Source organism: Trachemys scripta, chromosome 3 (assembly GCF_013100865.1).
Source record: "Trachemys scripta elegans isolate TJP31775 chromosome 3, CAS_Tse_1.0, whole genome shotgun sequence".
In the NCBI taxonomy this organism is placed as follows: domain Eukaryota; kingdom Metazoa; phylum Chordata; order Testudines; family Emydidae; genus Trachemys; species Trachemys scripta.
Genome location: NC_048300.1, coordinates 159792436 through 159864524, shown reverse-complemented (window position 1 = coordinate 159864524; position 72089 = coordinate 159792436). Strand labels below are relative to the sequence as shown.

The 72089-nt window shown below is 40.2% G+C and overlaps 2 protein-coding genes across 9 annotated transcripts in view; one reads left to right on the top strand and one right to left on the bottom strand.

The window, feature by feature from the left end:
• CILK1 (ciliogenesis associated kinase 1) overlaps window positions 1–17620 on the bottom strand; it is a 41008-nt gene extending 23388 nt beyond the window's left edge. Inside the window, exons 1-6 of one of the 6 annotated variants that reach the window (XR_004645232.1) lie at window positions 17418–17620; window positions 16612–16661; window positions 10855–11127; window positions 5108–5162; window positions 3914–4035; window positions 765–844 (exon numbers count right to left, since the gene is read on the bottom strand). Coding sequence is in view for 5 of the 6 variants with exons in the window: in XM_034766338.1 (XP_034622229.1) it covers window positions 765–844; window positions 3914–4035; window positions 5108–5162; window positions 10855–10955 (358 nt within the window). In the remaining variant the exon portion in view is untranslated. The remainder of the gene's footprint in view (window positions 1–764; window positions 845–3913; window positions 4036–5107; window positions 5163–10854; window positions 11128–16611; window positions 16662–17417) is intronic. The other 5 variants (XM_034766338.1, XM_034766341.1, XM_034766339.1 and 2 more) reach the window with 5 other exon arrangements.
• Window positions 17621–20657: 3037 nt separating this feature from the next.
• Window positions 20658–64382, top strand: FBXO9 (F-box protein 9). Of its 3 annotated transcripts, none has more exons than XM_034766336.1 (13): window positions 20659–20849; window positions 28536–28609; window positions 31122–31271; window positions 33926–33983; window positions 49078–49177; window positions 51834–51964; window positions 55968–56082; window positions 57246–57364; window positions 57658–57748; window positions 58778–58873; window positions 59948–60041; window positions 61191–61345; window positions 62440–64382. In XM_034766336.1, exons 3-13 carry the CDS (start codon window positions 31134–31136, stop codon window positions 62546–62548), a joined length of 1206 nt encoding a protein of 401 aa, XP_034622227.1. In that variant the 5' UTR covers window positions 20659–20849; window positions 28536–28609; window positions 31122–31133; the 3' UTR covers window positions 62549–64382. The 3 variants fall into 3 exon arrangements, with proteins under 3 accessions (XP_034622228.1, XP_034622227.1, XP_034622226.1); XM_034766335.1 differs by having other exon boundaries at window positions 28532–28609; XM_034766337.1 differs by lacking the exon at window positions 31122–31271 and having other exon boundaries at window positions 20658–20849; window positions 28532–28609.
• Window positions 64383–72089: the final 7707 nt, after the last annotated feature.

Below are 72089 nucleotides of genomic sequence, written 5' to 3'. Positions count from 1 at the left end.
TGGAACCCACTGTTGTAATTTTAATATACTTACAAGACAGTATTGCAGTGCATGGGGAACATTAAGAGCAAACTCTAAATTTAAAAGAAATAATTGCTTGATTCAAACATTGGTCTTGTTTTTGTTGGCTGGCCAACAAAGTCAGTTCTTATTGTTATTGTAAGACTATCAAAGCTATTTATCACAGGGATATTTTACCATAAGTGTAATAATGTATTAATACATCTCACACATATATACATACACCCTCTCTCCCCCCATAATTTAAGTCATGAGAAGTGTCAAGTTATAAACTCTGGAGGTAGAAACCCTCATTTGTCCAGAGAACAGGTACAGCACAGCTAGCACCAGTGCAAATCTTATCACACTGTCCCACCAAGATGCTGTAGCCCTCACCTGAAATGACTGCCTGGAGAGGCTTTAGTCTCCATGCCCAATCTTTGGGGTCTTTTCTCGGATAGTCAACAAGGATGCCCATTAGTGCCAGTTGTGCTGATAGTTTTGTGATGTAGAATCTTATTCATTAGGAACTGGACAAGCTGCCAGATTAGTTGAACATCACAGGCTACCAAGCAGATAATTATTTGTGGTCACTGGCAACCTTGCCCAACTTGGAATCAGTGACCTGAAAATGAACAGCCCATCTCCTATGAATAGCCCCCATCACTCCGTTTAACAGAGGAATTTTATTATTTAGTTTAAAACTAACACACAGACACTATCTTGCTTCAGTTAAAAATATTTAGAGCCAAAATACAGCCTACCATGTTTATGGATAAATGCAAGCCCTTGCAGGATCTGATACATAATATTCCTAACTGTAGATTCAGGAAACAGTTTGTTTCTGTAGGGTAAAAAATAAAGAAAAAAAAGTTACTGATGCAGTGAGACAGGGAGTTTCTTATCATTTCTTAGGCACCTACAGGAAAAGGAACAGTTAGAACAGCTAGAAAAGCAGTTGTAAGCAGTGTACTTTGCTTTTCAACAAGAGCTGTGCAGTCTTTATGCTCACTGCCATATCCTGTGGTATTTAAGCTACCTTTGATACCAAATGCTGCAAGTAAAAAAGCTAGTCAATAAATTGAACAACATGATGTAAGACTTAAAACAAAAGAGAATGCCTCAGGCACATCCCACAACACTGCAGGGATTCAGAGAGAGCCCATCTCAGTAGAATGCTTTTCACTGTTCTTTTCCCAATGATCTCACTTCTGCCATATGCGATATTAGACATTTTACTTGGTATGGGGCTTCTCTTTACGGTCTTTTCTGGCTTCATGAAGGTAACCCTCCCCACTGCTATTAATATCAGAGCAGGGGCAGTTCCCCTTGCAATGGCCTCCAAGAGGATTTGCCAGGGCAGCAGGTTTACGATAGCCCTTGCTATTGAGGAAAGGAAGATCAAGACCCATGGGTAGGGTTACCATATCTCATAAATAAAAAAAAGAGGACCCTCCACGGGCCCTGGCCCCGCCCATTTCCCCACCCCTAGCCCCGCCCCAACTCCGCCCCCTCCTCACCCTAACTCCGCCCCCTCCTCCCTCCCACTCCCAGCCAGGGGGAAAGGGCTGCCCGAGCGCTACCGGCTTCAGAGTTTGCCGGGCAGCCCCCAGACCCTGCGCCCCCAGCCGGTGCTTCCCCAGCGCAGCTGGAGCCCGGGAGGGGAAGCGCCCAGCCGGGGGCGCAGGGTCTGGAGGCTGCCTGGCAAACCGTGAAGCCGGTAGCGCTCGCGCTTTGGGCAGCCCCTATGCCTCCGGACCCTGGGCCCCCAGCCGGGCACTTCCCCTCCGGGCTCCGGCGGCGCAGGGTCCGGAGGCACGGGGGCTGCCCGAAGCCAGTAGCGCTTGAGCAGCCCGGCTCTTAAACAGAGCCGAAGAGTCGGGGAGGAGCAGAGCCGCCATTTTCCCGGACATGTTCGGCTTTTTGGCAATTCCCCCGGGACGGGGGTTTGACTGCTGAAAAGCCGGACATGTCCGGGAAAAAGAGGACGTATGGTAACCCTACCCGTGGGCTAAGTGATAAGCACCTGCAGCCCCAAGGCATCTCAGTAGGCAGGGCAGTAGCCTTGAAAAGATCAGCGACAGAATTCCCTGAAAAGAGCCTACCAGTAGTGAAACGAGAGGCCTGTACATTCTTTAAGGGAGGGATCAAGTACAGGAAGTTAAACTCATTCAGCCCATCACATATTTTAAAAGTGAGGTCAGCAACTAGTCAGACTTCCATTTTAAACTGTAGAGGAATCGAGTTGAGTCTCTTTTCTCACCCCTCCAATGTGTAAAAATTGACAGTTTAGGTCTAAAGAAATGATCAGAGTTTAACAGGTTTATGTTTAAAAATTCTTAATCATTTTGCAGGATTTCTACCATGCAATATTTTCTTCACTATAACATTCCCGAATGCACATGTGCAACTCAGTATCATGCCCTTTTGTTTCCATTAGTATGTAGAATCCATAGATCCTTTCTAAAAAGCATTCTGAGATACATAAGAACATAAAGGCCATACCAGGTCAGACCAAAGGTCCATCTAGCCCAGTATCCTATCTACCGACAGTGGCCAGTGCCAGGTACCCCAGAGGGAGTGAACCTAACAGGCAATGATCAAGTGATCTCTCTCCTGCCATCCATCTCCACCCTCTGACAGACAGAGGCTAGGGACACCATTCCTTACCCGTCCTGGCTAATAGCCATATAAGAATAATTTGTATTCGTGGTGGGGCAGGTCCCCATCCCAGTCAGGAAGAGGATAAGGAGCTCTCGGGGGCACAATCAGCCACAACCCAGCACATCTGTAAGGCTTGCCAACCTTTGAGAGGGGCAGGTCCCTAAAAAGGAGGATCCAAGCGCAGTGCAGGGTGGCAATTTGATGTAAGCTGAGCTAGACCACAGAGCACAGGCTGGTTATTAGCAAAGCTACTGAAAAGCCTCTGAAGAAGTAGAGGGGTCATCTTTGCTTTGCCGTATTCTTTAGAGCCTGGGGTGGTTGAGCTGGCCTATAGACACTCTGTGAAGGGGATCTGGGTTCCCAGCCCCTGAGACTACTCCCCTCATGGAGAACAGCAGTGGACCATTTTGAGGGCAGGAGGATTATTTTGTTTGCCTGTTTCATTTGGATTGCTTTATGCCCACAGAAGAAGGTGCAGTCTCTAAAATATACAGCTGGAGGACCACCCCCAAACCAATTCTAGAGATATGTCAGCATTCAGGAAAGGACATCAGAGAAAGGGGCCCAAGGGGGTAGCCTATGACAGTATTGTAAAATAAGTATTCATTTTCTTGAGGTACAGAACTTCATACAACAAAGGCCTGAGGTCTAAAACACATTTGTCCACCTGACCATACCTGTGCATGCATAGGGGCCACATGTGCAACCAAAATGTCATTTTAGTTTCTAAATATCCATTTGCGTATGCTCAAATGCCTAGTTTGTGTATGCAATTGCAGTACCTGTACATTCAAAGCGACAAATATGTTCTAGACCTTGGTCTTCAATTTATGAAAGCCTGGCCTATCAGTTGACCTCTACTAAGGACTTGTCCACATTAGGGAGTTTTACACTGGTTTTGCTATACCAATGAAAATTCCTAGTACATCCCTGAGCTGCATCCATATGAAGAGGGGCTTGTACCAATGTAACTTGCTTTGCTTTACACTGGTGCAATGTGAGCACATTGGGGGGTTGCATCAGATATAGTTACACTGGTGCAAAAATCCTTGATGTAGCTGGGCCCTTAAATAGAGCAAGAGCCACATTTTCTACTGTAATATACAACTTTAAACTAAGATTGTGTTTAGAGGCTAAATATAACTGCAACCTTTAAAAGACATGGATGTCAAAGACAGCTAAGAAATGAACTCATTACTGTTATAGTTAAGTTTGTATCAGGAATGTGTTTATGATGTAATTTACATACCTTTCTTTCATCAATTGGTAAAGATTTTCCTTCATGTATTCAAACACAAAATAAAGATGATCATTTTCCCTGATAACTTCTTTCAGTTTTACTATATTGGCATGGTTTAATTTCTTCAAAGACTAGAAGCACAAAATACAAAAGAATGTAACACACTGTTATAAGGAAGGATTCCATGTCACTTACCTTGAAGCCCTTGTTGCACAAGCTAAACTGAAATGCTGTTTAATTGTTTAAGTAGCAGGTCGCTACGAATTTAAAGACCAGATTTCCTAAGAAAGCAATTGACATATACATTTGCAAGTGCTCTGAGTTGTGTGCAGGCTGATTTGTGCCAACATATTGGCTTTGAATTGTGCTAAGCTTGCCAGTTAGACACACCCAACTGACTCACTGTTACACATCGGATTGGCTGCGTCTTCTCCCAACACAACTTCTCACTGGAGGATCTTCCACTCTACTTGTGCACCTATGCTGCCAGAAGCCAGATCAGATTTTGGAGTGAGCTAAGTCCTTAATGCACCTGTAGGTCTTTTCCCTCTAAAATTTACCACCTTTTTGATAACCAGTGGTAGAAACAGCATAGACAAATCCTGCTTTAAGCGGGGCTAGAAGAGATGTGATTAAAGTTTTCTACACTTGTGCTCCCACTGACACTACTGCTGTTGGAGCTGCATTATTTGTGTCTCTGGTCTAATTATCCAGGAACAGGACTACCTTGCGTGGAAAGGAGGAGTGTATGCACAGATGCTGTTGGTAATGAAGGGCGTATAACCTTCAAATCCATACTGCAATGCTACTCCCAGTTCCCGTTAGAATTCTTGCAGTGCAGCCCTGCCATAGGAACAGCCAGAATTCAGATGGCTATCTTCTCCCTTGGGCAGCTGCTGCTGACTGCAGATTTGCTGGCAGGAGCCTGCTCCCCACCAGCTACAATCTGGCACCAGTTGTCTACAATCAATAGTTTTTAGCATTACTACAAAACAGCATGTGATAGTTTTAAGGAAGAATGAGGAAACGGCAAAGCTATCACAAACATACTCCACAGCTCTTACTGCAGGGACTGCTAAGGAGGCTCTTCTCAGAGCTAGAATGGGTCTATGTTACCTAGAAACACCAGGGAGAACTGTTCTAATGTAAAAGGCCTTATAAATGCTGGGGTGAAAAATAACCATCCTTGGAATTAACAAGTACCTTAACCTCTCGAAGATTCATGCATTCCTCCCAAGAGTAGAACTTTCTCTTCATCCTGTGGAAGCAGAGGGAAAAAAGAGAAATAACACAGTCAGTGCCATTACAGTCTGAACTCCATAAGTCTCTGCACCTCAGTTTCCCCTTCTGTCAAAGCACTTTACATCTCTAGATGAAAGGTGCTATATGGGAGTTAGTATACAAAATACAATGCTGTACAAGAATACCTTTTTTTTTTAAATAGTATTAAGAAAACACCCTACAATTCAAGGTAAGTGACTTTGGGCCCCACATGAAGCCAAAGGAAGTAAGCGGTTTACAAAACAACCAAGCTCTAACAGTTAACTAAGTTTCAAAATGTTGAACAAAACAAGTATATTTAAAATAAATAAATAAATAAAAAACGCTCCACGCTTTTATAACAAGGTCTATTTTTGTTCCTCCTTTCCCTCGCTATTTCCTCCTTTTCTGCACCTTGATTTCTTCTTGTGCCCTCTATGCCTTCCCCCCCCTCTTCTATTCCTCAATGTCTTCACTTTTCAGTGTCTAGGTTTCCCCACGCTTTTTAATTGCCCCCTCCCCAAAAAGATTCTCTCCCCCACTAACTTCACCGAGACCTGTTTTCTTGTCCACTTTGGCCTCTCTCCCCAACCTATTAAACAATATTGCTTTAAACACAGCCAGTTTCATAGAGATTGTTCACTCTTTACTTCCAACCTGTAATAGTATTTACCATGTTACAACTGTGTAAACACAGTGTGTTATGTACCACCTAAGTAAAGCATGCTCATTTCTTTAATTTCCATAGTAGACAGTGTGTGTGTGCACACAAGAGCTTTGTCACCTCATTACAGAATCACTAACTGTTACTGCAGGCATTTTTCAACTTGGGGAAAGCAACTTGGCATTTTGATTTAAAATATGTATCATTCCAATTGGCTTGGTTTGTTTTGCAGTGACTGCCTTGTGCCTGAAGATGCCATGCTTTTGGCTATCACTTCTTCCACTGTGCTGGTTTGTTCCACAGGTTTTGTTTGGCATTATGATGAAGCCTCAAAGGGAAGTAGTTGCTATCAAGGCTTTGGATAGCAAAAAGCACACTACACAAGTTGGACGTGGAAACCATGCTACAGCTGTGGTGGCTACATCAATGGTGGACAACAGCTGTCCAACATTACTTTATATGGGTTAGAAGCAATCTATGTTACACTTTAGTGAAGACAAGACCGTTGTAGTTTTAACCTATATTAGCTGGTTGAGGTAAACCCCTAAGTAGAGCTACCATGTGTCTTCACTAGAATGTAAAATGGGTTAGTTTAACACAAAAATACACCTTCTTCCCCTAGTGAAAACACAGCTTCAGCAGCCTTTAACATGGCTAGACAAGCACTGTGAAAGCCTCAGGCTGTCTCTATGCTACAACACTTTTTTTTTTTAAATTTATTAAAGTAAAGTAGAGGATTAGTCTTCTACAACTGGAGTTCTCAACCTTTTTCTTTCTGAGCCCCCCGCCCCACATGCTATAAAAACTGCAGGGCCCAGCAGGGGCCAGGGGGCCTCAGGGGCAGGGACTTTGGGCATAAGGTGTAGTTTGACTTCTATTTCGGGGCAGGGGGAGGGCAGAGGCCAGCGCAGCCTGAGCCAGCTATGCATGGTGGGGTCCACAGAGGGATTGCGGCCTCCACCTCCCGATTCACCTCAGGAAGCCACCTAGCCCGTCTTTTTTTTTTTTTCCTTCAGGGGGCGGAGGGGGAGGGAAATGCAACCAAAATAAATCATAACTCAAAAAGGTGGGGGGCTCAGCACTAAAGTTTGAAAACAACTTAGGATGCAGGGATGGGGTAGCTAGGGGTTGTGTGCTGACAGGGAGGGGTGCACTAAGGGCTGTGTGCCAGCCAGGGTGGATTAACAACAAAAACAAACAAAAAACCCCCACAATGATTTAATAAATAAATAAATGCATAAAATCAGATTTTTTTTTTAATAAAATGCTTTTTGAGGGAAAAAACCTATCTAAAGATAGTTTTAATTAAGATATTTTTGAGCTATAATGTATCATCATGGAATAGGGATTACTAATTCTATACTATGAGACAATGTTTAATAAAGTTTTGTAAATGAGTTCCAATAGTTCATGGATTAGGGACACAATCTTATTGGGGTTCCAGGGGCTTCTGTATAGATTAACCTAAATAATCTTTCTATCTACCCAGTGGGACTCAGTGCTCAATCTAGAAGATACCATCAGAGATACTTAGTTTTGAGGTTCTCAAACTGTGGATTTGGTGTCTCCAGAGATGACATGCTTGTTAACAGCAAAAATGTTTTTAAATATTTATTTATTTATTTAGAGGTGAGAAATAACAGACCTCAACCCTATTATCCCTCTGCAAATTTGTGTACACAGAGTCAATCCCTTACCTCTCTCTAAAAGTGCAAAGTTTCAAAAAGTTCAATGAATAAAAGATTTTTGGGAGCGGAATAGATCTGGACAAGGAGAAGTCTGGAGATAAATGCGAGAAGGGAGGGACAGGCAGTAGAAACAAAAGTGAAACTGTTTGAGCAGCATGTTCCAGAAGTCTTGAGGTCTTTCTGATTTGAGATCTACCATGCCATTCTCTCACTAGAAGGAAAAAACAATAATGGCAGCAGGCTGTAAAAGAGACCCAGTTTGGGAATAAGAACCATTCAAGAAATATGTTTGCTGATGATGTTTTAAAGAAAGTCACACCAGTGAACTGGTGGAAGTCACTTAAGCACTTGGATTCAGAGACTGTTGACATGATAATCTACTTTTAATAGCAGTAGCTTCTTCTGCCAGTGCAGAAAGAATATTTTCTTCCTTTGGACTAATTCACTCCAAATTTGAGAAATTGTTTGGGACCTGAAAAAGCAGGAAAGCTTTTTTCTTTTCCAGATTATGAACAAACAGGAAAATGAAGGTGAAGACGACTGAGTTAGCTGCAGAAGCCAATATTTTAAGTTTCTCATGTTGACCTGGCTGGCATAGTCTATTTAATTTTTTTTAAATATTTCATTTAACTATTAGTCAAAAACAATATTAACAAAAACAAACCTGGTTTTAAAAAACTTGAATGTTTAAATTAAAAAATTCATATGCTTGTTTTGTTAAAATATTATATGTTTGCTGTTGAAGAAAAAAAATCCAGAATACATAACATTGTTTTTTAGTTAAAACAAAAAATTTAAATGTCTGTTTAGTGATGTTCTCCTCCTAATACAGCATGGCAAGAAAATCCTACAAATATTTATGATTAACCTGTTGGAAGCAGATATATATATGAAGTCACTGGGAGGTGAACTATCCAATTCAATTGCCTTTGGTAAATGAAATAACCAATCATTTATTTTCTGATATAGCTGTAAAACTAATCTGAAAAGTTTTCAAAATAAATCACTTAAAAAAAAAAATGTATAGTGTGTACCTTCTAAAAATGAAACCTACATCTATCTCGGAGTTGTGAAGAATGTGGGTGTTAAGGTTATAACAACCAACAAGAATGAACTTTTATGTAGAAATCCATGATTTAATCGAGTCTTCCTGAGTAGTGATTTAAATCATGATTTAAATCCATTTGATTTAAATCAAATCCACCCTGGTGCCAGGAGGGCTCCCCTGCGGTCCTGGTTCCCGGCGAGCTCTGACAGCCACAGACCCAGGTCCCCCCACCCAGGCGGCTCTTACCGGTTGCCTCTGCATGAGCAAAGGGGGCTGGGAGCTGAAGGAGCAGCTTCAACCTCAGGCACCAGGAGACAAAAGGACTCTGTGACTACCTACTCCATGGGACCAGCCAGAGCAGCAGCCGTCCCGCACTCCCTGGCTCCAGCTTCCCTCCTCTGACCTGGTCAGGGGATGGGAAGAGAAAGAGGAGATGAGAGGTGGGGTGCAGTTCAGGGGGCAACACCCTCCATGCCTCCCAACTCTGCCCAGGGACTCGGCTTCTGCCCCATGGGGAGCACCAGGGCTCCAGTATTCAGAACCGCTGTTCCCAGCTTCAGCCCTACGGGGGGCCCCAGGGATCAGGGCTTCAGCCCCACAGGGGTGCTGGGGCTCAAGCCGCAGGGCCCCACAGCCCTCTTGAAAGGGCTCTCAGACCCCCAGTTGAGAATTGCTGTTCTACAAGCAACAAAACATCTGACCCAGAACCAGAAACCTGCTCCGCACAAACTCTCAGTCAATAGGAGCTTTGTGAACATAGGGCCAATTTCTGCCCTCAGTTACCAGACTTACACCAGTGTCAATATAGAATAACTCCATTGTCAAAAAACAGTTACTTCACGGTTATACCAAGAATTTGGTGCAGTGAGTGTATATGATTTGGATCATTCTGCTATGGAAACGGTAAGAAATGCTTTCCAGATGAATAGTCTTGACACCCAAGGAGCAACAATAAGGGCTAAATGTTCAGGACAGAATGTTTCCATCTGTTACAGAGAGAACACATTTAACTCTTGAAACAGGAAACAAAGCATTTATGGTATTGGGAGGTGGGGGGGGGGTAAATTCATTTGAGTCTTTATCCTTTCAAGGGTTTGTGTACACCTGACTTTGCTAATTCACCTGAGGAAATGAAGGCTTGATTTGCACTTAAAAGTTAGGTTGACTTAGCTACTTTGGTTGGGTGTATGAAAAATATACACCTGACTGACATAGCTATGCCAACCTAACCCCCTAGTGTAGGCACAGCAATGTTGTGGGGAGAATACATCCACTGGCATAGCTACCATTGTTCATGGAGGTGGTATTCCTACACTGAGGGCATAAACCCTACCATCAGTATAGGCGGGGTCAACATTAAGGAATTATACTGGATAGTTACGCCAACATAGTTATAACACTACGGAGACTACAGTGGCATATGTCTACACATTAGTAAAGACTAGTTTTGACTGGCAGAAACATTTGGGGAGTGTCCACAAGTGCCATTTCACTCCACATAGAAAATGTAATCTATTAGAAAACCGTGCATAGACATCCCTTCAAATACCTGATTTAAAAATCACAAGATAATCTTTTTGCCTGTATCTATTCCCATGACCGATTTGCAGTAGTAACTCTGCGTTTCGCTAGCATGAATCTTTGCTCACAATCCCTGCAATGGCCATGAGAATACACAGCTGACCTGCTATGCTACTGTAGTGCCGTAGCGTAGACATTTCCTATGGCAACGGAAGGGAGTTTTCCCATTATTCTAGGTAATCCACCTCGCTAAGCAGTGGTAGCTAGACTGGTGGAAGCATTCTTTCGTCATCCTAGCTGCATCTACACCAAGGGTTAGGTTGGCATACCTCTGGCACTCAGGGGTGTGGATTTTACACACTTAGAAGCAACGCAGCTATGTCAATTTCCATTTTAAGTGTAGATCAGGCCTTAGACAGGTGGGCCATTTAAAAACTCACTAAAAGTGATCTCTGAAGCCGTTAAGTGAGACGCTGGAAATTAAATAGACCTCAAACAATTTGGGTGAAATGTGAGGGCTATGTATTACAATGGGACATAAGTAACAGACAAAGGTGACGTAATCAGTTCACTCCTCAAGACAACTGTCACTGGGTGATTAGACCATTCATTTTATGTTCCATAGTTAGTGGCTGAGAATTAAGATGCAGAGTTGTATATTCTCAGACCTTGTTGCAAAACCAATTGTATATACTGAACACATGATGTATATTAGTTGGCTATGTACCAGTGTAATACTATTACATCAAGGAATAATAAAGTGACTCACTTTTTAATGGCAATTAGCTCCCCAGAGTCAATGCTTCTCCCTAGGAGGACGGAGCCATACGTCCCATCGCCAAGCTGTTTGATAGTAGTGTATCTATTCATGATGTGGATCCTTTGGCTGCAAATTCATTTCAGTCCTTAGTAAATGCTTCCCTGCAGCTGACGTGTTTCTCCTCTGAGTGTAACCAGTTCTTTCTGTGGCAGCATAAATACAGAGTACTCAGGACTGCATGAATAGCCACAAGAGTCATGTTTTCAAGGCTCAGCCTCTGGTCTGAAATACAGAACACAATCCAGTGGATTTGGATTATTTGCATTTTTCAGAGTTGTCTTGTTTGCAGCCTCCTTTCTTCCCAAAGACATCCAGGAGCACAAACAGGTTTTTTTCCTGGTTGTCCAAAACTAAAGAGTCAGATTAGGTCTGGCCTTAAATAGGCATGTGCACAAGGAGACCTCCCACTCCTTTACACCCTCCCATCCCAGAAGCCAGCCGCAATTGCAGAGCCTGTAATTAGCATCAGACGTGATGGCAACCCCAATGGGTAGCAATAAGCAACACTACAGTTACCAAAAGCACAGAATGAGTTCTCATGGCCTGGAAATAGCAGCCCCAGCAAAGGAACTGAGCATCTCTAATTATGTGGCAGGGTATCTGTTTTAGCAAAATTATCTAGCAAATGGATCGGTAACACAGGTCATATTGCAGTCGGTGCAGAGCTCTTACAAACCACCTTTCCTAACTTTCCAAGATGTCCCTCTGCATGAGGGGTAGAGTCATACGTATCCTTTAAAGGGAAAAGATACTCAAGACAGACAAGACCACATTTATCTCAGGGTTGTTACCCCAGGAATAAGTTTGGCTCTAGGAATACTTTATATACCCAAATTACCTACCAAACCCATCACCCTGACACAGTGCAAATAAAAGAATAATAGAAAATAAAGACAAATAGTGTTTATTAGCTTCTCTAGTCCAACCCCTGCCAATGATTCCTATGCTGAAATCAACTTACCTACAAAGAGGAAGAAAATGTGACCTATACTATGTAAATTCGTCATACCCTTGGAATTAAGCTAAATAGTGGGAACAAGAATCACATCTGCAAGCTTGTCTGTGTTATGGTCAGTTCCACACCTTCTTACTCCTCTTATTAAGAACTTAATATCATCTGAGCAGAAGAGCAGTGGCTTTTGCCTTCGTAAGCCGTGTGTGTAGTCTGAATTACATGTCAACAGATTTGCTGTTGTACCCTTATGTCCATACATGCTCCCTGTGCTGCCTTAACTGGAAAAACAGATGATGTTTTAGTGATGGAGAGAGCTGCAAATAAATCTCCTGCATCCTCTTTTCCCAACAACAGGACAGGTTGCCCAACCGCTGTCAATGTCACCAGTACATAAAGATATACTCTTGCAATGATGCTGGCATCAACAGCAGTGTGTTACAATAAATTGGGATGGTCCAACTGAATTAAGATGTTAGCAATTTTTTCCTTAGCATTTAAGCACTGCCTGAAATAAGCTTCTTCTCTATCCCACTGGGATCTGTAAACCTAATGCACTGATGCCACAGAAAGAACTGGTCAAAACAGCTTTTGTCAGTTTATGTATCATGTACAGAGGAGACAATCACTCTCCCTACCTAGAAGGCACTTATACTCCACGATTCATCAGAATTTGTCTCAAAATCCACACTTTGCTGAACAATTGTGCTGCATCAAAGCTTCCCTTAAACTTTTTTTAAACCTTGAAATGGAAACTAAATACAAACAACGCAGACGGGCTGCACAGCCAGAACCAATGTTTCTGAGAGGTGTGAATTGCCCATTCATCCCAATAGACTACTAACTAAAACCTGAAGATAAGCAATTTAAATGTCAGCAGAGTATTTCACTCTATAATTTTAGAAGAAATATCCAGTAAATATGTATAGCTCACAATCCCAGCCTCCCTCAAAGTTGGAAGTGTAAGATAGATTTAAAACAAAATAAAAAGAGGGGCTACTGTACAGATTGTATTATTCATTTTTAGGTTTACATTAAATACTATAGGTTTGTCAGTAATTTAAATGAAGGTGCCATAGAATTCCCAGCCTGGCATACCAGAATACTGCAGAATCAAGGGACATTGTCACAGAATGTAGGTCTGTTATGCTTGACAACTTGCCATGGAACATGCAAGATCTGGTCCATAGCAGCAACAGTTTGGGGAGCTTTGGAGTACCACTTGCTTGTTGGCCACTTTATTGGGTAATTGGGTATTCAAGTGTGAAAGTTTTGCGGTAAGTGATTTAAGCCAAGTCTGAGGAGTCAGTGGCAGACCCAGTATTTTAACTCTAACTCCTTGTTCCCAGACCTGTGATCAGACCAGTAGATCAGGTCTCTCAATATCAAATTTAGACAACAAAGCAAGACTCCTTGTGTTTTTCCATCAATGAAAAAGGTAATAAATAATAATGGCACAAGAAATGACTTTGTACAATTTTGAACTGAACACGGAAAAAATGGCAAATCTGGCAGACCTGTAGAAGTCTCAGCAAATACTTTCCTCATGAAAGGGGCACAATGCATTAGTCAGGATCATAATGCATTAGTCTACATAACGGAACAAATATTTAACAACAGACTTTAATCTAGCAGACAAACGTATAACAGGAAATGGTGGTTGGAAGCCAAAGCTAGACAAATGCAGACTGGAAATAAGACATACATTTTTAACAGTGAGGGTAATTAACCACTGGAACAATTCTCCACCTCAGGAAAAAAAATTAAATCAAGGTTGGATGTTTTTCTAAAGGATGTGCTCTAGGAATTATTTTGGGGACCTTCTATGGCCTGTGTTATACAGGAGGTCAGACAGATGATCGCAATGATCCCTTCTGGCCTTGGAATCTATGAATCTAAGGCTAGGTCTATGTTACTGGTTCTATAGCAGCACAGCAGCCTGTGCCATTGCAGTGCTGTACCACAGATGCTTTCTACAGTAACAGAAGGGTTTTTTCCACCTCTCGGAGCAGCAGTAGCTAGGTTGACAGAATAATCTACTCTGGGGGTTAGGTCAGCTTAACTATGGAGCTCAGGAGTGTTATTTCTTCATACTCTGAGGGTTTGTCTCCACTTGCCGGTGGATTGACTCTGCAGCGATCAATCCACTGGGGGCCGATTTAGCGGGTCTAGTGAAGACCTGCTAAATTGACGGCCAATCACTCTCCCGTTGACTCCCGTACTCCGCTGGAACGAGAAGCGGAAGGTAAGTTGACAGGAGAGTTTCTCCCGTCGACCCAGCGTGGTGTAGACACTGCAATAAGTTGACCTAAAGTAGGTTGACTTCGGCTACCTTATTCACATAGCTGGAGTTGTGTAACTTAGGCTGACTTAACCCCATAGTGTAGACCTGTCCTGAGTGACGTAGCTAGGTCAACCTAAATTTTAATTGTAGACCAGGCCTAAGAGCCTTGACACAGTGGAAGTGAATACTCCCAGAGAGGGAGGATCATTCAGCAGAACTGATGCTTCCTCTCCTTTGTGCTCCTGCCCCATCTCTTCCTGCAGAGAAGGAAAAGGTTTTTGGGGCCTAAATCACTATCTGCCTGCCTTTGCTTTTATTAGGGCTATGGTGTGGTTGACAGCATCCCCATACACCTCTTGCAATAACTTTCAGTTACATGCCTAATGAGCAAGATTAGTTACAAATTTCAAACTATTTGTCTAGAAAATTAAGTGAAAAATACATGTTAAAAATCACACCGCTGTGCAAGGAAGTTAATGAGGCTCCACATGACCACAGACGTCCACCCACAGGTTGCTCAATGCGGGATCAGAGCCTAGTTTTGGATGCCAGTTGGAGAGGTTTGGAATCTGAAGTTAACTGGAGTCCTAGGTTCTCTGAACCTTGGAAAAATCTGGCCGTAGGTGTTTCAAGTTCGCTAAACAGGAATTTAAGTATCAAAATTAATGGATGCTTTTGGTCTAACTATTTGGACAGAGAGACACCCACACAGAGGCAATGGTCAAGTTGAAAAAAAGATGCTGGTTTTGAGTTTTTAAATGACCATACCTACATTACTAATACCAGGTAGGCCTTGTGAACATGAAAATATTGAACCCCATTTAATGAAGTCAATTTCTAAGCTGATTTATCTCAACCAGTACAGTTTTCTTGTTGAAGAGACCTTAGGTTTTTAATCTTGTTCCAGTAATCCTATTTCCTATTCACCATTTATGCTCCGTTTTCACTTTATGGTTCTCTCGGTTTTGATCATGGAGACAACTTAGCCCCAAATCCTACAGGATGCTCCATGCAGATGAAGTCCTACTGACCTCAATGTGACTTGGCAGTAGTAGCACAAGCATCTGCCTGTGCAGAGCCGCCCTAGTCAGTTTCACTTTTGCTTATAATCTGATTTACTTTCTGGCTGCCATGCAGCAGGTAAAAACTACAGGAAGTTTTTTTGATGTTGAGAGCGGGGGTTTGGGGTTGGCTTGAAATTTAGCAAAATAGTGGTTTTGTTGTAATAATAATAATAAATAAAATAAGAGAGACCAGAGATTCAGTTTTGTAGATTTTTTTTTTTAAGTCAAAATCTGTAAATTTTGGGCCTAAATTAACAGGCCAGAGTCCCTTAAAACAAAAACAAAAAAGTTATTATTGCACATCACCCTGAAAACAAAGCGTTAATTATTACTTACAGGGCACTGTGAACTGAAATTCAGCCCAACATCTTTTTGTAAACTCAATAAAAAAGATTCATTTTTGAGATTTTATTTGCTTAAATACTTATTCCCCTCTAGTGTTTGAAAGACAAACATTACAGCACTGAGAATCTGAAAGTGAAACTGACTATAAAACAAATTGAAACTGACTTTATTAATTTTCATTGTCAAAAGTTAAGAGAAATGCAAAAAAAACCCCTCCCCCCCAACGTAAACAGTGACAAGTCAATTTTAAAAATTCTTTCAATTGTGATCATCTAATTTGTTGTTAAGTAATCCCTGCAAAGAAATCTGTTGATTTAGAATATATTGTTTTAAGTTAACACTGTTTAGCTCTGTATCCGTAAAGCATTTTGAAATATATGAAGAACATTATACAAACTAGCTTGAAAGTATCTTTTAAGAATGAAAAGCTCCCATTGACAGTTTCGTAAGTGTTTAAGTATGAGTCACATCCTCTAAACTCATCTATATGCCTTTTGGCTACCAACAGTAGATAAGCCACAATGCCAAAAACATCCAGCAACTGGTAGGCTCCTCACCCTTACCATCACCCCCACAAGAGGGACAAGGACTGATTCAGAGTGCCATCCTACAAACATGTATGCAGGTGAGTAATCCCACTGAAATCACTGATTTCAATGGCACTACTCGTTTAAATTTACCCACATGCACAAGTGTTTGGAAGGTCAGGCTGTTAGAAAGAGTAGGGAAATTTTACAAACATGTATGATATTGAGCTAGATTCATGTGATGATGGTATGGATGGATGGATGGATTTCTCTTTTCTGTTTAACAGAAATTACTTCTAAAAAAAAAAACACCAACACTAAAGCAAACGAGACAGTGCTAATGCCTATGACTGAGTTTCAATGTTGTTATTATTTGTTTTTAAACCCTGCAAGGATGAAGGCAATAGCACAGTTTTTATGAAATTCTGGCTCTCTGTAAAGAAGTTTATCTGAAATCTGATAACTAGCAATAGAGCTAGCAGTATCCTAACTAACACGCATGCCATTTATTAGTAAAAATAAAAACTAGTTTACCTTTGATGAATCCAGCCCATTGTATGGTAATCACTCGGTATTACGCAACTCTAGCAAAAGAATAATTAAACTCCATTATAAGAGTTTTCTGTACTGTTGTCTATACAGAGAACAAATTTAACGTTTGCCTTATGATTTGTGTACGAACAATCTTAAAACTATCATTTTCAAAGCAAAAACAAAAGACAATTTGTATTAATTTAACAGATCATATTTGTAGGCCACACGGTATGTTCCCCATAGAATAATTTTCATTTACACTTACATAAATGAAGTCATACTAAATCAAAACACCATCTGAAAAGTCACATGAAAAATGATTGCTACTAAACAAGAATTCAGTATCTTGAAGTCCCTCCCATGTAGGCCTAGTCAGAAAACTTCTATGTACAGCTCTATTTTAAATGTCACAAGAAAAGGCCTAAAATTATTGTGTGGGGAGTGGGCGGTAGACAAATGATGTTAAATAAACACAATGTAAACACCAATCCAAAGCAGCTGATATTCTCCTTTTAAACCCAGCTATTAGAATCAGGGCAAGATCCACACGACTGTGGTCAGAAAAACAGAGGATTAACCTGATTCTCGGGCGCCTCCAAATCTGTCATCATGTCTAGGGACATTTATGTTACAACCTACTAATAATACTACTCTAAAAGACAATTTGCAAATGCTCGTAGAGCCCTTAAAAGGGATTTCCAGCAATTTGAAAGTAACAGAACAGCTGTTAAGAGGAGCAGTCAGACAGTTTGTACAACATACTGTCTACATCTAGGAGAAAACTGCACTAGTAAATCACAACATACACCGTACAAACCCAGCTACAAGAAACCATGCGGCAAGTCCATCTGAGGGAAGCCAAGACTGATCTAGCTGCCAGAGGATCATTGCACTGAGGCCGAGAAGAAAAGAAAAGGAGTTTTCCGCTCACCAACCAGGAGAAAAACAAACAAAAGACAATGTGGCTACTAATCAGGGACAACCAGGAGCTTTCCCTGGTGAAAGCTACGCAGCAGCTCCCCTCTCCGGCCTTTCCTTTGCACAGTGCTCTCTCTCCACAGCCAAACAGCATGGGATTCATTTACTATATGGACACGGTTTGTTTTTAATGGAAAAAAAAAAAAAAAAACCTATCTCCACGTGAGAGAATCTAATAACTTTTTAAGACAAATGTAAGTATAAAAAACCACAACAAGCTAATGCAAAAAATAAACTTTTTTTTTTTTTTGCGGATACAGACTAACACAGCTGCTACTCTGAAACCTGTCATTAATAAATTGTTACTGAGCTCATATTGAGCCAGTAAGTGTAAATATCTTATAAATGACCAGCTAGGCCCTGATCCTACAGTGAGCTGCCCAGAGATTCATCAACACAGAGCAGCTGAGATCAAGGCCTACAAACCGGAAGGGCCTGATCCTTCATTCCTTGTGCACCCAAAGCTCCCACTGACTTTAATATAGGGCTGAATTAAGAACTGGAAAGTGGAGGAGAATAATCAATTGGGCACCGAGTACTTAAGCACCAACACCTTTGCCAGGAGAGGATGTCTTCTCTCTCCCTCTTCCCCCCACCCTGATTTATACTTTTTTTTAAAAATGGGGAAACAGGCACATGTTTATTCCCCTCCCCGCAACCATACAGGGCAGTATCTGAGTGGGGCTTAAAATTCAGGGATGCTACCTGCTAGCCTTTCAATGTTACCTAACAATATATTCTGCAGTGGAATACATACATGTTAAAAGCCTGACTTTATACAACTCAGTGACATGGAGCAATAGTTAGTTTGAGAAAGCCACTGTGAAATATCTTAATTTGAAAGTGTGATAGAACTTCCAGAAATGTGGTTTAAAGATTTGAGAAGTTAGATTTTATCCCAGATACAGATTTCAATAGATCTTGACCTTTGGAGCATTTAACTTTATTTTTTTATTTAAAACAAAAAATGAAGGGTCAAATTCTGCCCGTACATAAGCATACATAATTCTTAGTGAAACCAATAGGAGTAGTGTATGTTTATTGAAGGGAAGAATCTGGCATTAAATCATTATTGTAATGTCTCACATCTACGTATATAAGTGTATGCCCCAGTTTTACAAAATTCTACTAGCCCATTCACACAAGTATATTTTGTGTGGGGGGATGATATATGTTCATGACAGTTCTGAAAAGCTGTCATCTGCTCCTCAGTTATCCAAAACTCTCAGCTGTCTAAAACAGGGTCATATCCCCTGAGGTCTATTTATACTTACTCTGAAAATTTCCACAGCTATTAGAAACCTCTGTTATCCAAATTTACTCATTTTGACATTTGGCTAATTGAGGCACCACTACATTTATTATTTTTTAAATAACAACAGGTGACCTGAAGAGTTTTGCTGAAATTTTTTTAAAGTTCTCAAGAGAGAAAATCCATATAAAGCTTGGCTATTACTAAACATACTTAGCACTAAAAAAAAATTAGGCCCGGATTCTGCAATTTGTTCCACGTGGATACATCCTGGTGCCCATATGGAGCCTGAGAGAAGTCAGTGGGGCTGTGTGCGGGTATAGGGGTCATCCTGCATGAAAAATGTTACACGATCAGAGCCTTAGAAATAATCTTTAGGCTCTCAGTCATATTCCTACTGAGGACTTTGGAGTTTTGCTGTTGACTTAGAGGGAAGCAGGATAGGATTCTGAGTCAGAGCTAAAGACAAGACTTCCTGTTTTGCCAGCCCTAGTAATGATATAATTAGGTCATTTGGGTTTCAAAGAATTTCCATTTGTAAGAAGCAAACTTTGCCCTAAGATGCATTGGTGCAACAAAGGGCAAAATTTAGTCCTAGAACCCTGGATCCTGTTTAAGTCAATGGGAGTTTTGCAATCAATTGCAATTGAAGGATGATCAGGTTCTAAATTCATATTTTCACTTGCTCATAACTTTTTATAACATTTTCCTTTCAAGTGGAAACTTCTCATTCTTATTCTCAGACCACAAATGAAATGGGTTTGGGAGATGTGTGTGTGTGTGTACTGTTTATGCTTGTGTGGTGAACGGATAGTCAATTCTACGTCCCTAAGATTCCCTATGCTACTTAAAGTGGAAGTCCACAAGTCTGCTTGGCCACGATCCTGCATCAGACTCTATTAGAAAACACAGACTCCTGCTCCTGTGCACAATTCAAGAGGAGTTCACATGATCCAGATGTCTGGGCTGTCTTATACCAATTTAGGAGTGGGATCCTACACTGTTGAGTAGCATTGTCAGACAGGTGCCTATTTCATCCCAGAGATGGCTGCATGTCGGTGGTGGGTGACGCGATTCATATACAATTATAAAGTTTGTTATATCCGTTGGATTCGACTGGTTGAAAATGGTGCTGTATTACTAGGCTATTATACATTATTCTTTGGTCCACACTGAGTAATTCTACGTATGGTCTTCAACAATGCCTGGGCCTGATCTTTGGGCAGGCAGATAATGCACCAGGCTAGCCCCAGCAGAAACACACTGTCATTACAACGTGGATCAGCTAACAGCAGCCCCCGTCCTTAGCGCCCTACCTGCAGGGGTACGTACAACCCGCAGGAACTACAGGTCCCAGCAGCCACTGCTCCCATCTCTAGTTGAATAGCCCATGGGAGACTAAAAGAAAAGGAGTGTGGCACCTTATGCTCTAATAAATTTGTTAGTCTCTAAGGTGCCACAAGTACTCCTGTTCTTCTTTTTGCGGATACAGACTAACACGGCTGCTACTCTGAAACATGGGAAACTACACTTCCTAGCAGTCTGTGCTTCCTTTCCCTTTGATTGGCCTGTTAAAAACAATTTAATTCCCAGCATGCAATGCTTCTCCTCGAGCGGAGTAGCCCACGGAGACTACATTGCCCAGGAGGCAACGCTCCACCTTGAGCCAAGCGGGGAACCAGGCAGAATGGTGTATTGCATGCTGGGACTTGCAGTCCTCACGGCCGACGCTCCGTAGTTAAACGGCCCGTGCGTCGGGAGGGCGACGCTCTGTCCTTTCTCTCAGTGCTCGTGGGGGTCTGTCTGGGCCAGGGTCTCGGCTGCTCCCGGTCCTCCTGCCCCTCACTCTCCGGGAAGATGGCTGCCGTACGCAGGGCTCGCAGTTACTCCCGCTGCGTGGTGCGCTTCTCCGACCGAGAACTCTGCTAAGTCACCCTGTGGGGACGAGACACGGACCGAGCACGGGGCAAGGACCCCCGGACAGCGCCGCCTGACCGACCGCAGCATGGTGAGCAGCGCCCGGCCCGGCCGTGCCTGCTCCCTGCGGCTGCTGCAGTGCGGGCCCTGGGGCGGGAGGGGGCTGGGGGCAGGGCGCGGGCCCGAGGCGGCGGCTGTCATTGGCTGCCGGAGGGGAGGGGGCGTCCCTGGCAACCGTCAACGGTGGGTGTGCGGGTGTTTACCGCTGGAAGCCCGGCCCTGCTCTCCGCTCCGCTGGGGACCTTCCCAGCGCCGGTGTGGGCCGGGCCCCTCCTTCTCCTGGGGCCGGAACCCCGTGCGTGTCTCGGGGGCTAGCGCTGCACTGACCTCGCCCCTCAGCTCCTGGCCCTTGTGGGGTGTGTCCTGGCGGACGAGCTGCCTGGGACCAGACGCACTTGGAGTGGGGAGATCCCAGTGCGAGGTACTGGAGGATGGTGGCGTCGTGGCACCACGTTGTGCCCCAGGACAGCAGTGTGGCGTCTGGCTGTTGTGCCTGCCACAAGGCAGCAGAGGAGGGGCCCTGCAAGCCCCGTTTGAAGCAGACTAGCCCCTGTCCCCCCCACTCATTAGAATTATACGTGGATGTGTACATGACCATATCAATAAAACATTACAGAGATTTTGAAGGCTCAGGGCTGTTTTGAAGAGCCTAGTAGGCCAGGCTTCTCTGCTTGGTGGAGCATTTGCTGCAGAGGTCAAGCCTGCTGGTGGCTTTGTGCAAAGCAGTAGATAAAGGGACTGTTGTCCTGAGGGCTGCACCTCCCTGTGAATTTTTAAAACATCAATCAATCATCAGATTATCTAGACACACCTCTACTTTGTACTGATGGTAGCAGTCAAAAGATCTCAAAACACTTTACCCCAGCAACTAAGCTTTTATATTTCTGCAGAACAAAGAAGATTATTTCCCTTTAAGTGGAAACAGATGGATAAGGTTTTATTGTCTTACACTGCTAAAAAGAACCCAAGCACCTGGCTTTTAGTTCTGTGCTTTAACCTCATCTTTGGGTGACTACAGTCTACATGAACTTGTGCACATTTCCCCATGTGCTTTTTAGCTGGGCATAGTATAGATGCCCTTTGGCTGGATCCGATCTGAGGTCTAGGTGTTTTTGACTGATATCCAAGGAGAGAAAAATATTTGTGCATAACAGATCTTATCTGTAAGGAAATATCCTGTGAAAAGTCCTTAATTTTCCCAGAGCTCTTTTGAAGCAGACCTGAATTATAATGCTCATTAGATACATGGAGAAAGGTAAAAATATTAACCAGAGAAAATAATAGGGCAAGGTCAAAGTCTGTAACATTATAGGTGGAGAAAAAACTTTCTGCCTGTTCTGGTTTGAAGATTAATGATGTCATTTTTGCCTAAAGTCTGTGTAAACCCAAATATGGTATGTTAGCTATGGAAAGATGTGAAGAGTGATTTGTTTTAGATCAGTTGAGCACATTAACACTTACTCAGGAAGGGAGGCTTACTTTGCACTGTTAATACTGGTTCTGTGAAGGTCTTTGTTCATACCTTGGCTACAATAAAACTTCAATGGCGTTTCCTCAGTAATTGATAGGCTGCTATATTGTCTCAGAAATGCACTGTATAGTGCTGGTTTGCAGGACAGTGATAACCGAGCTCTGCAAACAACAAGTTTTTGAAACATGGCAACTTCTTTGTAAACAAATGTGAATTAAACTGACCCAGCTGTTTTTAGATTGACCTGTACAGCCAGTAACAAATTGACTATGTTTCCCTTTGTGGCTGTTTATTTCAGTGTTAAGGGAAATGGAAGATTAATGTAAACTCTGTATGGCTTAGTTATTAGTGCATGTTAAAGTGATTAAAGGTAAAAATACCTTTAAAGCAGCAGGGTGAAGTCTTTCAATGGCTTTACTTTCTTGTTCGAGTGGTGATGTAGTATAACTAAATAATATGTGATGATGTGAAGTTAGTAGGGGAAAGGTTGCTTCTGTAGAGAAGCAGAGTAACTTCTCTTATTGGGTCAGTGTAAGTGTTAAGTGGCCTTTAAAAAACAGTATTTGAGTGAACTTCAGAAAAATACAGATCTTTACTCATTACACAAGTAATTGAACTTTCAAATCAGGAGGAGAAACTTAAATTTACGAATTAGAAGTGAGTTGTGTTTGAGCTTTGTACTGAGTACAGACAAAAAGGAGACCAATGGAATTCAGAACTCACAGTTTATAACGGCAGCTTGAAGGCTCAGCAGTTCTGACAGTTGGTTTTGGGCAGGACCTTGAAGTTCAGAGTGGCAGTCTTGCTTGCTTGGATTGAAGAGGAGCAATTAGTTATAGGACTCTCCTGTAAGGACTTCCTTAACAGAATTGAATTTCACTCTGGAAGGCTACTGGCCAGAGAAGGGATCGGCAACCTTTCAGAAGTGGTGTGCCGAGTCTTCATTTATTCACTCTAATTTAAGGTTTTGCGTGCCAGTAATACATTTTAATGTTTTTAGAAGGTCTCTTTCTATGTCTATAATATATAACTAAACTATTGTTGAATGTAAAGTAGATAAGGTTTTTAAAATGTTTAAGAATCTTCATTTAAAATTAAATTAAAATGCAGAGTCCCCCAGACCGGTGGACAGGACCCGGCCAGTGAGAGTGCCACTGAAAATCAGCTCGCGTGCTGCCTTTGGCATGCGTGCCATAGGTTGCCTACCTCTGAGCCAGAGTAAAGCGAGGCAAAGCGAGGAGTTGTGTTCTTGGCACAAAGGAGCGTGAAAGTACAGTTGGCTCAGACACAAGCTTGGAGAAAAAATCATGATTCCACCAAAGACATCTTGTAGTAGGTTACTTAAAACAGATTGGATCTAAAGTTGGGTATTTTGTTCCAGACAATTGTCAATTAAGATTTAAAAGTTCACCACTTTGTCTAGTTAAACAGGTGGTTACTTTAAGTTTTATTGGGATCATGCCCTCACTTCCTAGAAGATATCCGGGTTTGTTGGGTTTACAGAACATGATTAGATACTGAAATGCTACAGTGATAGGGGCACTGTAGTCCAGTACACAATGTCTACCAGGAAGTAAGGGCAGAGTCCCATTATAATCCAAATTTAAGAAGCAGTGTTGCCAGCAGAGTGAAACATGCATTCTAAGATGAATGTCTGGTTCAAACTAGGGTTTTATATTTTGACTGCTTTGGATAACCTGATGACTAGTACAGGAAGCTACATTAAGAAATTCAGAAGAAGTGCAGTTTTAAGCTCAGATCACAGACTGCAGAAACAGATGTAGTATCTACTCACTCTGCCATGCTGCAGGTTGTGTGGTCTGCTATGCAAATCCTGAAAGATATCAGCAATCCTGGGACAAATCATTCAAATATTGATAAAAATCAATGCATATATGGATAACAAGCTAGCCCAGCTAACTTGTAGTAATTTGGGACAGAAGATACCCAAGTGGAACTCCAGAAAACAAAAAGAATCTTCTGGCTGTCATTTCATCTATTATGTAAAACAAATATAGTCTTGGCATACTTCATTTAAGTGGAGCACAGCAATGTGATGTAATTTACTTATCATAGGACTTTCAGATGGAATAATCTGGTGATGCAAGTTCATGGAGTCCTGAATTTTTGCATTTGTACTGTGAAGGAAATTAAATCTATACTGAAGAAGCCTACAGTATTTCCTTTAGGGCTGTCGATTAAATCGCAATTAACTCACACTATTAACTAAAAAAAAAAATTCCAATTATCGCTATTTTAATCACACAGTTAAACAATAGAATATTAATTGAAATTTATTAAATATTTTGTATGTTTTTCTACATTTTTAAATATATTGATTTCAATTACAACAGAATAAAGTGTACCTTGTTCACTTTATATTGTTTTGATTACAAATTTGCACTGTAAAAATGAAAAAATATTTCTCAATTCACCTCATACAAGTACTATAGTGCGATCTCTAGTGTGAAAGTGCAACTTACAAATCTTTTTTGTTACATAACATGCGTCTGACGAAGTGGGTATTCACCCACGAAAGCTTATGCTCCAATACATCTGTTAGTCTATAAGGTGCCACAGGACACTCAGTCTGGATCTGTAAAAAAACAACAAACACGGCTACCCCTCTGAAGTTTGTTTACATTTGCAGGAGATAATGCTGCCTACTTCTTATTTACAAAGGCACCTGAAACAGAGAACAGGCATTCGCATGGAACTTTTATAGCCAGCGTTGCAAGGTATTTAAGCGCCAGATATGCTACAAATTCGTATGCCACTTCATGCTTTGGCCATCATTCCATTAGCGATTGGCTGAACAAGAAGTAGGACTGAGTGGACTTGTAGGCTCTGAAGTCTTAAATTGTTTAGTTTTTAAATGCAGATTTTTTGTACATAATTCTACATTTGTAAGTTCAACTTTCATGATAAAGAGAGAGCACTACAGTACTTATATTAAGTGAATTGAAAAATACTATGTTTTTTCCAGTGCAAATATTTGCAATCAAAAATATAAAGTGAGCACTGTACACTTTGTATTCTGTATTGTAATTGAAAATGTAGAAGACATCCAAAAATATTTAAATAAATGGTATTCTACTGTTTAATCACGAGATTAAACAGAGTAATCATGCAATTAATTTCCCCCCCTTAATTTCCTTTAGAACTGCTGAGAATCTCATTAATAAGTACAAAAATGTAATGCTAGGTCTCTTTGGCATGACAGAGAATTCTAGCAACATCTAGGAGAGACCTACTGTGCAACTAAAAAATGCTGAATTCTACATCTCCCCCTCCCCCAAAATCAGTTTAAAACTCAAGCTAAAAGGTGAATTTGCATCCTATCAAACAGGCTTTTGCAGAACTATAAATTTAAACAGCTCTTGTAATCCCTCCAATCTTAAATCAGAGTGGAGTACAACTTCTGGGATACTTCACCTGCAACAGCAGCTTTTAGACAAGACCAAATCTGCTGCTTTCTCAGGCAGTCAGACTGATCACTGAGTGACAAGTCTGTTTGTGTGCTGTTGCTACATGATTTGTAGCAATTTCTCATACTGGTATTCAAACTTAAGCAAGACAGAAGTTTTAGGATAGCTTGTTTACAACTTAAGTGCACTTTATAATGGGTTTTGATCCTTTGTTGAATGGGCAACTACTTAAAGCAGTTGTATATTTTTAGTCCTCTGTTCTAGAATTGGCTCTCTTTGGGAGTGGGGTCTGTTTAGCTTTGTTCAAGTTAACATGTATGCCAGTCCTGTTGAACTAGATTCATGCTCCTTAAATATAAATTTGTATAAAAGACTCATTTTAAAGTTATGAGCAGCTCCAGTTTCTTTTTATCATCAGCAAAGGTTGTAAATCTATATTAAACATTATCTTCCAAGTTCTCAAGTTGTCCACTCAAGTGAGGCTGTTATAGTTTATATCTTACAACTCTAAGCAATAGTCTCCTTTTAATGTGCAGTATACAAAAAATATTCAAACTACTGTCTAAAAAAGATTAACTGCTATATTTAAAAAAACCCAAAACACGTGTTTAACTCTAAGGGCATTTTAAAATGGCACTGTGTTCATGAAGCACAAGGTGCACTTCATGTTTCTTTTGGCTCTGTTTGTATGCTTTGATTTAATAAAGATCCATGCACTTAATTCAGTAATAGTGAATAGAATGTTTACATAAAGCTTTACTACAAAGGTCTGCATGATGGCACAAACTTTCAGCCTAGAAAAAAGACTAGACTGAAAACTTTGTTTGCATAAGTTTATGTCTAGATCGGGGGACAGTACCATAACTCCTTCCAAAATCCTAGATGAGCGTGTAAAAGACTGTAAAGTTTCTATTTTGATTAGCTGTGTTTAAATACCCCACCCTCCGCAAATCAACTTACATGGTGAATACCAGTACTTAAACAAAATTGACTCTTGAAAGGTTTGCAACCTTTCAAAATTATTCTTAGTATGGATACTCCTATCTTTTCCAGTAAGAAGGTCAGCCAACAAGATCAGATATGGCTCTTAAGATATATTTAAAGTTGAGACTTAGTTAAAACATGACAGTTCCTCCTCTCCTACAGTCGGAAGGGCCTGAAAGAAATAAATAGTATTCCTTCTAAAATGCCATTATTGACAAAACTAATAGCCACTTCATCTCACGATGTTAGCTACAATATGAACAAGACGACAGTAGGTAGAGTAAACACTAAATTTTCAGAGTTCTGATTCCAGCAGGAGCTCTTTTCTTTCCCTGTCTAAATAGTCCAGTGAGTATCATAGTAACTTTGGGGCATTATCTTATGCTGTTGAATATTGTAGATCAAAACTATAGCTTCTGTCACTCAGATATTGAAACATCTTTAGTGTGTAACCCCCATAGCTTAGCTATCAGCTTCATACAGTAGAACCTCAGAGTTACAAATTGACCAGTCAACTATCACCTCATCTGGAACTGGAAGTACACAATCAGGCAGCAGCAGAGATAAAAACAAACAGGTACAGTACTGTGTTAAATGTAAACTACTGAAAAATAAATGGAAAGCAGCATTTTTCTTCTGTGTAGTAAAGTTTCAAAGCTGTATTGACAATGTTCAGTTGTAAACTTTTGAAAGACCTGTAACGTTTTGTTCAGAGTTACGAACAACCTCCATGTCCAAGGTGTTCGTAACTGAGGTTCTACTGTAGTTATGGCATCACAATACCTCCAGCATTGCTGCTAGTACTATCTTAGAGTAAAACTAATTTAACCTGCTTAGTGACCACAGAAAATGTGTGACTGATATGTATCTTCGGGACTAGCAGAATTCCTTTAGTGAACATTTTGCTTGCTGCAATAAGTCTTAAAGTATGTTGCTGTTAGTGTGACCATATATTATATTGGAATATTTACTATAGTTTTGAAGTACATATTGGTGTCAGTGTTTTATAACTACATCGTGTTTGAAATCTGCTTAAGTCTTCCATCCAAGTGCTGAAGAATTCTACAAACTTTCTCAAACGTTAAAGGGCCAGATTTCAGTATAAGTAGGCCTAGTTCCATTGAAATCAGTAGAGCAACATCAGAGCTGTATTTAGTTCTAGCTTTTTCTGTTTGGGATGGTTGCTTCAAAGTGCAAACTGGTGCACTGTGGTGTTCATTTGCAGCCCAAACTGGAATAGCCCCAAGAGATATGTACTAACTGCATTGATTAAGCTTCAGAGTTAATATTATTAATCACTTCACTGCTGAATGATGTACCAGTTATATGCAGCAAAGACATTGTGGCTGAAAATCCCCTTTAATATAGAAACTGCTTCTGTAACACACCTTTCAGCAACAAAAGTTTAAAGAAGAAGTGGCACCATTACATTGAACTCTTGATTTTACCTGGGAGAAGGCAGTAAAAGGTGCAGTCAATTGTCTAAAATGTTTTTATGAGTAAAATTTCAAAGTCCTCTTTTTATGGAGTTAAGTTCCCCTACAATGTTTTCAATCCAAACATTGCAGCAATGCACTGATGCATGTAAAATGGCAAATGACATCTAGCTAGACTCTGCATTACCCAGTTTAAGTGAAATGCAAAATGCTTATTTCATTATCAGTTTCAACAGGTAATGCCACTAAACTTAATTTAGCCAAATATTAAGTTGATGTCAACAGGGACATTATTTTGAGGGGGAACATGTTTTTTTGTAATGAGTTTGTGCAGTTCGCACACAGAGTAATGTGTATACAGACTGCATATTCATGTCTAACTGTTCTCTATTAGGCAGAAGCTGAAGAAGATTGTCACTCTGATCTGATAAGAGCTGATGACAATGAAAGGCCTGGTGAAGCAAATCTTCAGGTATGTCTAAAGTTATGTTAATTTTGAAATGAAGTTCAGTTGGCATTTTCTTCCGTAGTAGAAAGCTGATATGGTGCAGTTTAAGCCATCCCATAAGTAAAAGCACATTCTGTGATATGATACTTTTTCCTATGGTACTTGTTTCCACATATTAATACAAAAAAAAAAAAAAAAACCTTGGCATTAAGGTTAAAATATACTTTCAAATATACACTGAAGGCAAACTTCAATGAGGGAAGTGTCATATGGTGACTTCACCTTTGTTTTATACCACATTACCCTCCCCATTTAAAAACAAAACAAAACAACCAACCCCTACAAATTCAAGTTATAACCTTGATTCTATTTAGGGCTGTCAAGCGATTAAAAAAATTCATTGCACAGTTAAACAATACCATATATTAATTTTGATGTTTTCTACATTTTCAAGTATATTGATTTCAATTACAACACAGAATACAAAATGTTCAGTGCTCACTTTATATTCATTTTTGATTACAAGTATTTGCACTGTAAACAACAAAAGAAATTGTATTTTCAATTCACCTAATATAAATGCTGTAGTGCAATCTCTATGAAAATGGAATTTGCAAATGTCGAATTATGTACAAAAAATAACTTCATTCAAAAATAAAAATGTAAAACTTTAGAGCCTAGAAGTCCACTCAGTCCTACTTCAGCCAGTTGCTCAGACAAACAAGTTTGGTTACATTTGCAGGAGATAATGCTGCCTACTTCTTGTTTAAAATGTCACCTGAAAGCGAGAACAAGCGTTCGCATAGGCGTCGCAAGAGATTTACTTGCCAGATGCGCTGAAGATACATATGTCCCTTCATTCTTCAGCCACCATTCCAGAGGATATGCATCCATGCTGATGATGGGTTCTACTCGATAATGATCCAAAGCAGAGTGGACCAATGCATATTCATTTTCATCATCTGAGTCACATGCCACCAGCAGAAGGTTGATTTTCCTTTTTGGTGGTTCAGGTTCTGTAGTTTCTGCATCTGAGTGCTGTACTTTTAAGACTTCTGAAAGTATGCTCCACACCTCATCCCTCTCAGATTTTGGAAGGCACTTCAGATTCTTAAACCTTGGGTCGAGTGCTGTAGCTATTTTTAGATGTCTCAAATTGGTATCTTCTTTGCATTTTGTCAAATCTGCAATGACAGTGTTTGTAAATCAAACAACATGTGCTGGGTCATCATCCAAGACTGCTATAACATGAAACATATAGCAGAATGCGGTTAAAACAGAGCAGGGGACGTACATTTGTCCCCCAAGAAGTTCAGTCACAAACTTAATGAATGCACTTTTTTTTTTTTTTTTTTTTTTTTTTTTTAAATGAACATCAGTATGGAAGCATGTCCTCCGGAATGGTGGCTGAAGCATGAAGCGGCATAAGAATGTTTAGCATATCTGGCACGTAAATACCTTGCAACGCCGGCTACAAATAAGTGCCATATGAACTCCTGTTCTCCCTTTCAGGTGATATTGTAAATAAGCAGGCAGTAGTATCTCCCATAAATGTAAACAAACTTGGTTGTCTTCGTGATTGGCTGAACAAGAGGTAGGACTGAGTGGACTCATAGGCTCTAAAGTTTTACATTGTTTTGTTTTTGAGTGCAGTTATGTAACCAAAAGTAAAAAGGGGCTACATTTGTAAGTTACACCTTCACGATAGAGATTGCACTACAGTACTTGTATGAGATGAATTCAAAAATACTATTTATCATTTTTACAGAGCAAATATTTGTAATCAAAAATATAAAGTAAGCATGTCACTTTGTATTCTGTGTTGTAATAGAAATCAATATATTTGAAAATGTAGAAAAACATCCAAAAATATTTAATAAATTTCAGTTGGTATTCTATTGTTTAACAGTGCGATTAATCACGATTAATTTTTTGAGTTAATCACATGGGTTAACTGCGATTAATCGACAGCCCTAATTGTAATCAAAGCTAGTTTACGATAATATATTCACAAGTGTAATAAACCAATTTTGCTATATAAAATTGAAATTTAAAACATTGAGCTGACATTTTCTTAAATTATATATGAATGAGCAAGTAGACTTATTCTAACATATTCAGAAAGACAACAGTGAGATTATTTCTATGAATTTAGGCCAGTATTAACTATATCATAATCACTTCTTGCAACAACTCAAATTTTCTTCTGCATACTGAATCATCCAAACAGAAGTAATTGCATTGTTGGAACTAAATTGTCCATAAGCCATAGCATTTCCTTGTGTGATTTTTCTGGTAATTCCACTGTAAGTGAAGCTAGAGGAAATGCCAATTCTAATCTGAACCAGAGTTTGCTAAATAAAGTCCCTATATTTACCCTTGTATAGCTAGTATTGTATGTGTAACGTATATTCAAAGTTCTTATTTGTAGATTGAACCTGTAGAGACTATGTAATCTCTTGTACAGGAGATGTACTGTCTGCCCAGAAGATGCTAAATCAGAGCCTATTAGGAGTTAATGTTTCTGAATTTTTAGGCAGAGCTCCAGATGTTTCGAGCTCAGTGGATTTTTGAACTTGCCCCAGGCATGAGTTCTGGTGGTTTGGAAACTGTGCCACGTGCAAGAGGCCCTGGAGTAAAGGCTGTAGATACCAAAGGAAAGCAGGAGCTAGCAAAAGAGGAGAAGGTAGGAAAAAGATCACTTGTTTTACTAATGGGCTGTCTTTGTTAGCATTCCATTAGCTTTTAACATTGAATGTTTAGTTTCTGGTTAAACCTGAAAAAGATCAGGCAGATAACTTCCTCTCTGTATGCTAGATTCACAAAGGCATGGTGTGGTGCCTAAGTTTTAGGAGCCTAGAAATTTGGGATTCACAAACTCTGAGTTAGGTGGTCAAGCTCCCTAGGGGAGTGCATAGGGGAGATAGGTACCTAAGACTACGTAGAGTACAAGCACTTCACGTGTAGCTACTTGCTACAGCGAAAGGCAGGCTGCATCCACACTTGGAACTGTGGTATGAGCTATATGCTTCAGTGAAGCCCTGTGGCAGAGGGGAAGCTATTGGAGTCTTTCAGTGCAGTAGGGAAAGCCTCTGGCAGTGGGACACTACACTGCTAAAAATAGCATTGTAGCTGTGGGAGGCACTACTCAGGTGTGTAGAGCTCTCATAGGTTACATACCCGGGGAGGGGATGGGGTTCAGGTGTGAAGGGCATTCTCCTCACAAACTGTACTCAGTCTACAGTGCTATTTATACTCATGCTAGCTGGGTGTGTGGTGTCTGTACTCTGCGGTAAGTGTAGTTATATGCTAAGAATGGGATTTCCAAAAGTCAGCACATTGAGTGAGGCGCTGCCTCAGCTAACCATTGGGAGATGCCAAGGTCAGGGTGTGTCTTAAGCCTCACTCCTTCTAAGGAGTCAGGGTCTTAAGTCTGGGCTGCAGGAATGTGCTGTTTCCTGTTTGGGATTCTCTGCTGTGAAGCCTCTCCTGCATATATAAATATAAAAGAGAGAGAATGAATGAGTGACTATAGTTTGGTGGTTTGGGGTCTCACCTGGAAGGAGGGAGACCCAGGTTCTAGTACCTTTGCTCCAATGACTAGTTATACAAAGTGCAACAGCTTTATCAGGAGAGACTGAGGGCATTTTCTCCCTTCAGCCTGAGGGGAGAATTGAAACCAGGTCTCCCACATCCTGGGTGAGTGCTTTAACCACTAAAGCTATAAGGTGGGCACTATTGCTACCACCTCCTCTCTGGCCAGATTTTGAATGGGCCCAAATCTGGTAGGTGAATTCCAAGTTCAGCCTATTGGATTGGGCCCTGCAGATGAGAAAGACAGAAGAACTCCTATATTCCCCTGCTTTGTGGATTTTGCTGGGGTTTAGGTGTCCATATGCTTAGTGAGACAGCAGTATGCGTGCACAGAGGCAGAAACTGAGGCGCCCAGAGGACTTTTACTACCAAATGTAGGGCCAGTTTAGTCACTTACAGGGTTAGGTGGTAGCTGAGCAGGGGTTTTGTGAATGCCAGTGGTGCCAAACTGTTGAAGTTGAGCACATAAGTCCCTTTGTGAATCTAGCCCTGTGTTCCTTACCTTTTGCCGCCTTCCCTCAAAATCCTATCCCCTTTTCTTCCTCCTTCTCATGCGTGGCTTTGCCTCCTTCACCAAATATATGTATTGTGAAGTGATAGTGGCCTACCTCCTGTAACAGTGGGTGTTATATAGGTGAGTTCCAGTTGAACGAAGTCAGAGGTAAAATGACATGAAGTTTGTCAATCCTATCTTCTTGTAATGGATATGTACAAACACTAAGAAAGCTAAAGAGCTTCTGAACTAGGTCTATCACTAATGTGTTCTGGTTAAGTTCAGCTGGCATTTTCTCTCCCTGTTAAAGAAAAGGAAATAAGAGCCCTCCTGCCTTCCTTCCCCTGTCTCTCCTGACTTCTTGCACACATTTCCATTTTTGCTCTGGCTAGTCACCTGCATTTGTGAAAGTTCTTTCCAAGCATAGTGTAGCAGTATGGCCCCCACAATACTCTTGACTTTTTGGATCACTTAGTACTCTTTTGCAGGTCCCACTGTTCTTTATTGTTGCAGACTGGATTTGCAATTGATGTGCTTTTGCTCCTGTAGGTCAACTCTGTGGATTTGACTCTAATATCAGCCAGATGCTTTCTGTCTCACTCCCTGAGCTTTGCTTTCACAAGTGCTTTGCACGACACTTCCAGAATTGGCCTGGACTTAGTTTTGTTTTTAAAAAAAAAAAAAAAAGAGTTAGAGCCAACGTGTGTCTAGGCAAAAGTGTGATACTTTAAATAAGTTGAAGATCGTCACTCCCGTGCCAATTTTGGTGACATGAACAAATGATCAATCCTTCTTTGCAAAGCAATAAAACTTCAGAAAGCTTGCTCATTCCTGAGATAAGCTATCATTTGAATGGTAAGTTAAATATGGCACAGTTAGACTCCTTTTAAAACAAAAAGGAATTATTAGTTTATAAACCTATTTTCATAGGTTTCTAATGTGATTGCTATATCAACCATGGTTATAGTGGTGCTAGAAGTTATGCAATTCCTTATTTATAAGGGCTTAATGCCCTGATTTAATTAAAACTGGTGTAAGCAAGATTTAGGATCAGGCTCTGCGTTGGCTCAGAAATTCAGTTATTGTTAGTAGAACCTGAACGTCACCTCCGTGTTATTATATGCAATTGTGCTTTTACTGTTCTCCTTACCACCTCATAGTATAGAGTTGTCAACTTGGATGAAAATTCTGGTAACTGGATTTACGTGGATGCTTGTAACAATTTTTTTAAATGTTCTGTGTAATTTGTACAGGCAAGAGAATTGTTCCTGAAGGCTGTGGAACAAGAACAAAATGGGGCTCTTTATGAAGGTAATATGCAATTCTGAGATTACAAATCTAGTGCCTGTACTATACTGTTGATCAGGAGCCACTTTTTATTAGTTGCTACTGAAATAGTGAGAGCTGTGCACTCCTAATTAATAGCTGGAGAATTATAAGTAGCAATTTGAGAACTGGAGTCCTTGGGTCACTCAAGCACTCCCAAGACTAAACTAACCTAAGAAAGAACAGACAGCTATGCTAAAGAAGCTCATTATTATAGTTAAGATTAAGCAAAATTATGAATCCAAGGCAGACTAAAAACACTAAGTCTCTCCCAGTCTTTTGGCAAGGAAATGTTTTACCCTCTTTAGCAGTATCTACACAAGTTTCAGTAGACTGAAATTTGTCTGGAGCAGTTTTTCCAGGGCCCTGGATAGTTTCTTTAATAGGAAAGCTCATATCAATTATTTTCTTTGCTGTGCAGTTACACCTTCAGTTTAACTAAACTAGCTTCTGTATTTTTAAAACAAACTGATGTCACATTTAACATGTTCACAGCTTTCTAGTAGATGCCTTCTTAGAAGTGTTAAATGGTTGACACTTAAATCTGGTCATCTTTAATTTGTCAGGTTTGCCCCCAAAATTGAAAATTCCCATGTAATGAAAGATTAAAGGTCACCTTTAGACAGCCTTCCTTCCTGTTTCTGCCCTATTGGCACAGTTCTGGAAATGGAGGTTCAGAATAGTTGGAGGGAAAAAGAGCTGTATCCTAAGCCCCAATTAAACAAGGTACTTAATCATGTGCCTGTCTTTAAACACATGGATAATCCCACTGTAATCAGTGGAACTACTCATACCTAAAGATAAGCACCTGATTAAGTACCTTGTTCAACTAGGGTGTCGGAACTTGCATCAGGAATCCCTACATTATGGGTCACCACTTCTGAGATCATGCAGTGGCTTGGGGCAAAGGGACCTCAGAGGTGGCAAGATACTAAATAACTTTTTTGCAAAAAGTGTTACTTAGTTTAAAGGATAAACCCTTAGGGCTTGAACACATGAGCACGTATTTTGGTATAACTTAAGTTGCTCAGGGGAGTGAAAAAGCCACCCCTCCGAGCAACGTAACTTACGTAGACTTAATCAGTGTGGACAGCGCTTCTCCCGCTGACATAGCTACTGCTGCTTGGGTAGGTGGAATAATTCTGATGAGGAGAGAGTTTTCTCCCGTTGGCATAAAGCGTCTGCACTAGCAGCACTACAGCTACATCAGTACAACTGCGCTGCAGTAGCGATTCTAGTGTAGACTAGCTCTTAGTGATGTCCTTTAAAGCCACAATATTTCTATAATCTGAGAACTCCAATTAGCAATTTAGTATAGTGCAGGATGAGTGAGTAGGAGACTGCTCAAGCCTCTGTTCCCAACAGTATTATAACCTATACTTTGTGTGCCTGAATTTACTCCTTAAACACAAAACAAACGAAAACAGTACAGGTCCTATTAAACTTCTTGCATTCTGCTGCATCTAAGCTGTGCATGCAGACAGCCTGTTAGCTGTAATTGAGACCCAAGGACACTGAACCTCACTTTACTGTTGCATCTGTATTTAATCTGTATAGGTAAATTCTGGCTAACAAGCAAATTAAAGATAGTTTCATGAAGTTCAGCTAATTATTCTAATCATAGAACTGGAAGGGATCTTGAGAGGTCATCTAGTCTAGTTCCCTGCACTCGTGGCAGGACTAAGTATTATCTAGACCATTCCTGACAAGTGTTTGTCTAACCTGCTCTTAAATATCTCCAATGATGGAGACTCCACAACCTCCTTAGGCAGTTTATTCCAGTGCTTAACCCACCCCGCCAGTTAGGAAGTTTTTCCTAATGTCCAACCTAAATCTCTCTGGCTGCAATTTAAGCCCGTTGCTTCTTGTCTTAATGATTGCTAAGAAGAACGCCGGGGGAAAAAAGAAAAAACAAAAAAACCCTACAACCTGCTTTATGTTGACCCAGCAACTTTAAAGTCTTCATACTTTGAGACAGAACTTCAGAACACAAAGTACACTAATTCATAATTACAGCACACACTGTCCTGAAGTTCTCAGAACATGAAGCCTTTAAAATTGTTACAGCATTTAAAAGTCCAGTAACTCACTGAAAGATAAATTTGAGGCCTTGACAGAAGTCAGCAAGTGTTGATTTAAACTAAGTGTCACACACATCCCTTTGGCATGAGGCACATATTGCAGAAAGTTACATTTTCCTGTGCAACAAACATGGCTTCATAAGCTATAGTGCCTACAGTGATTACCACATAGAAAACTGTATGTTATTAATATATTGCACTGTATTGGTGATGTGGTTGCCTAAATCTGGGCAATTGCTTTCAAAGCTTCGGAAAATTGACTAAAGAATTCAGTTTGAAGATTTAATCACTGTCTGGTGCTGCACAGCTTTCAGTCTTTGCAGTACTGGTACATTTGACTGTTTTGTTGGAGACTTCCTCTCTTGAAAAGCTGTACCAAGAAGTAGTTGAAGCTTTCCACCACATTCAAGGAGAATGGTTTATTGTAAACTTTACAGCTGCTATCATGGCAATGACAGGTGAGAACAGCAGTCTGATCAGAGAGCTCCAACTCATCGCAACTAATGCCAGGATGTCACCTTCTACACTGAACTGTAGCTACTAGTAGCACTTGTAAAGCAGTACCTGGACCTTCAGGAAGCTGTTGCAAATAGTGAATTTAGTTAAAAGCTGTCCAGTGAATTGACTTTTTGCATTGTTCTGACGACAGGTTCCTTTTACTGGTAACTTTCTCATTTAAGTGAGGCAACTCATGAGGTAGTTTGTGTTTTCCTGTATAATAAAACACATGCTCCATCTTTGCTAACCCCCCCCCCCCCAAAAAAAACAAACAAACAAACAACTGTCATTATGTTGTTTGGCTACTTAGACTGAGCATTTTGGGGCCAGTATTATCTTTAATCTCAATTACCAGTAATTGTTTTTGCCGATACCAGAGATGAAGTTATTGAAGGTGACACTTTAAGCATCTTTGGTAACCTAAACGAGCTGGACTCTTCTCTGGGAGCAGAATAGGAGTGTTCTCTCCCTGCATGAGAAGGTAGAAGTATTCACTAACACTTGTAAATTGGCCTTCTGGACACACAGAAGAAACTTATGAACCTGAAACTTGAAGCCTGGTTTCAAACTTTGAAGGAACCGAGGAGTTGGTGAGGAACTATCAAATTCAGTCAGAATCTGAGTGAACCTCAGGCCCAGCAGTGGCACTACTAGCCTGGTACCCAAAGGATAAAGAGGTGGACTATCAACCCCTTTATTCAGAAGACAGTTTTATCAGTGTTGAATGTGCCATTGCAGGATAGACTGACAGACCTGAGACTGGTTCCTGCACCTAATTGAAGAGGAACTTTGCACATTGATGGATTATCTGCTTTAGCTGCAGAAACCTTGAAAACTTTCCATCTTGTAACTCTAAGCGAGGTTTCCCTGTGGTGATCAAAAATAGTTGCTATCACCTGTGGATAGATAACTCGGGTCAACCTCATGGAATCTCCCCTCAGAAAGACAAGCTCATGAGTTCTTAAAAGGGAGAGTATAAGTTTACTCTTCAGAACTTGAGAATTAGTAGTTGCAGTTGATTATTGTGACAACTTCTTCTGCATATAACAAGATGGGGGGGGGGGGGATGGGAATAGTGAAACAATTTAACATGGAGGATGGTGCCTAGTGTTGAAAGTTCTGAGACCCCTGCATTAGAGAATTTACACTATTGTAGGTGACTCAAGATAACTGAAGGGGGCTAGATTGCTCAGAAGCTTTGGGTACGTCTATACTTACCTCCGGGTTCGGCGGTAAGCAATCGATCTTCTGGGATCAATTTATTGCATCTTGTCTAGACGCGATAAATCAATCCCGGAAGTGCTCGCCATCAACACCGGTACTCCTGCTCTGCGAGAGGAGTACGTGCAGTCGACGGGGGAGCCTGCCTGCTGCGTGTGGACCCGCGGTAAGTACCTTGTATTTCGAACTAAGGTACTTCGACTTCAGCTACGTTTTATTCACGTAGCTGAAGTTGCGTATCTTAGTTCGAACTGGGGGGGGTTAGTGTGGACCAGCCCTTAGTAATAAGAATTAGAGCCATTCATAGAGTCAGTAAAATCTTTTAAGTATCATCTGGTAACACAGTAAGACCACTAAACAGCTGCCAAATATCCAGGTAACATCTATCACAGATGAACTTTAACTTTCTGTAAGTGGGAGACGCTTTGCAAGTTAAGTTTTGCACATTAAAACCTATCAACCATGGTTTTAATTTGCTAAATTGTACTCTGTTTTGACAGTTGTACTTGATTTTTGATTAGGCACTGTAGAATATTTTACCAGATGCTTAGAAAAGATACTTCACTACAGCATGCTAAAACCTTAACTAGTTTTGGTACTGATTAAGTACATAGATTACCCAGGTTGTACTATACCTGACAGTTCTAGCTATACAAAAAGATCAAGATTGAACTAGAGTGGATCACTTAGAACAGCAGACAGACAATCACCAGTCAGTGGAAGACTTGCTGGTAGGCTGGCTGGTGTTGGTTCACTTTGTAGTGTTTTTTTTTTTTTTTTAAACCACACACACTATATTACTTTTCCCATTAAGCAACTGTTGTGTGGCTGCCACAAACATGTTATGATAATGGGAGAAGAGATCTGTGCTATCATGACTAGGAGAAGTATCCCTGAGACACACTAAGGCCTGGTCCCCACTAAGCCCCCACTTCGGACTAAGGTACGCAAATTCAGCTACGTTAATAACGTAGCTGAATTCGAAGTACCTTAGTCCGAACTTACCACGGGTCCAGACGCGGCAGGAAGGCTCCCCCATCGATGCCGCGTACTCCTCTCGGCGAGCTGGAGTACGGGCGTCGACGGCGAGCACTTCCGGGATCGATTTATCGTGTCTTAACCAGACGCGATAAATCGATCCCAGAACATCGATTGCCTGCCGCCGGACCCTCCGGTAAGTGAAGACGTACCCATTGTGACCCATGCAATGTTAAAGGTTTCAGAATCCCTGCTCTAGGAATCTAGGTAAAGGGTGCGCTATACTGGCAGACAAACCTGAGACAGTGCTACATTTGCTGTGGATAAAAAGGTGTGTAGGCTATCAATTCAGTACCTCTTAAATCCTATTTTCTTAATTTTTTAGAAAAGTTCATGCTTTCCTCCCTACCTAATCAGTGACTTATGCAGGAATGAAGCCTTGCCCTGAGATAGCTTCAACTGACAGAAGATGCAGCAGCCTGTCTGCCTAGCAGGCAGTGCTCTGCTGTCTCCACTCACATTGAATGGAGTCCAGTTAAAGATCTGAGTACTAATATTCAAGACTCAGTCAACTGATACTTGTTGATAATCAAATCAGATGATACTGTATTACACTAAGAAAGGGAAATTTTGGACAGTGCATTCCTTTTTAGAAGGCATGATGGCTCTGATTAAGGAAAGCACTTATGCGTGTACTCAAATCGTTTGCTAACTAGTGGGGAGGTCCTGAAATGGGGCTTGTATGGGGTGACATATTGCCCTTGAAATGTTAAGAGTCCACTGCAGCTCTCAAAGTGTGTTTCAGATGTACTGAGGAGTTACTTTCTCATGGTATCAAGTATCAGAGGGATAGCCGTGTTAGTCTGAATCTGTAAAAAGCAACAGAGGGTCTTGTGGCACCTTTAAGGCTAACAGAGTCTGTTAGTCTTAAAGGTGCCACAAGACCCTCTGTTGCTTTTCTCATGGTAGTGTAAAATTGGTACAAAAGTGAAACCACCAAATAATTGATAAGAATCAACCATAAATCTAAGTTTTCCTTCTTTCCAACTTGGACACATCTGTGACGGGTTGAATCACAGAAACCCCCTTGGGAGCTGCCAACTGATGTGCCAAGACTACTACTGTCCCTCCTTTCCCTGCCAGCTTGGGACTCCAGCACCCTGTCTTGCTGAGCCAGATACACCCGTCTGCTCCAACACAAACCCAGGGTCTGAATTACTTGCCCCAAAGCTGCAGACTTGACTGAAAGCAGCTAACAGAAGTGTTCTTATCTTTAACACTCAGATGCCCAACTCCCAATGGGGCCTAAAACCCCAATAAATCAGTTTTACCCTGGATAACACTGATACAGGGTAAACACAAATTGTTCACTCTCTATAACACTGATAGAGAGATATGCACAGCTGTTTGCCCCCCCGGTATTAATACATACTCTGGGTTAATTAATAAGTAAAAGTGATATTAAATACAGAAAGGATTTAAGTGGTTCCAAGTAGTAAGACAGAACAAAGTGAATTACCAAGCAAAATAAAATAAAACATGCAAATCTAAGCCTAATACAGTAATACAACTGAGTACAGATAATATCTTATCCTGAAAGATGTTTCAATAAGTTTCTTTCACAGACTGAATGCCTTCCTAGTCTGGGCACAATCCTTTCCCCTGGTACAGCCCTTGTTCCAGCTCAGGTGGTAGCTAGGGGATTCCTCATAATGGCTCCCACTTTGTTTCTTTCCACCCATTTATATATCTTTTGCATAAGGCAAAATCAAGAGTTCTCCATCGGAGAAAGTAGAGAAGGCTCCTGCCTCATCTTGGGGTGGGGTTGCCAGCATGCACTAGAGGTCTCAGAGTTATTTCGTGAGTGGTATCAGTTTTACATCAAGCAGTCGTCTTTCCAATGTTTTTAAAAAGGCCATTGCCATCCTTCACTCTAAGAAGATCCTTTGGTCAGCTAATTTTGTTGGAAGAGTGTTGCATTTTCCCCCGAAAGCTATCAAAAGCCCAACTATTATAATAGGGCTAGCTGTTTTTCTTTTGACTCCAGCTCCTTGGCTGACTGCTTAATGGAACCATGTCAAAATGACAAACTTCATCTCAGCTGTAGTTTAGTGGGTTATATGCCAACCAAATAGGGTAAAGCTAATTCATTCAGAGGTAACTAACCTCAGTTCTGCATAGTAGTGTCACATGGAGTTCTTGTAACATCCAGGTTTACGTTCGTTCCAGTAAGATGAGATATTACCATGCCACTAGTGTAGTTTGGGAACTGGGGCATTGAGGGCTCAGCCTGAATCAGGTTGAGAAGCAAGGATGGAGAGTAGGCAACCTGCTACTTTAATTTTAGAAGTAGTGTTTCTTTGAAGTACTATAGCATTTTACATAACCCTTCACTAGTTCAAGTATTAATTTCAGCAGTTAATGTCTAATGGCACTCTAAAGGCAAGAGGCATGCTGTTCAATCTAGTTAAAGTCCTGAACTGGCTGACCTCTGAACTGGACTCTTGTAAAGACCCCTGGCTTTTCCCAATCAAACTCCTATTTTTCCAAACCTTTCTGTTGCCTCTATTAAAAATAGGCTAATCAATGTAAGTGACAGGAGACTCAGGGCTGGTCTACACTTGGGGGGGGAGGGGAGGGAACGATCTAAGATACGCAACTTTAGCTACGCTGTTCACGTAGCTGAAGTCGAAGTATCTTAGTTTGACTTACCTGGCCGTTCTCACGGCGGCAAGTCGACTGCCGCGGCTCCCCTGTTGACTCCGCTTACTCCTCCTGCCGAGGTGGAGTACAGGCGTCGATTCGAGGATCGATTTATCGTGTCTAGACGAGACACGATAAATTGATCCCCGATAGATCGATTACTACCTGCCGATCCGGCAGGTAGTGTGGACGTGGCCTCACTCCAATATAACTTCTTAGCTTCCTGTAGCCAGATGCCAATACCCACTGAAGAGAAGACAACCTTCTAGTAAGAGTCCAGGGGAAAAATAATATAGCCTGATTCAAAAGTCTAAGATATATCTACACTACAAGCACTAGCGCGGCACAGCTGCAGTGCTCCTGCTGTAAAGCTCTGTAGCAAAGACAATTACAACAGAAGGGATTTTTTTGTTGCTGTAGTAAATTCACCTCTCCAGAGGCAACAGCTAGATCCATGGAAGAATCTTCCATGGACATAGTTGCTGCAGTGTTTCTCTAGGGTAGTCAGGGTCGTGACACACCTTTCTACCCGCTGCACTTAGCATGAGGAAGTCTTGTCTGTGCCTGCTGTGAATCACCTCCCTGAAACCACCAGCCTCTGGCAACAAGCACTGCCTTACTCTCTCTGTACACGTTAATAGGCACACACCAACCCCTGAGTCCTCTGAGCATTCCTCTGGAGTCCTCTGCCCCTCTTTCACTGAGCACTCACAGCACTCTTAGATCCACTATTCCTAAAGGAATAATGCATACCAGCTTGTAAGATTCAATTTAGGATCACTGCTTTGCTTAACATACAGCACTTAGATAGCAAACACAAGAATAAGTTTATCAGAGAAAAGCAATTCAAGTGATATAAAGAGAATAGTGGAAACAAATGGTTACATATCAAACAAAATCATAACATGCTTTCTAGAGTTCAAACTTAACAAGGCATTTTCCTGTCTCCTTTAAGATAGTTTACGCCAAGTCGTTTCCCCCCATATTTTCAACCAGTTTGGTTAAGATCCCTTCTCATAAGATCAAGCTTGCTAGCAGCTTATCTTCACAGATTGAAGGAATGAGGATGTACCTCCATACCCCTTATTATACCCCCAAGTTCATTGTCCTTCGTTGTAAACAGAGCTCTCCATTGCTGGTTCACTTCTTCCTGTAAAATTTCCTCTTTGAAGATTTCACAATCCTTCATTAGCATTTGGCTCAGATTGTAAATGGATGTCCATTGTGAACGATACAATATTTAATTTACATTTTAAACAGATAAACAAACATTACTTGCCTGAAAGAAAACCTGCTTTTTACGTATCTGGTGTACAATCCTTAGATATAGATCTTAAAAATGTAATTTTCAGTGTGTGTGTCTAATATATATATATATATATAGACACACACAACTCCTTACACAGCATCTGTACATATGGTTTGCAGTGATACTGATGAGCAGTGTGACAAAAGCTTTCATTAGCGATCTTATATGACATTCTTTTGGTGAACCCATGGATCCTTGTACCCCTGTGCCCTCTGGCAGTTGGCATCCAGAGGTTCTTAGGTCACAGCTGCATCTACAGCGAAGGTTAGGTCAACCTAACTACATTGCACAGGGTGTGAAATTTTTCACAGCCCTAAGTGATGTAGTTAGATTGACCTAAGTTTTAGATGTAGACAGGCCCCAATCACAGAATTTTGGCCGGAGTCTTCAGTTCCCACAGTTAGGAGGTTTGAACACACACACAAAAGTCTCCAGCTTATGTTACAGGTATTGGACTGCAAAATTATTTTTTGCTACAGCCAGCAGACAGTTCTGGATTTTGAAAGTTCTCCAGATTTAAACTTATGTCCTTATTGTAGTACAAAACATTGAGCTGCTCAAGGCGGTCTTCAGAGGCACATGCAATGTTTGTCTTGAACTTTTCAGAACAGACAGAATGATCTTTTCACAAACATTGAAGTTACTGGCAGTGCAAGTGCACATAATCCAATGATTGGGTTTCAGTTTTCCAGTATTCAAGTGCTGTTATACTGTCAAAGGGCACTTCACATGTCATGTACAAGTCAAAATCGTGTTTGAACTCTTCTGCCAGGCAAGGAAAAAATGCACAGAATATTTTTATAGTCGCTAAATTGCATGACATCTGTGCCTGGACAAATGGTTGGCAAAAAGAGATCCTGTTCCAATGACTACATTGTGGATATGGTTGCCTTCAGTTTGCTTTGAAATTCTGATGCAAAAGCCAGGCTTGCAGATGAAAGGAGTTGCCATTTGGAGCCCATTGACTTGAGGTCCACTTCTTTTAAGGCATTATCTACATCAGACGTAACTTGTTAAGCAGTGTATCAATGCAGTGTATCATGGTGCATTTGTCTCCATTTGCCAAAGAGCCCTGTTGATTTCCCCCCCCCCAAAATAAACAAAGGAAAGATAAATTACAGCACAGTTTTCGCTGGTTTCCAGCGTCTTCGACCATCCAGCATAGTTTCATTGTCTTCTTTGAGGTAACTGTATTATCTTCTTAGCATCTGTCATGCTGTCCCAATGCATATGAATGAATTTTGCAGCCAGGAAAACCAGCGTAATGGCACAACATGAGGGGCACCCGCAAACCCATTGGTCTCATGTTGTTGCTTGCAAAGACTTTAAAAAATGCTTGCTTCTGCATGTTGTCATTTTTCAATTCCACGGATATGTTGAGTATGCAGAATGTATTAGCTTTGATTGCATGATTAATCGGTACCCGCAAAAGATGCCTGTGACACAATATCCTGAACAAAGTTTATGGGATTAAGTTAAACTTTATTGAATTATGGTTAATATCTTTGGGATAGATTATATTAAAAATGCAATTGTGTATAGGTTGTTTTGGCATAATATATTCCTTTAGTAGAGAGGGGGATGCTAATGTACTTCCTCCATTATCAGCCCTTTGAAACCACCCCTTAGAAGAGGTACACATTTACTAGTTTAAACTGGATTCTGCAGGGACCTACAGACAGGGGCTCTTTTGATAAATAGCCTAATTTTAAACTGATTTATGGTCTTCATGATCCAAGAAAACACTCAGGATCTCTGGAGGACCCCAGTCCTTAGGGAAGAATTAAAAGGACCAACTGTCTCAATTACTCTTGTTAACTACCTCTGAAGAGAGAGCAGGCAGGTCTGTTTAGGCAAACTGTCTTTGCTGGGGATAATACAGTGAAGGCAGAGAATTGTTCAGCCTGGACATACGCCAGTCAGAATGGAATGACATAGGGGTCTCCGCCCACCAGAAGTGATGGCCAGGAAAGTTGGAAGCCTGAGAGTGGATGCCTTTGCTGGACAAACTGAGGGGGAAAACAGGTGTAGTTACCTGGAACTGTGACAATGAGTAATACATGGAATGTGCAGCATATGCGGATACATTTCTTTCATGTCTTTTACTAAGCGTTGCATGTACCTCACAGAGTCACTGTTGATTAACACTATTTTCCCACATTTGACTGTACTCTTGCAACACATCAAATTAAAACGATCCCCACTGAAGAACAACAGAGGCTTTCAAATAGTATTAATGATTTATTCCTGTCAGTGTAGAACAATGATGTTCATTGCTGGCTGTCCAGAAAACTCTGGGGTTTTAAAGAGAATTTCTAACTCCTCAAAAGATCCTTCTTTGCAAGCTTGGGGCTGAGAGAAAAGTTCAGGCAGGTATTTTTTTTCCAGCTGAAGAAGTTCTGGGCCAGTGCAGGCTTGTGAAGCAGAACTATTACAGAGCTCAAACCACAGACATCATTCATTGGAATCACGTTAAAATACTACGCCTGTACCAGATTGTGTGGAAAATCTGAAGTTTCTTCCTTCTTTTGTCTCATTCTTCCAAACAGGCTTCTGTTGAAGTATCGCCTACCTTTGCTTGACTTTAATTCAATTTCATATGAGATGTTGTTCAAATGTTCAGCAATACGATCTGCCTTTCCAGAGATTTCTGTTTTACAAACTTTTCAGTGCAAAAGATCCTCTCCTTTTCCAAACTTTCATTTTGAATTTGAGGTCAAGGTGTACATTGCAGTATTCCTCTAGGGTTTTTCTTTTGATTCATTACTGATATAAAATGACAAAAACTCCAATACACTATGTTAATCAGTCAGACCTGCAACTCCAGCACTGTTTGCCAGCTGCTGTAGCACTTTGCCACACAAGCATCTAGTCCTCCCACCCTGAATGATCCTGGCCTGGCCACATGTCCAGCCTCACCAGGATGGTGTCCTGGTCCTCCCAGGATCATGATGGATGAGGATGAACCTCCTGCCATTAGGCAGGCCACCTTGCTGCTGAACAGCTCCAGTCACGCACATTCAGCTGGTGAATGAGGGAGTGAGTCCATGGCAGTGCGGCTGCAGAGGGCTCCCTGCTCTGCCTTAGAACCAGTGAAACCTGATGGCTGGAGGCACAAGATGCAGAGAAGGCTGCAGACATGGTGGGGCAGAGCAGAGATCCCTGGCCAGGACTGTGAGGAGGAAGAGGACAAGCCCCCTGCCATTGGAGAGGCCACTCTGCTGTTAGCTCCTGAATGGGGATGGTCCCCACGCTCCTAGCTAATGAGGGAAAGAGTGGGGTGGTGATACTGAATTCCTACAGGTGCAAGGTGCGAGGAAGGCTGCACTCATGCCAGCTGTTACCAATGGATATTTTTTCCATCATTTCAGTATGTCAGCTGACAGAAACATTTACTAACATTATCTAAATTGAATCCTGTCAAGCCTAGCTATAATGGAGTAACGTCTCTCCCTTGCTCTCATTTTTTGTGAAAGAGGGCTGACCTGGCTTAGGCATCTACATCCAGAAGAGGGGTCACAGCTGTGAATCCCCAGCAGAGATAGGCGTCTAACTACTGGTTAGCTTACGGGTTGTCAGATCAGCTTGCTGCCTTTTGTGAATCCCTTTCTTATGTACCTAACTCACCATGTATTTTATAAGAAGCTTGAGTACCTGTTTAACCCACACACCTCCTGGGTAGTGGTACCGAGACCATTTAGAGAGCGATTAATGAGTCTACTAAAGCTTTTAGCTCATGCATTTAGCTCCTGAGGTTCCAGGTTCAAGCCTGCCCACCGACTACCAAAGTCTGTTGGTGTTACACCTGATTCCAGGGTAAGGATCGCACTGGGCAGCAGGTCACCTAAAAGTTAGATGTTGTAATGCTCAGCATTGCCACACAGTCCCTTTATGTATATAGCCCAGAGTGCATAGTGCACAGGAGAATTGAGACTAGCTCTGCAGGTCTGCTCTAAAGCAGGTTCTTGCAATCTCTCCATAAACTTCAGAGAAGTTATCTGATCTTTGGGGTATCCTCCTGGGTTGTTTTAGTAGCAATCTTTTCCTCCCCTTCTCCTACATGCCAGGCCTTTTCCTTCTCTGGCTTTCACCTTCTCATGCTCCAGAGAGGAGTGGAACTATATAAATCCTAGTCCTTTACTCAAGAAATGTTCAAATAGAAACAAATGAAAAATACACATGCTAAACTTAACTGGTCAGTCACTTTTGGCTTGGTGCATTCCAGCTCTCACACTGTAAGCAGACACTAACACAGGAAGAGAGCTTAGGCACCTAAACCCCAGGTTTAGGAGCCACTGTGATCCACTGAATCCCTGCAGGCACCTAAATGTTCACTTTAAAAGTTCCCTAGGCACCTAAGTTTCTACCTCTGGGCGTGCACACTGCTGCCTCAGACTAGGTATCTGGACACTTACCTCACACCTGAGCCACAGTGTGACCCACAAAGTGGGGGAAGATAGGCAGAGGAGCACCTGCTTTAGCCATGAGGCCTGATCTGCTAGGTATGCTCAGAGGCCACCTATGGGATTGAGTCCCATTCAAAATCAGGGGAGTGGGGCGTGAAAGAGAGAGAATAACTTTATAGCCTAGTGCTAGTGCACCCACCAGGGAAGTGGGAAACCCATGTTCCAGTTCCCCTGCTCCAGTGACTATTATTTATCTAAAGAGGAACAACTTCAACAGGAGCGATTGAGGGAGCTCAACATCAGAATATCCCATATCTCAATGGTTAGAGCACTCTGAGAGGTGGGAGACCCCTTTTCAAGTCCTCTCTCCCCCTCAAGTGGAGTGGGGCATTGAACTGGTCTCCCACATGCTATATGAGTGCTGTCAACACTAGGCTAAAAGTTACAAGGTGTGCAGCAGCACCTCCTTCAGCCATTTTGTGTGGCGTGAGGCAGATACCTAACTTGTTCTCACAAGAAATAAGCCATCTGACTCCAAGAGAAGGGTTCCCAGGTGTGGATCACAAGCAGAGATAGGCACCTCCCTGCTGCCTGGACTTAGGTACCGATCTCTGTGAGAGGGGCAGGGTGGAGCTTAGGACCCGCCTCTCTCATTGGCATCTCCTGTTGGCTAATTTGGGGGTCTCCCCACTACCATGCTGGCTTGCAATACCTAAGTCCCTTTATATAGTTGGTCCTTACTCCCTACAGGCAATATCCACTTGAAAAATCAGCCTGCTTTCTCTCTCTCTCTCCCCCCATGCCCTGCTAATAGAAGAGATGCAGATTCTAGTATTCCTACTAGGGTGCTTTTCCCAACTCTTATTCAGGGACACTCAGTCTAGATATCAGCATTTGGTTAGTAAATATCTGAAATTAGAAGTATCCTCTCTGGATGCTAGAAACAGATGGAGAATTCTCTGTTCCCCATCTCATTGCAGAGCCTTATGGCTGCTTGCAAAGATTTTGGGATGGTCTCTGCTCCTCTATATTTCTTTCAGCTTTCTTGCTGCCTCTGCACTTTTGAATGAGATATCCTTCAAAGTGACTAGCTCCAGTGCCTGCCATCACTACTGCTGCTTTGCCACTGAGCAGCAAAGTGAAATTGACCTGATTCTTGTCCATGTCACTGATGCCTACAAGGGTTCTGAATAGCAGCATTTTTACTCTGCTTTAGCTTGGTAAAGTTATGAGCATCTGAAAGACTGATGTGAAAGCATCTGATACTGGAGTCATCTGTCTGCAGACTTCCAGTGCACTGCTGTCATCCTTTCACGCTCAGTTCAGATTTGGCAAAGCTCTTTGCAACCATAAAAACATAGAAACTTTATGGACATTGGAAGCGAGTAAGAGTTGATGGGTGCCCAACATCTTTGGGGAAAAAATCAGGCCTTTATGAAATTTAAGTGTATAAAACACCCTTACCTGTCAAGCCTTAACTGGCACTCCCATAGAAGGTATTGAATGAAAATTAATTATGTAGAAGCTGATGGTATGTGTCCTCCACAAAAGGGGCAAGTGGATTTTCAAGCCCTGATAGATGTGTCAAATAGGTCCATCTTCCCTGCTAAGATTACCATTTTTATTCTAATTGGTTTAGGTTAAATTGGATAGTAAAGAAACAACTGGGAGGGATGGGATTAGTGTCCAATTGGGCACCCTGATGAACAGCTTTGCCACTTAGAAAAAAATGATTTTTTAAAAAAGTGTAATGCTATAGAGCCTTCCTGGCCTTAGTTACAGTACAGTTACAGCTAAAGTCGTGTCTCGGGAGGAGCTCAATTTTGATCACTAGAGTAGGCATTAAATGTGTTCCAAGTTGTAAATATTACCTCTGTTTTCAGCCATCAAGTTTTATCGTCTAGCCATGCAACTTGTACCTGATATAGAGTTTAAGATCACCTATACGTGGTCTCCGGAAGGTGATGGTGTTGGAAAGAGCTAGTAAGTATGACAAGTTTACCACTGAGCAGCACAGGAGTGCACACATTTACACATTTTGTTTCTAATCCAAAGACATTCATTAAGGTGCCACCTATCTGTTTGTAATATAGTCACCTAATGTTTGAGAAGCATCTTTTTGTTTAACTTCAATTTAATTAGTAACATGCATTATGGAAAGTTATATAGATCCTTTAATGGGCCTGGGAACACATTTTATACCAAACAATACAATCAGATGCAGTTCTTAATTTGTTTGGAGCCAATTCAAACTTAAATTGAGGGATTAAAATAATTTAGCAGAAAATAGTTACTAGGTGATTTAAAAATACAGAAGCCACCATATTACTTTTTACTTGGTAATTCAGCTCTATAAGCTATGCAGGCAGGATCATTTTTAGGCTAGTAAGAGCTGACATATTGATTCTTGAAAGTTACACTGTAGTATCAAAAGAGTCTGCACTTGTAGGCTTGTACATACGTAGCAGTTAGACTTATTTTCCTCTTAGGGTAATAGCCAAGTATAGGATTATCTGGGTATTTAAGTGAACCCCCATTAACATCACACAGTGAGGTAAGAAAAATACTAGATTATAGAGTAGAGTTTTATAAAGTTCTTTTATATTCCTAGTATTTTCCCTCCCCTTTGAGCGACTCTCCGTTAGTCAGTTCAATCTATTGATGAGGACATGAACTTCCTTGTGGTCTTTCAAATTTTTTTTTCCTTATTGTCCCTCCCCAACTCCAGGTGATTCCAGGGCTGGAGCCAGCTTTCTTATCCTGCCCCCTTATTTGTTTTATAAAGTAGCATCTGCAGAGTATGCCTTTTTAGAAATGTTTGTTAGCACTATTAGTGCTTCTGCTCTCTAAACTAAAAGGTTGTAGAAGTTCTCTATGTCACACCAGCAAAAAAGTATAGCAAGCTACTATAACAATGTTCTGTAATAGTTGTCATCTCTTCCAGTAATACAAGGTAAGTAATGAACACGGTTTTATCAATTATCACTCCCTTTCTCCACAACATCTTACTAGAGTTTTAGGCCTAGAAGGCCAAAACAGAGTTCTGTCTTCTCTTTACAGTATTTTAAAGATCCTTTTCTAGCTCTTTCAGCTAGAGTTGGAGCTTTTTTTATTCCATCACTTCCCTTATTAAACCCATCCCAATTAAAATTAAACTAAACATGCAAAAGAGAAATATAAGTACGCTTCTGGAAGTTCTACACAAACTGTGTGTTCTCACAGAGAGCTTGTTAGTCTTAAGGGCAATCAAAAATAATATACGCAGCACCTCATGGGTAAGGTTAGGTAGAGTCATGTGGTTTGAGTGGCTACTTGTACACACCTGTATAGAATGGTTGCACCTGTTGTAGAGAACTCAGATTTAATCTTTTGTTGCAGTAATGTAATTTTATAGCGTATTAAACAATGTTCATTAACCCTTAAGCATAGGGAGCAATCCATGAAGACACTTAGGAACCTAAGTCTTGTTTTTAGGCACCACTGCAATCCACAGAATTCCCACTGTACCCTGTAGGCACCTGAACTCACTCAATGCCTAAGTTTTTGTCTCTGAGCAAGGACTCTGATTTACAAACTGAGGAAGCAAAAACAGTGAGGAAGCAAAAACAATGAGGAGTCCTTGTGGCACCTTAGAGACTAATATATTTATTTGGGCATAAACTTCCATGGGCTAGAAAACTGAGGAAGATAGTTGTTCAGCCTCCTGAGGGGCATGTGGGACCTGATCTGGTGGGTGTGCTCAGACGGTGCCTACTGGATTGGACCCCTCAGGTGAATAAACACAACAGGTTGGCGGGGGGCATGTAGGAGGACCTCCGCCCGTTGATTAGGCACTCATCCAGGATGTGGGAGATTCCTGGTTCAAGTACTCCCTCCTCCTGAGGGTGAGAAGGGATTTGAGCAGCGATCTGCCACCTCTCAGGTGAGTTGCCTAACCACTGGGCTATGGGGTATTCTGATGGGCCTCAATTTCCTATATTGAAGTTATTGTACATTAAGTGAATAATTGAATAATATTAATTGGGCCAGAGAGAGTTAGAGATCAATATGTTGATGAGGAAAACCACAAAGGGACACTATTAGTTTAAAAAGTAAAAAGTGACACCCTCCCCCAAAAAATCCTTATAATAATTACTATAATGAGCTCTATACAAATATAATTTACTTTTCACTGGTAATGCTGCTGCTTTATTTCTTATGCGCTGTTCATCTGAGATAACAAAAATAAATTAATTGCTTTAATATTTTGCTGCTCATAGACTAGCAGAGTTCTTCAATGATTGTGTTGCACATACTGCAGGTGAATGTAGAAATCCAAACAGCGAAACTGCTTGGTTTGGGATTAAAAGAAAGATAATTACAGAAATATTTCTGTTAATATCATACTCTCTTAAAAAGACATCCTTGTTTTAACAAAACCTAAATAAACCTGATTAGGCCTCTTTTTTTTTCTTGGCAAATTAGATTATCATTATGTGATAAGAAATCTTAATGACTGTACTTTGATCTTAAGAAACACAGTAATTACAAAGTACAAATCAGAAATCATATCAAATGAGAAGAAAAGGTCAGTGTGAATACTAGATGTTGGCATATTTTGTTCCAGTCTCAGGTTTTGTTTTATTTTTCTTTACTTTAGCATTGAGGATGGTGATGATGATGGCAAGATGGCTGATCTTTTGTCCTACTTTCAGCAGCAGCTCGCTCTTCAGGAATCCTCAGTCAAACTTTGTCAGCCTGATCTTGATGTCAGTCAGACTCATATCTCAGGTGTGAGATTAATTATGTCATAAGTTCATAAGGAAGGAATTCTTAGAGGTATATTTTTGAGCTCAGCTTTAAGAAAATGTCTTGTCTCTTTTTATTCTAAAATATACATTTAAAGAACTTTCTTGTAAATGACTCAAGGTATCTATTTGTTCATTATTATAACTAGATGTATGGGAAGAAATCTCATCAACTGGTTTAACAGCTCTTTCTTCATACATATTCTGGCCTTGTTCCTGTAGTCTATTCCATGCAGGCAGACTCATGCAGGCTTGCAGGCTCAGAACTTCACTTTGAAATTTACTTAGCTTGTTCCCTGGAAAGACTGTTCACATGCTACTTGTCTTCCTTACCTCTGACAGTTTATTGGGATTGGGAGAGGGAATAGGCTGACATTGATTTATTTTTGAATATAATATGGAAGGACTGTTTTAACACTTAACCTGCAATCCTGAAAAGACATAAGCAGGTGTTCAGTCCTACATACTGTGAGTAGTCCTATTGACTTCATTGGGACTACCCCCAGTGCGAAAGTAAGTACATGTATAAGTCTTTGCAGGAGTGGGTCCTAAATATTGATTTCTTAACCTTTATTATTGTGCCTCTGGCATATTTTTTTTAAAGCTGCCATATACCTTTCCTTAACAGTGAATTTGTGTTTGGAAAAATGAAACAGTTTCACATTTTCTGGTACACATGAGTCTGCTACAATTATGTGAATTAAAGTGATTTGTTTTATGGGAAGTGGATATTTTATATTTCCTGGTGGAGAGTATCAGATTCCTTTCAGTGAAAGCAAACATTTTTACAATTGTTATAAATGAATCCATTCACACACACACTAAAAAACTCTGGCCACGCTATTTTAAAATGGCCAGTGATTTTTGGGTGCCTCCATTTTGGGCACCCAGCTTGACACCTAAGGAGGGGTCTGATTTTCAGTGGGTAGGTGCTCAACACTTTCAGAAAATCAGACCCCTATGAAGCATCTCATTCTGTCTCCACAAAATCACTGATCAGCTTTTGAAAATCTTAGTCTCACTACTTTTCCAAGGAAGCAAAATAGAGTAAATTTATGGAACTTCAGCAGAACTTTGGCACTATTTCTATTGTCTTCTGTGTTTAACTCAGACCATTTAGAAAGACCATTTTTCTTCTTGATTTTTGCCAAAAGAATTTGGAAGCTTGCACTTTGTATACCATATTATCATGAGATCCCAGCCTGAGTGGGGGAAAGCCTCAAGCCCTCCTCTCCTGTCGGTATTTCTTCCTCAGTCTCCATGATATTCCTGCATTTTACTATTCTGCTGCTCTGCTCTGCTTGTAGTAGAGTTGAAAGTCACAAAAATCTTGATCTTTAATCCATTTGTTAATCGGGTTAAGGATCACTATTGATCATTTCTGCAGCAGTCACAGATCCACTGGCCTAGGGAGAAAAGCAGCCTGGATGTGAAAGAGAACTTGAGAGAGCGTGCATGTGCGTGCCAAATAGTCAGGTTCTCGGTTTGCAAGATGCTGTAAACCCATAAGACACTGTCTCTGCCCTAAACTGACATTACTTCCTTACTTTTACAACATTGAAATGCCAGCAAAGAGTGCTTTAGCTGTATTTCTATTATTTTTTTCCATAACTGGTGTCTGGCATACAGAAAGAAATTAGAATGTGAGTGAGACCCAGAGAATGAGAGAACACTAGACTAATCAAGGATGGCAGTAGTATACAGATTTTTTTTTTTTTTTGGAGTGATGATTAGTTCTTGGTGCAAGACAGCAGGGGAAGATCAGACTTCTACTACTTAACATAAATGCTAAATTTTTATTTCCCATCAAGAGTATGGGTAATTTTTGTTTTTAGCAAATAAGATGTTTATGATCTGGACAACATTCCTCACCAGAAGTCTAAAAAAACTTTAGTTTAATATTATACATTTTCTAGACAGTGGACACATCATTTGAAATAATAGCTTTCTACAGTGGGTGAAGATATTCACTGTGATGGGGCAAGCAGCAAAAATTCTATAACTAAATGCAAAACCAGCATTAATGCAATGTTATGGCTGTACAATTCTGAATAAAGAGAAGTCTGGAAAGTCAAAAGTTAAGGTACCATGTTCACTTGGCCATGTTGCATATCCTACATAAAGCATACATTTAACATAATCAGTAACATGTTAAAGAAAACAGGAATAAAAAGATCACTACATATTTACAACAGGGCTGCATTAACATTGCTGTCGGAAGATATGTACATTTCCAATCTTTTTTTAATTGACTTGTGCGGTCTTAAGTTTTTGCTTTAGATTTCCTAGATCTTGCTAAACGAGAAAAGAATATAAAGTATCCAGTTTCACATGCTTTGGCTGACTGATGACTATCAAATGATAACCATTGATGTTGTTCAAGTTAATAGGCCCCAGTTTGTCAAAGGCTCATGATTTTTAAGCTTCTTTAAGATCTTAGCTGTGTAAGCAGCATATTACATTATAAGGAGTTATAGCTAATGCACTTAAGTTGCCAAAGACTGACTGGAGCCTGTTTATGTACTGTATTGCTAAGCATGCATGTGTGTATCTATAGCATGCATGTGTACACAGCTATCAATGGTATAGGAGCAATATAGTTGTTAATATACCTGTTTTTTTAATTACATATGCTTCAAATGGTATGTTGAAAGTATCTGCTACTAAATTAAAGCAAAGTTTTCAAAATGGAGCAAAGGCATGACTCCTCAGTTAGGAATAATTCCATGTTGAGTTTTAACTTCCAAAGTTCAGATATTTGTATCAGGTGAACAAATAATCTGGTGTCATAAAAATAAGTCGTCCCCCCCCTCCCGCGCAATCTATCTCACTACTCAAATGGCTAAATGCCGTTTGCCCAGATTTTCCAGGAAAAAAGTCACCTAGGGCTGAGACCACATATCAAAAAACTTCAATTCAAAAGAGAACTTTTTTCCAAAAAACAATGTATAAAAACAGTTATAATTGAATAGAAACAGTTTTGTAGCCTTAACTACAGCATCTGTCACTGGTGACCATTACACTTCTCTAGCTGTTTTTACTAAAGTGTATCAGAGCAGTTTAGACTGAGTAAATCTCACACTTGCCTTTTGTGAAATAGGTGTAAAGGTTATTTAGGAATCACTCAGCCCCGGGCAGTAGAAACAGCAGCTGCTTAATAGCATACAGCAACACTCTTAACAGTAAAGGTTAAGTAGTAAAGATGATTATATCCAGCTAAAACTGTAGAGAAAATTTAGGGAGGTGGAATGCAAGTAGATGGAATTCTGGCTAAAACCCCAGGATTTTTTTACTCTACCTTTACTCTTATGAGAATTTTCCTAGTATCTCACTTGTCGATAACTTTGGATAGGATCTTGATTTATTTGTGTTTAAAGTCATTGGAAAGAGTCCTCAACAGTACCATGCCATCTGACATCCCATTGGCTCATTACTGACAGAGGGAGGAGTGATACAGTATAGATTCACCAGCACTAATTCCTGCAGGTTATACATGTTCCTAGTGGTGTCCCATACAAGTACGGAATTGCCTGAACCTCCTGAGCTTTTGAAGTCAGAGCATCACAGCTTGGCTTCCATGCAAGATGTAAAACGTTATGTAAGAAATAAAATGTTACTTTACATGTGTGATGTGCACTAAGAGCTCTCTATATATTAAAGCTGCTGGGGAAATAATTGTTTCATAAAATCAGTGATATACCTGTTGTGCCCTGAAAAGATATGTAGCTGTGTAGTCTTTAAGACCACATCTAAAAAATATTTTGTTAGCATGTCGTGTCTTAACATTTGTATATTATGTGAAGTTCTTTATAGTGCATCAGATATTTTTTCGTAAGGTATTTGGTTGACTATTCCCAGTCAAATTTGTTCTCTAATTTCCTGTGAAAAACAGGATTTTGGTAGCTATCAAAAATAGGATCGGGGAAATAATTTCTTTGATTATTGTCATGTTACCATGTGATCACTTAATTATTTTCTGTTCACAGTGCTGCCTATGGAAGTGCTAATGTACATTTTTCGATGGGTGGTTTCCAGTGATCTGGACCTAAGGTCATTAGAGCAGCTATCTCTGGTCTGCAGAGGATTTTACATTTGTGCCAGGTATAATTGAAACTTTATCCATAGAGTGAGATATTCACCTTCTGTTCTCTTGGGTGGAGAGCAAGGAGCTTTTCTTAATCTTAGTCTTTAACCCGGTTACTAGTATAAAATTATAGCCGTAGACATTTACTTAGGTAGAAAAAGTCTGTGTGGGAATTAAAAAAATTGCTGGTGGCATTTATCTTAATCAAATTGTCATTTTCGTGAGAATACAGTTTGTTTACCTTAATGTGAGCAGGGACTGTATATTGCTGTATAAACAGTTAAAATTGCCAGACATTGTGAAAAACCCTGCCTAATAGATGAGTGCTGTGCTGGGACTCAAGATCCCTAGGTTCTATTCCTGCCTCTGCCATTGGCCTGTTGGTGACCTTGACCAAGTCTTTTTGCTTCCCCGTGCCTCAGTTTCCCCATCTGTAAAATGGGAATAATGATATTGACCTCCTTTGGGAAGTGCTTTGAGATCTGCTGATGAAAAAAGCACTATATAAGAGGTTGGTATTATTAGTATTGGTATATAAAGACTGGTAGTGAATCCATAGAGGAAAGCTGCCTGTATTAAGAAAATGTTTTTGCTTTTAGGCTGTTAAATCTATATATTGGGCTAAATCCTGCTCTACTTATTCATGAGTAGTCCCATGTTAAACTCCTGATAATACTAATCAGGTGCTCAAATACACCAATGATGTTTGAGGTGTAAATGTCTGGATAGATAGAAGCTATTAGTCTAATATAAGCTAATATGTTTTGGTGATATTTGAATGATGTTTACGAGCAAGGAGTACCTTTGCTCACAAAAGAGAGGACATATTGTTAAATGGAGTTGAGGAGTCCTAAAATAATAGTACCGTGACTTTGATCACCATGTAGACATCACTAAGCAATGCCAGGTTGACACACTCAGAAAGTTCTGTGCTGTATTGTCACTGCTTCATATGTTTTACTTTTTGATGAGAAAATGGCTTTCTAGCTCCTTAATGATTCCAAGTTCTATGTGGCTTAATAATTTAGTAATTGAGCAGTCTAAGAAAAATGCCTTTAACTCTATCCAGACCCCATCTACCACTACGTTCTTAAAGTTCCCCACTCGTCTTTTGTGCCTTGATAGTGGAGTTCAGCAAGGTGCTATAAAGCTATGGGTTTTGCTTTTATATCTTCACTAGGGATCCTGAAATCTGGCATCAAGCCTGTTTGAGGGTTTGGGGCAGAAGCTGTAATAAACTTGTTCCTTATACCTCCTGGAGAGAAATGTTTCTGGAAAGGCCCCGTGTTCGATTTGATGGTAAGGAGTATTTTTGGAAACAGATGTCTTCATTGTTATGTATGATTTTGCCAGAAAAAAGTTGCATAATCTTTTATTTCTGTCTAATTATATAGTGCCACAAATGTTAGGCCTTATCTAAATTCAGTTTGGTTTTGAATGTGCAGATCATCTTTAAAAGAAAGTTCTTCCTCCTTTTTAGGTAACAAAAATATAGCTGAAAACCTATACAGCCATAATTTTTAATCTTGTATGTTTATGCACTTTTAAAAGATGCTTGAATTTTTAGGTACTTATTTGCTTCATTTCTGTAGGTGTGTACATCAGCAAGACAACATACATACGTCAAGGAGAGCAGTCTCTTGATGGTTTCTATAGAGCATGGCACCAAGTGGAATATTACAGGTAGAACTGTAGTAAACTGAGTGAGGGAAGTATTTCCCCCTCTCTCCAAGTACTGTTCATTCAAATATAGATCTCAATACTGCAAACGCTAGTAGTTCAGTTTAGCTCAGTGGAACACTAAGTGTGTAAAGTTACTTGGGTGTAAGTATTTCCAGGATCAAGGCCATAAGGAATACTGTTACCTCTGGTCAATAGAGGTAGGTTTAGAAACTAATTTTCCTTCTCAGTTGCACCGTCTGCTCATGTCAAAACTGATGCCACAGATTTCTCCCTCTCCCCAAATCATTCCTTTCTTTGTGCCCATCAAAATAGTGCTCAGAAAAAAAAAAAAAAGATTAAATAAAAATTACCTTTTAAATTTACTCATAACCAAGCAAGTAGATTTAAAGGCTGTTTTTTTTAAATCTGCCTTTTGAACTCTTTGCAATTACTCATTCACTGCCTTTCTTAGCCTTCTCATTCCACTATTCACATAGCTAATTGTTCTACTCTGCTGTCCCCTCCTGAGTCTAAAATGAGCTACAGGATACCAGTCAATCGCATAATCATTCATATGATTTGGAAAGTATCAGCCTGTCTTTCTAGATTTGGTATCTGATCTTAATATCTCAAATCTGATACTTAAGGTAGAGAAGCACTATCAAACAGACTTCTTCAGATTAATATGAGTTAAGAGCTAATTACATTTATCTCAGTGGGTACTGGGTAGGAAGAAGGTTCCCAAAGTTTATATAAGATTCATCTTGACTTCTGGTCAGTAGCTCCTTTTCTGCATTCCTTCTCTGAACAGAAGTTCTTAACTTCTGTGCTCTTGCAAAAGTCTGCATAGTTTGGTCATGTGGTCTCCCAAACCAGGTCTTTTGGTTTCTGATGAGCTGTTTCTATGCTTTTGAAAATATGTGAAAATCTGTTTTTAAATGCTAGGAATTAGCACCTGTAATGCTACACCTTTCTGTGAAGGGCTCCCATGAGAAAACAGTATGTCTACTACTTTTTCCAGGTTTTTATTGTATAATTGTATTTTTGCAGATACATGAGATTCTTCCCAGATGGTCAAGTAATGATGCTAACAACTCCTGAAGATCCTCAATCTATTGTTCCTCGTTTACGGACTAAAAATACAAGGTATGTTGAAATTGCACATTTATCTGCCTCACGCGTTGTTTTTTACCCTGCAGAAAAAGGACGCTTTTCATAGAATCATAGAACTGGAAGGGACCTCGAAAGATCATCTTGTCCAGTCCCCTGCACTCAGGGCAGGACTAAGTATTATCTAGACCATCCCTGACAGGTGTTTGTCCAACCCGCTCTTAAAAATCCCCAATGATGGAGATTCCACAACCTCTCTAGGCAATTTATTCCAGTGCTTAACCAATTTATTCTAGTGCTTAACCATGTTAACTCATGTTAGCCTCTAGATTTGGGAAAAGTAAAAACAACAATGGAAACATCATTTATTGTTTCTATTGTGCCAGAGATATTCATAGTTCTTTACAGGAAAATGTAAGACCTAGTCCCTGCTTCAAGGGACATTACAATTTAAGACCCTGATTCTGGAATCAGACATCTGATTGTAAGATCAAGGCCTTGGACAATGTCTGGAGAAACTCAGAGTGAACAGATGGAAGAGACATGCATTGTTGGTCTTGTGATTTGAGGATTCCTCCCTCCCCCCAAGAAAGGCAAGGAAGTAGGAAAAGAGGGCAAACAGTGAAAGGCTATCTGAACAGAAGTGAACGTCTAGGAAGGAGTAGAAAGAATCAAGGAAATATTAGTTTCTCTGGGTCAAGGAGGATGTTTCCTCCTTGAAACGTTCCCGTGAACTTATTAAATTATTGTGGAAATGTGTTTGCATCTCTAAAACAATGCAGTTTTGAGCTATTGCATAAGAATTTGAAAGTGAAAATAACTAGAAATTGTATTAAGAAAACTGACTAGCCAGTCTACTCTGTCCTAATTAAGAAAAATACTAAAAAGCAATTTTATGAACATAATAATTCATCACCTATAACAGGCCTGATGCTTTACAAAACACAGAAATATTCCCTTGCCCAAAGGCTCACATCCTCAAGTCAGTAATGGAAGGAAAAATAGATCTTACAACTATTGTCAGTCTTAATGCTTAGGTGTTTTTGTAGCATAAATAAAAACTAGTATCCTTAACAGTACGTGCTTGAGACCATCCCTTTAACCTTCCAGAACTGATGCAATCTTGCTTGGCCATTATCGCCTCTCCCAGGATACAGACAATCAAACCAAAGTATTTGCTGTATTAATGAAGAAGAAGGAAGAGGTAGGTACCAAAATAAAATAAGAGAAATAAGAGAACGAGAGGGTAAGGAGAGTGGGATTTTTTTTCTTAAGGCTTCCCCACAATTGTGTCTTTAAAGAGCATATGGCGGTGTGACTGTTTCAGAGACTTGCTAATGAACTTGGTGCATGAAGTGATGTCAGATAAATTACCACACATTAGAGCACTTGTAAAATATAACAACTTACTTGTCTCCTTCCAAAAATATATTAACTTTCTGAAGCGAGAAAGCAGTCTCTCTGAATCAATATATCGTGCCAAGCCTATTTGTTGTAAAATGACTTTGTTCACACTTAGACACCATTTCTCCCCCAGTAAGCCCTCTTCTGCCAACTGTTCCCCAAGCTTGATTGCTACACAAGGCCTGTATTAATTTATAACAGCCTTGCTAAATTTAAAAAGAGATGTGTATCCCCAGCTCACAAGATGGTGGCATGAGAATTAAGTCAGAGGAAGAAGAAAAAGGTGGGAGCAGCAGCAAAGACCTTTTTATGACATCACCTTTCATCTGTATGAAACTTATTTCTGCAGCATTAAATAAATGAATCTAAATAATGAATTCCTGGTCAAGAATTTAACTGGGAATAACTTTCAACAACAGATGTTGCACAAAAAAAGAAACACCTATAGTAAGTAGTGTCAAAGTAATTACAAGGGTTGTGTTATTGTACATGCAGCTAACTTAGTCTCAGTTTTTCCTCAAACCCTATATTGAGTTTGAGATATTTTATTTTCTATGAAATCCTGCTCCATATGTAGCTTGGTATAAGTTAAACAATTTTTCAAGTAATATTACTACTTAATTCTAGAGTTTCCTATGTGTGAGACATAGTGTAGGATGTGTGCTAAATAAGGAAGTGGTAAAACGTTCTAAGAGTTCTGAGGTTTAAACAAATGACTTGAAAATAAAATAATTATGGTCTTAGTTTGGCATTTTATCATCACTCTTTCCTTCTAAGAACTTAAAGGATCACTACTTTTTGGCAATGTAAATAAAAGTATCCTATATATGAAAACATGGAGTTTTTGCTATTTCAGGATCTGTCTTCACACTTATTTAAAGTGTTATGGTAAACCATGGTAGTGCTGTATGTTCTTTGTGTGTCACTAAACTTTGTGTTTATTGTACAGAAACCAATTGACTACCACAAATACAGGTATTTCCGCCGTGTTTCTGTACCAGAAACAGAGCACAGTTTTCATGTAGGACTACAGCTATGTTCCAGTGGCCGCCAGAGATTCAACAAGCTTGTTTGGATACATCATTCTTGTAACATAACTTACAAGTAAGTTAATAAACTGAGAACAAGATGTTTGCAAGTAATAAGGCCGGAAGCATTCATCTATCCAATGACAAAATGTGCTAAGAGTTTTGTGGTTTAAACAAATGACTTGAAAATAAAATAATTATGGTCTTGGTTTGGCATTTTGTTAGCATTCTAAGAACTTACAGGATCACTACTTTTTGGCAATGTAAAGTATGGGAAAGTATCCTAAACATGAAGGCATGGAGTTTTTGCAGTTTAGTAAGATTTGTGAATAGTATTTGATCTATTGTACTCGGCAATCCTAAGCAGAAATATTTTTGTTCCTAGTAAACTGTTCACAAATATATATAATCCCATGTCACATTGAAAGCATGACTTGTATTTTGGCTATCTCCTGACTCTTCAGTATGTGCTTGTATTATTAATAAAATGATTATCACGATAAGCAATGGCATTCCACACTGCATTATACTTTCCATTCCTGTTATAGGATTCAGAATTTGGAATCCAAGGAGGAGGATATTGCCCTAGTAAAGCAGCCATAGCTAGGAATGTTTAATGTAAAAATACCATATTTGCATGCCTCAGTGAGAATCATGAATCTGTACTACAGTAAAGTGATATCATATCTTATTAGCCTATTTAATGCTCATAGAGTTAGATTCCCAGTTATGTTCTCTATCTAGCACATGAGGATAGCCTCCTGACCTATACAAATTGATTTGTGCAACACTGTTGTTCTGCACCAGTGTGGAATTTGCCCGTTGGCTGAAGTCTAGCATAAGGGCTATACACCATGTAAGCCCTGTTTGGAGGTTTTAATTGGGACCTAAATGATGCGTAGCCCTTGTGCTGTCCAACAAATGAACAACTCCTATAAAACACAATGTCACAGTGTAACAGTTACAATCTTTTTAAGGATAACTCAGGTTGAAAATATCAACTACTTAACTTCCCTGAAGTGGTTAGCTTGTGTGTATGTGGCTTTGTGCATACTTTGCATTATGAAAATACTGGATTACTCCTTATCACTCCCCTGAATACAGATGGAAGGATTTAAATGGCAGTTTATATTTAATGAAGGTAACTCACTTTTGTAACGTTCTTTGTAGATCTACTGGTGAGACTGCAGTCTCTGCTTTTGACATTGACAAGATGTACACCCCTTTGTTCTTTGCACGAGTGAAGAGTTTTACTGCATTTTCAGAAAAGCCTCTGTAAGAAACACATCTCTCCTTTTGCAACTCTTGCATGATTAAAATATTAGAGCAAATGAGCACTTAAGTTATAAATCTGTATATATTTGAAACTTATTTTAAAGTTTTGGGAATCTTTTTGGAAGACTATACTGGTAATATGTTCTATTTGATTTAGGGTGGCCGGGTTTTTATTGTTTTGAAATCAAGCTTATGAATTGTTTTAAACACATTTATGTTGTGAAAAGACTTTGATAACATGAAAAGTTTTTACATGTCACTTTTCATACAGATTTATGAACCATTCTCTAAAATGCGAGTCTTCATCTGCCTATGCACCTTAATGATATTTCAGTCCAGGAAGAATAATAATAGAAAAACACTTACTGTACATGTGACTTAGTGTGTGCGTGCTTTGGTGAAGGCTCAAAATGTGAAATAAGTTGTCCTACATCTGTTTAAAACTGTGTGTGACTTGAGAAAATAAATTTTTCTTTTAAAGTAAATGTATTTTGTTTGCCTTTAAGAAATGACAAATTAAGTGCAAAGAAACCTGAAGAAGTGTGAAGTTCAACCATAAAATTCAGCCAAACCATGGTGATACTGCACCATAAATGTAATCTGATCTTGATAACAGCCCATTAGAGCCTATCATCTCAGGGTGGTAGACCACTCTCAGGATCTGTAAGCCAGCCACAAGGGGCAAATGGCTGGCTTTCTCCTCTGTGGTCTAGGAAAGGGCTCCTGGAGTACATGGTTCTGCTGGGGTGGTGTCATAGTGCAGATGTCACTAGTGTGCTGAATTTGAGTACGCACTGTTCAGATTTAATTGTGCAAATGAGAACAGGGCTCACTCAAACATGTTTGTATTTTGTTGTTAATCCTTCCCTGCTACAGAAACTGTAAATTCATTGGACATTTGTCATTCTTATTAAGTTAACTTCTGGGGCTGCTACAGATTTTCAGGTACCATGTGTACCTAAAATATGTTCCTTGGATTTTCATGCAGGTACTGTATGCGGCTTCTCCTGCATATATAACGTGGGAGTTTGGTGCAGATACTGTATGCTGCTTTTGATAAATATGTACTTTGGGTTCTAACAACTAAAGCTTCTAAATGTTTTTGTTCTACTAGATTCATGTAAGATTTTTTTTCTTAAAAGTAATTCCTTATAAATTTACCTTCTGAACAACTCATTTCAAAATACTAGGAATTAAAGAGGATGCAAGTACAAAAAAGCTGTTGAAAACTTTACTTGTTCCATAATTTGTAAAGTGTACCCTTGCATGGAGCTACACAGCTAAAATACATCAATAAATTAGCATTTTGCAAACAATTAATTGCTATTTCCTAATGTACCCATAAGTCACTGACTTTTTTTTCACGTAGTAAAACATTCTGCATTCAGTAAGGAGCCTATACAATATACTATATTCAGTTACAGCATGATTGAGAGAAGTAAAAATATCAGTTGCTTTAAAATCTCAGTTTTTGGTCTTCAAGATAATGAAGTTCTGTCAAGTACATAAACTAGGAGTGCCTGTTATGAAGTTATCCATTGTAAGGGTTATGGTTAAAGCTCTGATTTTTAGATTATCTTTAACTAGTCCACAAATACCATCTGTACATAAAGAAATATCAGTTTGACTTGTATGAAAGAGGTTAAAGATACCAACTTTTTATTTAGGTGACATCAATAGTTCTTGATTTGGTCACTTAGTGATACTTCAAGCTTGTTGCACATACGCACTGTATAATAATGTATGTAACCTAACCCTATTTGAGTCTTTAGCCTGTACAATAAAAGCAATCTGAGGCTTACAATCTGAGGCTTTAAAAACACTATATCTGACATTTACCTGCTGCTTCCGATCTCTTGTTTGTTAGATTTCTTGTACACATACATTTCTGAGGCTTAAGTCGGGGGGTAATTTCAAGGCTGTCATGTCCTGTTGCACAGTAACTATGGCATGGTGTAGTTTCAGAATCTAATCACTAGTGCAACTTTACAGCAGAGGTTCTCATTTTTTCCCATACTAAAGAAACACCAGGACCCTTCTCTCCATCTATCTGGGAAGTGGCTTGTACTGCCTCCTCTACACCCCATTTAGTAATATGGGAAGTTCAAGGTGGTTTGCCAGCAACAAAGGCTGCTAATATTTGTTCACATGCTAATATTAAAAGTATATATGTGACTCTAGCAAAGATACTGATTGTTTGGTCCTAGATTTTTACTCAGCCCATCAATAATGTTATTGTCTGTCTACCAATTTCTAACAACCCATGGTGTGGCCTCTAGCTATTAAGGAAATATGCTCTTACATCTAGTATTTCAAAACAGTTGTCCCTCAAGGCTAAATCAGCAGTTAGGGACAATAGTAAATATAGTCAACATGCTGAAGGGACATGTGGTTTTCAAGTTTACTTCTACATCAGTAGTACCCGGACAGGAGCCATCTCCCAGTGGGCTTTCCAGCTGAATTAAGACAAGATGTGACAAGTGGGTGTAACAAACAGAGGGAGGACAGTTATAACAATGATAATGAACATATTGTTGCATGTGCCTATAAGTGTATCATTGTGGGTTGGATCAATGACACCCACATTCAATATATTAAAAGGAAATCTATGTTCCTCAGCATTTGGTCCACAAAAAGACTTTCTGATCACGAAAGGAACAAGAACCTTGATTTTTTTTTTTATATGGCCTGGAAGTTTCTACTAAATGCTTTATCACAGGGGCCAAATAAGACTGAATCTCAACTGGTTGACCTGAACTGAGAACGTTCTCTACCATGTTTTGAGTTTACCTGTTGTCCACAGTTTGCTGCAAAGTGCTTCCCCCCCACCCTTGTCTGACAGATCTAATAGAGAATAAAATAGTGTTCCCACTCTGTTATACAGTCTGCATACTTTGTATCTGTTAGAGCAGTGTTTCTCAAATTGGGGTCCACAAGGGTACTCCAGGGGGGACTACGGGCCCTGCTGATCAACTCTTCTCCCCTCCCTCCTGCAACAACTCCTCCTCCCAGCATCTCCTGCATGCCAGGGAAGGAGGCGCTGGGAGGGAGAGGAAGGGGTGGGGGCTGAGCAGGGGGCTTGAAAGTCTGAAAATTTTAAAATCAAAATGGGGGTCCTCGGGTTGCTAATGTTTGAGAACCACTGCTTTAGAGTGTAGAGATAGTGTGGTCTAATGGCTGGAGTACAGGATTCAACTTTAGGGCCCCAATCCATAAAAGTGTTTGGGTGCCTAATCCCCAGATTTAGGAACCTAAATCCCATTTTTAGGCACCACTGCACTTCATTATAGAGTCAATCACGTCCATCTTCTGCCACTTCATGGATCACTAGTTCAGGCTTAGGCACCTATCTTCATGTCAGGAGTGGGAGTTAGGGCACATCCCTTTTGTGCACATTTCCCTTTGGCTGCCTTCGGTAGCTCCTCCTTAGCACACTGGCTGTGTGGGTTGCATTCTTAGGTCCCTACCTCAGGCTTTGTGGATTGCAGTAGTGTTCCTGTGATTTTTCTAGGTATCTAATAGGCATTGCAATGCTCTGCATCACAACACCCCAGTCCTTTTATGGGTTCAGGCCTACGTACTTCCAAATTCTCAGCTCTGCCACTTACTGTTGGGAAGCAATGTGATACGAATTAGGCCAGTGCTGAGCTCTTCTGAAGATCCCATCCTTAACTTTTGTCTCAGTTTCTCCATTTATAAAATATGCAATGTTACCCTGCCTTAGTGGAGTAGTTTGTGAAATGTTAAGCATTGAGTAGTGGTGCTAAGTGTTACTTCCTGTACATAAAATATTACACTAATTGCAAAAGCTAATTATGTACAAATCAAATTTATTGCATTAAAAGGCAAAAGCTTTCTGAAATTGGATGCACGATAGATCCTGTATTGCATCAATGAAAAAAAATCAATATAAAAACATTTTAAAGGGAGCATTATCAAGTCTACTTTGGTCCACTTAAAATTTTTAAAAGCAAGCAACAGAATAGCAATAGAAATGGATACATAATTTAAAAAGTTTCAGTGGAATCAGTTTTGATTAAAAAAAAAAATCCCCCTGCAATGGATGTAACTACAACATTTGCAACAGCTCACCAGTGCAAGAGAATGTGAAAGTGGTGAAACTGACTAGACTATTTATTTTCATTGCCCAAGCAGAGAAAAATGCAAAAAGAAAACTAAAAACTAGTGAGAAGTAAGTTTCTTTAAATTAGGCCTACTTTAATAAGATTATTAATGCATGTAATTAAATGTGAATTTTAACTGGATAGTAGTGTCCAGGCTCTGTTTAATTCTGAATTGCAGCTTTGCTGCCTCAGGATAAGTCTGGCTGCTTTTCAAGGTAAAATAACCTCTTACACAATAGTTGACCTAAAAGAAATAGAACAGTTAATGCTATGCTGTAAACTTTTATCTTGTTGGGAATTTAGCCATGGGGCTGTTATGTAGCCCCTAATTGAGCCTTTAAAATCAATTCAAAATTGCTAGTCCGTCCTGGGGAATAGCAATTCTATTGCTTCAGCTGGGATAAAAAAGCTGGAAGCTACCATTAAATGGAGTCTTTGGACATGAATAAATGTTGCTGGTTTTGTACAATTTAGCCCAAGATAGTTTTTGATGTCTATGTTTGAAATTCCTTTACCCTAACCCATACACACAGGCAGAAAAGCACTAAATGTGTTCTTTACAAGGGACACGGTCAAAAGGGTAACCAGCTATACTTCAAGGAAATAAAGGAAAAAGCTTAGTTTTAAGGAACACTATTACACAGTATTATTTATAGCAAAAATCACAAATTGAAAGATAATTGCATGTGAAAACATACTTTTCACCTATTCACGTGCATCAAGCCTTAGATGATATAGGTCATGGAACAGTCTGTATTTGAAAAGAAGGGCGATTTTGTAGTTAAGTTGCTGGACCGGGAATCTGGAGGCAGTTCTGCCATTGACTTTGTGTGACCTTGGGCACGCCACTTAATCTTGCTGCCTCACTATTCCATTGTCAAATGAGGATACTACTACCTCTCTACCACACAGAGATGTTCTGCGACTCATTTAATGCATGGGAAGTACTCAGATAGAGGAGCGAGGGGGGCCTAGATGGAAAATACAAAGAGCAGTCACCCTACTATCTAGTTAAATATAACCTAATAGAAATGTTTCCACCCATATATTGTTTTTAAACAACTAAACATCCCTCTAGATTGTTTACAGCCCAAACATTGCATGCTGAAGACCTGAAAGTGAAACTGTCTTCCTTGTTATTTGATTGGCCAAGCTGAGAGAAGTGCAGAAAGTGAACAGCCAATGTCAATAGTGACTGATAAAAATAAATAAAATGTAAACTTTCTAATAATGAGGTTATTGGCATTAGGTTAAATTAGTTAGTTTACAATAGACGACTTTTAAATTGGCATTGTCCTGTTTTAATCATCTGCTGCAATCCAGCAGTGGACACTGCCTCAGTGGGGTTTTCTGACCTGAGCCATTATTGCAAACTGAGCATATTGCTTTGCTGCCAGTAGGTGGTGCCCCAAACTTTTAAATTCGGTTTTGTACAGTACTTGATTAAGTCTAAATATACATTTGTTCATGCCCCCCTCCTTTGAAAATAATTGAACATTCCACTAATAATAACAACACACAGCAAGTTATGGCTTAGCATCTGATCTAACCCCAGGCAAGTGCCAAGTGTCCAGATGGATAGCAAGATGAATTGCTAGGGTACTCATGGTGTTGCAACCCCTCCAGCACAGAACTACACCTTCCCCATTTATCATTCCTCCTTACTGGAGTGGAATAAATATAAAACGCTGCAACTCCCTGCAGCTGCCAAAATCCTTCCCCTTCTAACTATATTAATAGTGAGAGCTCCCAGCCCAGATACCTGGTTGCCAAGTCCTTCCCCTGAAAGTCTGCTAAGCCAGTTACAGAAATCACTAAGGTCTCCAAGCTTTACTTTGCATATGGTGCAACAAATTTTGGGTCAGTCCAACACAGCCTTAATGCACAAGTCTCCCTTTGCATTAGTATAAAGTAAGAGAAACTGCCATTGAAGGCAGTGGGGTTACACCATTGTCAAATTGTGTGAGAGAAAGGCAAATCAGGTCCAATATGAATAGTTAGGCAAAGATGCTAGAGTTGCTGAGAAACCAGAATACGAAGGAGCAAATAAACAGAAATCCTTTATCACAGCAAAAACAGCAAAAGTTTTTTAAAAGTTAAAGCATGAGGTGGGAGGGGGGGAAGGGAGAAGGGGGACACTAGGCCGCCAAAAATGTCTACACTAGACTTTTTCAGACATATAATTCCCACTTTTTCCACCGGTGGTACCAACAATGACAGACCTCAAGTTTTTAACCATCATGTCTTCTAACCGTGCCCAGAGTAGTATTAACAAACTTGGTGGTAAAAAATGCACAATCTCACCTGAGCCTTCTTCTTCTTCTCCAGGTGCTAACAGTGGTGGAGTTGCACCTATTGGGAATTGTGACTGAAAAATTCTATTGCACACAAGGACCCAGCATGACTGGTACCAAACTGTGTTAGGAACAATTTTAGCTGGAGATGTAGTTAAGCTAAGTTTAATTGCTGTTATCTAACATGGGTAAAAGGCTTAATAGGCGTAAGGATTAGTATGTAGTGTTGTTGTAGCTGTGTTAGTCCCAAGATATTATATTAATAGCAAGTGCTCCCAGCCCAGACATTGGATGTCAAGTCCTTCCCCCAGAAGTCAACCTACATAACACTTTCAAAAGATGAGTCAGAGTTTAAATTCATCATTTTGCTAGACACTAAAAATCATGGCCTGAATAGAGATACTGGATTTATGGCTTATTACAACAAGCTGTAACCCACTAACAACTCCCCACTCGGATGCTTCCTCCCATCCTCTGCTCCCTTTCCCCCCTATGACTGGAGGGGTGTAAAGGGCCTCTTCAGCTTGAATGGTCCCTTAAAATATGTGTTAACTACTTATGCTAATCAATCTGTTCCACCTTGTATTTAGCTGTGACACTCTGAGTAGGTTTCCCATACTGAACAAGAGCTCTGTGTAGCTCAAACACTTGTCTCTCTCACCAACAGAAGATAGTTCAATAAGAGATATTACCTCACCCATCTTGTGTCTCTTAAGGATTAGTACACATTGCTGGGGCAATTAACTATCAGGCTGATTGTTCCTTAAAGCTTTTCCATTTTCTTAATTTAGTTATGAGTATTCTCTCACAAAATGCTCAGTTGACTGCCCCCACAATCCATGAACAACCAAGGCAATTACCATCTGTCCCACTATCTTCACAGCAGTTGCAAACCTCAGAGGCCTGTCTCACTTTGAATCATAGAAATGTGGGGCTAGAAAGGACCTTGAGAGGTCATCTATGCCAGCCACCAGCACTGGGATAGAGCCAAGTATACCTAGACCATACCTGACAGGTGTTTGGCTAACCTGTTCTTAAAACCTCCAATGATGGAGATTCCACAACCTCACTTGGAAATCTATTCCAGTGCTTCCTATCATCAATGGCTATAGAAAACAGGTGAACACCATCCTCATTATAATAATCCTTCCCATATCTGAAGACTGTTCTCAAGTTTCCCCCCTCATTCTTTTTCCAAGTTTTTTAAACCTTTCCTTCTGGGTCAGATATTCTAAACCCTTTATCATTTTTGTAGCTCTCCTCTGGACTCTCTCCAATTTGGTCACATCATTCTCAAAATGTGGCACCCAGAACTGGACACAGTATTCCAGCATGTGCTATGCCTAGCCTGCAAGTCAAATTTAATTAGAAGATCCTGAATTTATTTTGGGCAATGCAACATCAGCACTATACAATGCCAATGCATGAAAACATCAAAATTATGAATATTGGTGGGTTGGGTTTACATCCCCCTCAACACCAAAATTGAATATCATACAGGTGGGAGGGTCCAATATCCTAAACCTGTTGTTAGTTACTCCTATTAGTAAATGATAGTGTCTAAACAGGTAGAGGTCTGCTGGACAGTTAAAAGTTAAAGATATATTGAATCCAGCTTGCATTTTCCAGCAAAAATTGTCAGGACTGACTAGAAAACAAAAATTTAATTCTGTTAAAAAAAAAGACGTTTCAAGATCTTATTTTGTTCCACAATGGAATGAATATTAGACCTTTTGACTTAGCCCAGAATAGCCATTTTGCTGATGATTACAGCACTCAGGCAGAGCAGGACTTCCATATGGGTCTCCCACATCCTAGGTGAGTTTTCTGACTACTGAGCTATTGATTATTCTGGAGTAGTCAGTCAGTCGGTCTCCCTTCCCCATTCCCTCTCTTCCAGAAATTCTACTCAGGACCTGAGAAACCTTCCCCACAAAATTATCATCAAAACCAATATGTTTCCTTGAAAAGCATCAGTTTCGATGAACTAGCATTATGAGATGAAAAAAAAAATTTCATTGAAAAATTCCTGACCAGCTGTGCTGGTAATAACAGTGGGAAGGTTGTTCTTTTAACTGTCTGTATGATATGAATAAAAAGTTGCCAAAAAGTGAAGTTGTTCAATCTGAAGCTAGTTCCCTTCTGAAGTGTGGCCTTTTAAAGATAGATTAAAAAAATCTTGAAGAACCTGAAAAACTACAGAAAATATGAAGACAAGATGAATGTTTGTCTGGGTATGTAACTATACAGGGAGGTTCTGAATCAGGTTTTACTTCTTCGTTTTCAAGGGGCTCTAATTAAGAGGTCTTTTATGGTAGCAAGATCATACCCTGGACAGTAAATGTATATGATTACCACACTTCACTAGTGTAAAATTTCATCTTAAGGGCACTGTTTGTGCTAATCAGTTTGTGATCTTTGAGCTTTGGAAACCACCATTTCTGATTATTTTACACTGTGTCCTGCTCTGTTGTCCCATGAGGCCTTGAAGATCTCTTTGCATTTGACACATCTAAATGAATTAAGCCTCACAGCACCCAGAAGTGGGAAGAAAGTATTATCAGTCCTGTTTTACCAACAAGAAACCGGAGGCACATGCCGGGATTTTCAGAAGAGCCTAAGGAAGTTAGGTGCCAACCCCCTTTAGCTTCCAGGGGGATTTGTGCTCCTACATCACTTGGGCACTTTGGAAAATTCTACCCACAGAAAGGCTAAGTGACTTTCTAAGGAGCCTGTTTCTCGACTAGGCTTCAAGTTCAAGGGTACTGGTATTTTGCAGTTATATGGTTGCAGAATGTTGTCACAAAACTGAAATATTGTCCCAGATTCTGACAATATTTCCCTGTGAGTGTTCTCTAGAAATCTCCATTCAGCGCTCAGTGCAAGAGAAGACTAATTGGCACATAGCATAAGCACAATCATTAGGGGATGGGAGACTGTTTTGAGGAAAAACTACAAAAATGTATGATTTGTCTGAAGGATGACTGAATATTGAGACCGGTCAAGAATCCACCCTGACATGGTCCTCTCTTAAGTTGCCTTGCTAGTGCAAGTGAAATGTCATCAAATTGCACTTGCCACCAGATTGATTGTTCTTTGTGGATATTTCTTTATTATTTCCTAACCA

Coding starts and splice junctions, on each gene's coding strand:
- FBXO9 (XM_034766335.1), top strand. Junction 51,965..55,967: donor CAGTCAGACTCATATCTCAG/GTGTGAGATTAA, acceptor TTCTGTTCACAG/TGCTGCCTATGGAAGTGCTA. Junction 61,346..62,439: donor TCTTGTAACATAACTTACAA/GTAAGTTAATAA, acceptor CGTTCTTTGTAG/ATCTACTGGTGAGACTGCAG.